This window comes from Carcharodon carcharias, chromosome 26 (assembly GCF_017639515.1).
Source record: "Carcharodon carcharias isolate sCarCar2 chromosome 26, sCarCar2.pri, whole genome shotgun sequence".
Taxonomy (NCBI): domain Eukaryota; kingdom Metazoa; phylum Chordata; class Chondrichthyes; order Lamniformes; family Lamnidae; genus Carcharodon; species Carcharodon carcharias.
The window spans coordinates 15,715,424-15,787,512 of record NC_054492.1 but is presented as its reverse complement, the minus strand read 5'-3'; positions in this window follow the sequence as shown (position 1 = coordinate 15,787,512).

The following is a 72,089-nucleotide window of genomic DNA, read 5'->3' as shown; positions in this document are numbered from 1 at the left end:
TGTAGGCGTGTGACTGTTTTTCAAGAGGTGCAAACTCCCTCAGGTGAACACATATATCCTAAAGTGGCATTATTTGAAGATCAAGAGTTCTCCTTGGTGTCCTGACATATATTTATCTCTCAGCCAACATCACTAACTTATTTTATCATGTCCCTCATTACTGTTTGTGGAACTTGCTGTGTGCAAATTGGCTGCTGTATTTCTTTACATTACAACAGTGACTACACTTTAAAAATGTACCTAATTGGCTGTAAATCACTTTGATGTGTCCCTAGATTGTTAAGGGTGCTGTATAAATGTGACTCCTTTCCTTCTTCAAAGGCTTTACTTCCATACAAATAAAACTAAATCTGCATATCAGTTTCCTAAAAAAAAAAGTGCAGCATTTTAAAACTTGCATAACATTACTGCTAATTAATTCAGGACTGCAATTCCAACAAACAAGAATGGAATTGTCTGTCACCCTTATTCATTACCTCACAAAGGGATGAATCTGATTAATTCCATTGCTATTTTTTTGAATAAATTGCCTATGCTGTAAAACAAGGGATAGAAAAAATTACTTGGCTGTCACAGGTCAGTATATTCTTAGAGTTGTTTCTCGTTTCTACTATTTTTGTCTTTCAGACTGGTAATATTTCTTCAAAACTCCCTTTGCCTTTTCCCACACGTTGTTTGGGAAAGCATTTTGGCATATTGGGGGTGGGGTGCATTGGTCCCCATTGCATCTGTCTTTGTGGTGTGAAATGGATGTTGGTGGAAGAACTTCCAGGAATCATCTCCAGGAGCACTAAGGAGCAGGCCTAAAGCAGGCATCAAGCCCCATGAATATGTCAAGTGTCTCAGGACCCTGATGCAAATTTTGGCAAAGACTGGGCGGACCATGCATGGTCCTTAAAAGAATTGCTGAAAGTCACCAAAGTATACTTATCATCTATCTGTGAGCTTTCCACTTGTAATGCGGAAGCAGAAAGCTTGGATCCAGAAATTGTTCCAATGCTTCTTCCATTCTGACCTGTGCCTGGGGATCATCGGAGGGCAGAGTAAAATTTAATCTTCAAACCGGTATTGCAGGTGCTGCATTTTGCCTACATAAGAACATAATAGTCACCGTACTTCTCGATTAATTCAATTCTGTGAAGCACTTTGAAATACTTCACCACAATAAGGTGCCACACAAAATGCTAGCATTACCTCCATTTCATTACTCAATTTTGTGTGATCTTACCGATGGTTACTCAAATAAAATGCAATGAGGTTTAGCTGTATTTTGTTGTAAGAGGCCACAGTGATGGGCAGATATGGACACTTTGTGCCACAGCACCATCAGAGGTGAGAGGACTGAACAACAGGCTATCTATTTAAAGCAACATCAGCAAATATGACAATCACACTTCGGCCTACTCTTTTAGGCTTTACAGTATCTTAAAAACATTAATAAATCTTGACAGAAGTAAACAGGACTGACTAAAGGAAAGCCTGAAGAATTTTATTATATGGATGGAGAAATTTATTTTTGAAGACTTCAAATTCATATTCAAAGGATTTTACCAATGCACACATATGTTAGCCCAGATGTTACGTGCACTGATGCTGCCTGAGAAGATTTCTGCGACCCAACTCTTTCACAGTTTTTCAGCTGGGACTTCTGATTCTGGCTGAATCATCAAAAAGTCAGCGCAGGCATCCATGAAGAAGACTGTGGGACATAAGAGAATGCAGGCAAAGAAAGGACACACCCCTTTTGATGACAGTAGTCTTTCAATGGACGAGCGAATGAGTGGGTGAGTAGGTGGGTGAGTGAATGGGTGAGGTGGGTGAGTGCATAGGGGGGCAGTCAGGTGGGGGGTAGTTGGGTCAGGTCCTGGGGACAGTTGATTGGGGGATTCGGTTGTGGTCCTCAGTTCAATTATGATGGTGATTCACAGAGTTAGACCAGGTATTAACCAGCACAGCATTTCCAGGGTGAGCACCCAGGTAAGTCCAGGTAAGACACTGAGCTCAGTGTCGGAGGCTTGCGCGGAGGGTCCTATTAGGCATAAATCAGCCCAATGCAAGTTTAAACTTCCTGGTAATTTCCACACATGTGTGTGCGCCAGGACTTCCATCAGGTCCTGGTGCGCATCCCCTAACTCACAGCCAATCCCTGGTGATCTGGATACTGGAAAATTTGGGCCATTGTTTTTTGGGACTTTACTGTAACTTGATTCTGATTATTCTGAGAATACTTGTTAGCATTTCACTGAGACACTGGAATGCTGCTGAAAATGAAATGGAATCCTAAATGTTCACAAAAGTGGTAGAAACTGAAAGTTAAAATTACAAGCAAAAACATCATGTCCCCTTTAGAAACTATATTTTCTACCAAACCAATCTGACCAACTGAAACACAAGCCTCAAAGCTGTGAAATGTGACTAAGCCGGGGTTAGATTCCCAGAAAAAACTGATCCCATATAAGGAAATGCATTTCATCACTAAGTCATTGGAGGCCTTTGATGGTTTTGGATCTTTTTTCTCAGTTTTACATTGAAGGAAGACATTGGCAACATCGCTATCCCTCATGAATTAATTCATAATTTATATCTCAGTGAATCACTCATTAATACAATGGTTTCAATATTTTATTGCTTATATTAAAACCCCTTTTATGAGTAGGTTGTTGCAATTTGAAGGTTTCATAACAGATCAGCTATGGCAACTATATCATAATTACTAACGTACATGGAACAAAGTTAAACTCTTGAAGTGATCTAAGAATATTTTAACATAAGTCAATAAATTATGCAACAAAAAAGGAAGATACGTATTGCAAGTTTTACATTTCATCTATATCAAAAACCTTCCATTTTATGAATCTTTAGCCTAAATAAATTAACTTTCTCTGGTCAATTTTTTCTATTGCAAATCTAAATTATTCACACGAGTAATGGAAAATTCTATGTAAGCTTGTCACATTCTAATTACACCTCCACAACATGGATGCAAGTGTCCGGTCTTAGTTTTGGGTCTCCCAGTTCCTCGGTCTCTACTACAGGAAACTCCTAAGTTGTAACCAACTTGATTTCTCTGATTCAAAGTTGGCCAAATGTTCCTATTAGTTAAAATAATATAAAACCAAAGCATTATATAAAAATAAAGGTAGAATGTCTTTCAAATGGCGACTGATTTGCACTTGTGTGACTGGTCCCATTATCCATGTCTCTATGTTTTGAGTTTACAGAATGTATATTTGTTATTCAAGCAGTTTGCCCATCTGGAAACCAGCATGTGACAGGTTCAGCTCCCTGTCAGGCAGAGAATACTCCAGAGCAAACCACAGGCCAGAAACAGATAGGTTGCCTGCAGCTAGGATAGTGGGAGCACGGGAGAGATGTCCATGACCTTGTAGGGGTGGGTTGTCGCCAGTCCAGTGGGAGGGTTGGAGAGGATGGGGAGGGAGAATCTGATCTCTGACCCAGTTGCGAGGGGTGATAGGTAGGCTTGAGAAGAGAAGATGGTTGTCTAATCCCGGTGGGGGACAGATACTGGGGGCTTCCTGATAATGGTGAGAGGTGCTGATTGGTAATTTTGGGTGTGGCCTGATTCCCCAGGACAGTGGGTTCCGATGGTGGGCAAGGAAGAAGCTAAGATTGGTGGGCTTTGAGGGAGCTCTCCTGCTCCTCTTGATCCACAAGCAATGCTGAAAAAGCAATTACCTTTTCTACTAAACTGTCCTCACCTCCCTTTAGCTGTCAAGTTTCCTAAGTCTTGGGAAGCCCAGCTGACAAGGGATACACCTAGAAAATAGGTTAAGTATCATGCATGCAGCCTCACTGCAATATTTAAATTCTCAACTTGCCTCCCGGGAGTGGGTTGGTTTGCTGTCTCCTCCTGCCTCTCTTTAAACTGGAAGTGAGCACTTTGGGGGTGGGTTCGTGGTCAGTTTTGATGGTATTAGAATACTAAGATCTCAGCCAATCCAACCCTTCAATTTTTGTGGTAAAAATTGCCCTCAATATTTCAGTCAGCAGTTCTACGAAACAGGTTTCTTAAGAAAATGTTAAAAGCAGTTAATATTGATTCATTCAAAAGCAAATTAGATAGATTTCTGTTAGAAGATAAGATTTTAAATACTGTGTATGCATAATTTTTAGATGTGACATGTGGTAAGTGTAGAATGCTTGGGAGGAACAGATGACTTTGAATCTCTGGCTCCCAAAAGCTACCACCTCAGGGGTTTCATCTTACCATGCCTCGCTCTGTTGTAGCCCAATTGATAGAAATTGATTGCTATGATTAGTCAGCAACTCCATTATCATTTTACCTCAAGGAGTTAAACCAGATGGACCCTTTCATTTAGCAATTCCCATCTTTCTATGTAATTTTTTTGTGTCACAGCGGCAACTGTTAGGATTGAATTTTGGATTTAGAAATAGAATAACAAATCACAGATAAGAAACAAGCCAAGTGTCAAGTTCCGAGCAGGAATGAAAACCACCAGTCACCCTTGTGCCACCATACAGTACCTGCCTTCTCTGCTTGTTTACTGGGTGCTTGGGCTCCTAAATAGTGTTCCACCACTGAATATAGCTTTGGAAGTGGAAGGTGCCTGAGCTTCCACTGAGTACTTCAGGAGACCATGCTGGGGAACTTTGAACAGCTGTGAGCACTGAGGACTGCAATATCTTGGCGCAGGTTCAGGCAGTCAATTCCAAAGAACACATAGTTCTCTTGATGTCCTGGGCCAACATTCCTCCCGAAACCAACACTACAAATAGAGAATGATTTATTTGTCAGTCATGGGACCTGCTCTTCACAAGTAGGCTACTGTACTTGCCTACTTAACAGCTGTGACTGTACCTCATTTGTTGTATTGGGAGGCCTTAAGGATGTGATTTATATCATATATCGCAAGTTCTTTCTTTTATTTTAACGTATTAAACCTTGCATTCAATCAACACCTTAGATACTGATTTTGTGGAGAAATCTTGCATTTATATTGTACCTTTCATGACCACTGGATACCCCAAAGTGCCTTACAGCCAATGGGGTACATTTTGAAGTGTGGTCACCATTGGTCGATAGGGAAATTATCCAGAAGAATATAAATATTCTCGTACTCTTCTGCTATATTTCAATGAACACTGTGTCCTTGTTAATAATAACCTTGATTTGCCAGAATAGACACAAGCGATAAATTCACAGTAATGTTAACCAGACACATACATCTAAATAATATTTTATTGTTTTATTACATTTAGAAAACTGAAATAAAGCAAGCAAAGTTTAACATCTGGTATTTTGCAGTTAGTGTGTGACAGGGAGGTAAAATGGGAAACACAGCAGGGAAAACCAGGACAGAGCAAATTGATTGTGACTCTTAGGGCGGAATTTTCCTTCTATAACATGGAGTACGGTGACAGACGGCTACGGTGGCGCCAATCCCGCTAGCCGGAACGGCGGGAACTCGCGCCCAATTCCACATTTAGTTGGTCATTAATTGTGCACAGGCGCGTATTGGACCAAATTACCCGGCGGGTCAGAAGCTGATTCGTCCGCCCCCCCCATCAGTTGGTGGAGTCGAAGTTCCCGGCACCATATTTAAACCCCAGCCCAACGCATTATCTCACCCTCTCCAGCACAACTGTCTTTCGGATACATGCAGATACGTCTTGCAGCCAGAAGAAGAAGGCCGAGAGCCTCAAGATGAAGGCAGCATCCTGCTTCACCCAGCAGGCCCTCTAGGCCTTGATCAGAACAGCGCAGGCACATAGGCCAGGATAAGTCATCCTTCAACTCCCTCCAATATCAAACTCTTATCATGGCATCATGCACTCAAACAGCTACTCTCTTCAGGGATCTCAAACATCCACAAGCGGGGGACACATATCAACACTCATTCTCTCACCGAGACTTTCACATCACCACCCTCCCATCTATCATGTTGCTCAGGCTCCATCCTCTGGCCCTTCTGGGGAGGCCTCACCACACACAGGGGACAAACATCTCACCCAACCTCTGCTCCATCCCTTCTCATCACATGTCTTTCTTTCATCTTCATACAGGCCAGGCTGGTGCACAACAGGCGTGAGAGATCGCAGACCGAGAGACGGACTGCCGACATCATTGCCCTCACAATACCTATACCAGTGGCTACTCACCCCATGCTTTAGTTGCTTGGTTTCCCCGAGAACAAACAGGATTGGGTGGTCGATCTGTCCTTATCCATTCTCTGTTCAGATTGCTGACTGGGCTATCCCCCTTCCTAGTCCAGCTGCAGCGACGGCCTCAAGCTCAACGGACACCGTGCTTAAACAGGCCTCTGCTTCCCGCACCATCATGTACACACTTTCTGATTGGCTCCTTTCTCTGCTAGCCATGGTCCACGATTGGCTCCTTTTCTCTGATAGTGACGGCCCATGATTGGCTCATTTTCACCTCCCGGCAACCCTCTCTACAGCAGGAAGGTTCCGACAGCAAGTTTGGTCAATCTCCTCCTAGATCTGCTTGCTCCGGCACCCGCCCCCCATCTCTCCCTGGTTCCACCAAGCAACCATTACGTAAGGGCGATTACAAACTGCTGACTTTCAACTATTCAGTGATATCCTAAACAAACAGCAATTATTAGTTGCATTACATTAAGACATTACAAACAACTTTACACGATATTTGTAATCAAAAAGGTCACAAACTGGGCAAAAAACAATTGTTGCCTGGCTTTTAACCATTTGTTGCCTGGCCTTTAACAAGTCACCTTCACCTTCCTAATATTAGCACAAAACCATGAACACAGCATGAAGATTCCCTGTTAATTCATTTGCAGAAGTTATCCAATGTTAGTTTTATAGATAATGTTAAGTAGGAATTGTAAGCTTAGCTTTTCCCTGTATCCATAAAAAGCTTCCACAATGTAGTGGCCCTTTTATTATATTTGTAATGCAGCAGCTGCCCACGGAAGTTGCAGCCGAGCTGGCTGGGGAGGACAGGGATCGCTCCTGTCGGGAAGGGGAGATTGGCATCTCCCAGCAACCGAGCACGGATCACAGCTCCATCACCTCATCAAATCCTGACATTCACAGTGAGTCACATACAGTCCTATCTAGCTCAAGCTCATTAACTGAAACTCTATTTTCTATTCTCTCGCCACCAGCAGATTGAGCCCCCACACCACCCCCCCACCCCCCCAAAGCCAGTCGAGCACCAGTGCGAGCCCCCAGACCACGTATAAAGAGGAAGCTGTGGAAGAGCCGTCAAGGTGCTCACACACACCCTCCACCAGCTCAGAGGCACAACGACAGTGGGGCACAGCTGTAGATTAGGCGCGAGCTCACTTTCTGGCGAGCACCTCACTGACACGTTCCTGCAGCAGCCGGAGGCAGGGACGGCCCAGTTCTCTGGCACTCGGAGGGCTGCTGGCTGCACAGTCCAAGTCAGGTGATGAGCCTCTGGAAGCGGCTGCCAAGGCTGGAGACGCAATGACAGGTGGCGGAACATCAGGCAGGGATTCAACAGTCACTCAGTGGACTAGACTGAGCGATGGAGGAGTCCGTCTGTGTTCTGTCTGATGTCATGGCTCCGACATGTGGGCGCCTCAAGGTCACCATGGGAAGGCCAGTGACTGCCAAGGAGACCTTGGTCTAGCAGGTCTTGTCAGATTTGTGCTCGGCCTTGCACTTGATGGGCCACACACACCCTGGTGGACACCATCAGGGTGTAGGCACATTGACCTCCCTCCAGGTGCACGATCGCCTGCAGGAGTCAGGGCAGGGCCCTCGGGCATCCACAGGGAGGAGTGACATCAGCCAAACACCCCAGGGGCCTCCTCTCAGGACACTCCAAGGGAGTGCAGCCACTCACATCCCTCTTTGCCTGTTATCCCACCCACTCCAACTCCTCAGGCCGCCAGGGCACTTCTATCCCTGAGCAGGTGGACCTTATTAGGCCGGGGGCCTCCAGGCCAGTGGCCACCAGAGGACGTCCGCCAAGGACATTGCAAGCATCAGGACGTAGCAGTCAGCAGACTGGCTCCACCTCTGCTGCGGGTGTTGGGGCTGCACCCAGGCATAGCAGTAGAGTCAAGAAAGTTAAGAAAAATTGATGTCACTTTTTGGTCACAGTTGTGCTATAGATGTAAAGAAATTGCACTTTTGCGAATACATTTGGTGATTATGTGAATGTTTTGGGAAACTGAAGGCAGTTTGATTTTGTTCTTTGGAATCCTCTTATTTCGAGGTTTAGCCTTCCTCCCGCTCAATGTTAGTGTCCAACTGTGAGCTTCACATTCCTGTGATGTCAGCCTCAGTTGAACTAGTTTCCACACCCTTGTGTGATGTCAGGGAGATGTGGTTAAATCTTTATTTGAAGTGTGTGATGTAAGCATTTCTACCTCTTCTCCCTCAAGGAACACTATTGGGTGAGGGCAGCTCATCAACATTGATATTCTAATGGCATTCTTGTCTCCTCAGTGGTAATGGCAGAAGAAAAGATATGCACGGGAGAGGAGATCCCTAGGCATGTCACATCTCAGTTGTACCAGTATTTGCATCATTAGATGGCAGTGAAGGCTTCAAGTCTTCTGTTGCATCCATCTTGTTCCTAAGTGGACTCACAGTTCCCAGAGTGAGATCTCTCACGGGATCCCACGGACCAAAGGCAGTTTGTGAGGCCAGACCATGCAAGTGGGTGGACATCCCCTGAGATGAAAGTAAATGGCGTTGAGTGCTAGGAAGATGTGGTCATATTCCCTCACCTAACTTTACTCTTCATGGAACCAGTCAGCGTAGGCATGTCTCCCACATCTTCCTTCCTTCATGACATAATCGTGCTCATACTGACCCTCGGCAGCCTTCTGAGGTCCCTGGGCCTCCGGGTCTTCATCCTCCAATGAGCTCTCACCCTCCTCCAGGTTATCCTCTGGCAGAGGGTCACCTCTTTGCATTGCCAAATTTTGAAGGGTGCAACACACTGTGATGATGCGGGAAACCCTGTCGGGAGTGTATTGGAGTGAGCCACCTGAGCAGTCCAAGTATCTGAAATGCATCTTCAGAAGCCCTATGGTCTGCTCCATAAGGGAGCATGTGGAGCTGTGAGCAGCGTTGTAACTCTCCTTGGAATGACTCTGAGGGTGATGCACTGGTGTCATCAGCCAGAGTTTCAGTGGGTAACCCTTATCCCCAAGCAGCCATCCCTGCAGACCTAATGGTCCCTCAAAAATCTCAGACACCTGGGAGTGACTCAGGATGTAGGAGTCATGGCAACTCCCAGGGTACAGTGCACAAACGTGGAGTATGTGCTTCTGGTGATCACACACCAGTTGTACAATGATGTAATGATAGCCTTTGTGGTTTGTAAACATTAGGGACTGCTGCCTGGAGCCTGTATAGTCACATGGGTGCAGCCTATTCCACCCTGCTGTCTTGGGAAGCCTGAGATGGTGATGAAGACAGTGAATCTTATAGCCTGGCTATCTTCATCCAGCACAAACCTGACATAATAATGGGTTTCCTGTAAAGGACATCTGTGACCTCCTTTATGTGTCGATGTTGTTGTGGGCTGAGAGATGCCACACAGGTTCCCTGTTGATCCTTGGAAAGACCCAGAGGCAAAGAAATTTTTTGCTCTAGTCATCTTTAAACCCACTGGCAGTGGATACCCTCCAACTCCATGTGGCACCAGGTCTTCATGAAGAATGTGGCATATGTGATGTACCAGAGCTTGGGACAAGCGCAGATGTGCATGACATTGCCCCTCGCTCATTTGTAAATAGGAGGCTCTCCTATGATAAACCCTAGGTCTAGCAAGTTGCCCCATTGTCTGGGTCTCTCCTCCTGACCCTCCTGTTCATGCTCTGGCTCTGCTTGACCATGTCCCTCCTGCTGAAGCCATGTGCAGAGTCGCTTCTCCCTCCTTCGCCTCCTCCTTTGCATTAGGACTTTTACAAATGCAGCATTGAGTCCTGGATCCCACATCAGCTTTTGTCTTCTCTCTGAAAGGAAACATCAAAGACATTAATAAGTCAATGGGCCAAAAAGTGAAGATCAGAAGATGAAATGTATGGAATCTCTAAAGATCCAAAGATCTTTCAGTTCTATTTGTGTGGTGGCTTATGCTGTCTTGTTCCTGAGACACAAGCACACACATCGAGGTGACTAAGATGGCATCATAGATATGTAACATCCCCTGTGTGGGATGCTAAAGTTTCAGTGAAATGAGTGACCCAACCCAGCTCTGTGCTCCAATCTCTGATGTGGCATATTAATGACTAATCAGTTATTTTGGTTCTTTTTATTCATTTGGGGGATATGGGTATCACTGGCTAGACCCACCCCTAATTGCCCTTGAGAAGGTGGTGGTGAGCCACCTTCTTGAATCGCTGCAGTCCATGTGGTGTAGGTACACCCACAATGCTGTTAGGGAGGGAGTTCCAGGATTTTGACCCAGCGACAGTGAAGGAACAGTGATATATTTCCATGTCAGGATGCTGAGTAGCTTGGAGGGGAACTGCCAGGTGGTGGTGTTCCCATGTCTCTGCTGTGAGTGGATACCCTTTGGCTCGTTAGGAGTGTCAAGTCTGGTGAACAGGTGATAGACCTTCATTGGTGGAATACCATATATGATGTAGCTGTGCCTCCATCACTATTGCCTGCATTCCCAAATTCTAAATTCCTCTGTGTTACTCTTGCGATGTAGTGACTGTGATGTGAAGCCACTGAGTTCTGAGTAGTCCTTTAACAGTGCTAATGAAGCCATTGGCTTTCAGTGGCTTTTGTCATAAGGATGTCTTCTTCCTATCTTTCTAAGCAGACTCCTGCTCACTCCTGCAGCAACAGGCAATAAGACGGCGACCCCAGAAAGACACCTCATGTTTGCCCTTCCCCCTCAATGCCATTCCGCAGCCTTCCCCCTCCATTGCCCCCCCTTGGGTTCATCAACCCCACCTTTGGCTCATAGCCCACCCCTGGTTGAAGTGCTAGTTTCTGAAAGTGGTGTTCTCTGGGACAATGAAGGCAAAGAGCAGGAGCAGACCAACCCTACAGCCCTAGCAGTGTGGCATTCATTGCAATAAGACCAGTGCAGTGCTATGGCAGGTAGGCAATGTATTCTGCACTCACCTCAAAATTACCAGTGAACTGAGGTCCGACTTGTGCACACCACCCCTTGTCAAACAGGGTTTGAGGCCGATGAAATTTCCCGCTGGTGTGACGCAAGATTGGAAGGCGTGACATGGCGAGCAGCTGTTTTAATGAGCATTCATGAGATGTTAATGAGTGCAAATGGTGTTCACACCACTAGTCAGCAGGATAACCAACCTGCTATAAACACACCAATGGGAGAATTTCAAGCTGTTTTTACACTGGCGGATTTTGCCTGTCGCTAGATTCTCCATTCCCACCCGTCATGAAAGCTGCCCCGGGTGGGATGGGAAAATTCCACCCTTAGACAAATATTGAAACTGTAAAGCTACACAGTAAATATTTAAGGTAAGGATGAGGGTTGGGGTTGGGGGGGATGGTTCACTGTCTGTTGACAAATTTCATGGTACATTACAGCATCATGCTTACGCCCATCAGATTTAAGAAAAGCAGCTCTCCTATCGGTTAATGAGAAGGAATTGACACAGGATCAGCCATTTTTATACAAAGCTGGCAATCAAAATGTTTCTCTGAAACCAATAACAAGAAGAAGATGTATTTATAAAACACTAGCCAGAAAGTAGCAGAAACAGTGGCAAATAGCCATTTACGCTATTTGCACCACCATATGTTGTGTCTATCTGATTCTTTTCAAATTTGGTGTTGACTTGTACAATGGACCTTGGCCTTTTGGGACATCCTGTGGTCATGCAAGAGGCCATGAAAATGCATGGCGTGAACCTTCTGGCCCGAGTGCGGGGCCAGGCCCCACTTGCCGACGCATAAAATGACACATGGTGACGTTGGGTGTGCGCCCCGACATCACTGCGCGTCATTCCTATCTTCAGTTCGGCGGGTGTGCAACGGAGTCGGCAGCATGTCCTCCAAACTGTCAAAGGCCTAGTAAGGCCATTTACCAACCACTTGAAACAATTAACAGGGCTGCCTGTCCAAGCTTAAGGTCGGCAGGCAGGCGAAGAGCTCAGGCGGCCTTCACATTTATCATGAAACCTCATCCCTGGTGGGGTGAGGTTTCACGAAGGCTTTATAAATTAAATAAAAATTTTAATTAAAATCCATTGGCATGTCCCACTGTCACATGAGGGAGCATGTCTGAATTCTTTTTTCATTATTTCAATTCTTCATAGTCAAACTAATCTCCCTGAGGCAACTCCATGTTTCAGAGAGATTTCTGTGCTCTTTCGCATCAAGCGTCACGCTGGGCGGGCCTTAATTGGCCCGCCCAGATAAAATGGCGGCTTGCAGCCGATCACGAGTGGTGATTGGCTGTGCACCCGCCCGCGCCCCCTCCCACCCAGCCTGCCTGATGGGGAGAAAATTGTCCTCCACGTCTTTGTTCCTTTCATTTCTTTCCTTTTCCCTGTTTTTGCTTGAAGAGCCTCATTGAGTCCACTCCTCAGTTGCCTGTTCCTGATTCTACCACACACCCCCACCCATTACCCCAATACTTAACCCCAACAAGGGCTTGCACCATTCACTCCTCTCGATGCTGTAAGGATACTATGAAATTTCCCAGTAATTCAGCTGACTAACATTGGTCTACCCTGGAATAAAATATTCCATCTTTGATTGGCGGTGTAGCTGAGAATGTTGCACAAATTCTTCATTAATGCTCTTAATAAGGTCTTATCAAACATAAATGAATTAAAAAATATTTCACTAATATTCATTAATCTACTTTGGCAAAATATATGGGAAGGATGATAAAGGACCAGCTTATCAAGATAAGTCATCTTTCTAATTATAGAGAAGGTGATGTTGACTCTGCCAACTGAGATCACCAGATCAAAAGGAAATCACAGCTTAATTCTCTCAGCTTACTTCCAGCCAGCCTGGCAAGGGAACCTAAGAAATGGGTCCAACTTAACATGAGTCCCCAGAGCAGCAGTAAACCTGGATGAGCAGTGCTTTCCAATGACTTTTAGCTGAAAGTCAAGAACAAAGCAAGATATCAACAAATGCAAATCCAACAAGTTGGAGACTGAATTTGCTTTTGCAAACACTCTTACAAGTGTGAAGCAAATTCTCAACTCATTTTGTGTTGGTCTAGAAATGGGATTAGGCTGAGAAAATTGGACTGCGGTGTTATTTAGCTTAACTTCTTTTGCTTGACCGTAGAAAATGCATTTTCCATTGTTCACAAGGCTACATTTATTTGGAAAACGGGGACTTGATGAGTCAGATTTTCAGCACACACATATTTTATAGTGCAAAACAAGACTTTTGCAAATTCTCTCAGAGGATTGCAGATCAAATGGTAAGCAATGAAATGGTACCCGAAGAAAATTGATTTTTTTTTTACAATAAATCAAATTGAATAATATAAGAGATTGCCAATTCAATGCTAAAATAGAACCCAAATGGTCGGGTAAGTGACTCAAAATTTAAGCACCAGCTTCCATTTCCATTCTTCCACTCCAAAAGGGCACGGTTTTGGGAATGTCAGAAAGGAAATGTGCAGCCAGTCTGACATCTTTCTAATTAACTGTGGTAATCCAGAAGGTGAAATTGTCCTCACTCTGAGGCTGGAATTTTATGGCCCCAGCATGGGGGGCGCAGGGCCATAAAATGTGGCCAGCCATTCTAAACTCCGTCGACTTCGGCGAGTACATAAAATCCCGCTGGCGTAAAATTCTGCCCTGAGTTGCTGGATGAAACCAAAAGTTTAATTTCCTTAGATTATATCATATATGTCCTTCAGTTGAGTTCTAGTATTATTATTCCCCCCTAAATATCTAAAATGTTCTTGTTAATCTGATAGTCTTTCTTGCTTTATGGGTAGATTTTCAATTATAATTAATGTGATACCTGTAAACAGCACAACACAATACCTTACAATTCATTGGTTTTCTCTCCATCGTTATACATAGGCTACACAACTTCACCCAGTCTAGCCAACCAGGGAAAGGGAACCTGAAGAGTGGGCCCAATTTAACATGATCTTCAGTTAGGTTAACCTAAATGGTGTCAGAGAGAGGGGAAAAAAAAAACCAATCTCCATTTCCCACCAAACTGCTCTGCAGGAAGAAGCAAATATTTAGTCATTTGGTAATACAGAACTTGAGTATTGCTGAAAAAAGAGACATGTCGAAGCTTTTCACCTTGCACTCATCAGGACACTCACAAGAATACCAACATAAGGGGAAAACAACATTCTCTCTTCACATAGAGTACAAATTGTTGTTTCCCCTTATATTGATATTCTTGCCAGTGTCCTGATGAGTGCAAGCCAAAAGGTCAGACCTGTCTTTTTTTTCATCAATAAACAAATATTTGTGTAGCATATGTATAACGATGGAGAGAAAACCAATGAATTGTAAGGTATTGTGTTGTGCTGTTTACAGGTATCACATTAATTATAATTGAAAATCTACCCATAAAGCAAGAAAGACTATCAGATTAACAAGAACATTTTAGATATTTAGGGGGGAATAATAATACTAGAACTCAACTGAAGGACATATATGATATAATCTAAGGAAATTAAACAATTAACTTTATCCATTGCTGAACTTGACAAGTCATAGTTAGCAATGGAGCTCAAACTCAAGTCCTCTGTTTTAAGGGAAGGTGTCATATCAACTTATATCGATCACTCTGAAACCACAATCATTTGGCCAGAAAAAATGGAAAAAGCTGCCACAACCAATTTAAAGAAATAGATTCCAATAAAAATAAAACGTAATATTTGCAAAATTTCTGGGCTATGCTGACAGAGATAGTTTGTATATTTTAGACCCATCAAACATAAATATCAGTCAATTCTGGGAAGTGTTTGTCATTACCACTAAAGTGTTACACATGCAAAGCCTTCAACATATGTCAAAGTGCCACACATAGAGCTGACTTTTCTGCCTTCACTGCCTAGGTGGTAATCTGACAGAGCAGATCACCTGATGGCTATAAGAGTTTCATTTCATTGAATTCAGTTTGACCTTTCAGCTATTGCATTTGCTTCAATAAAACCACAATTACACTTTAAAAATAATTCATTGGTTATAAGTGCTTTGGTCATTAAGAGGATGTGTAAGGCACTATATAAATGCACGTTCTTTTGTTTTTTTTTCACATGTCTAATTTGATTGTCGCTTCCCCATATAAACTGAGATATTGGGCCTGATGTTAGCAGAGAGCCAGGTAGAGTATGGAAGGAGCACATAATCAGCCGAAGAATATGGCAAGACCGGGGACGTGGATGCCCTACTGACTTTAAAGGCAGGGCCTCATTCAATTATTGCTGGACTACCTCCCGCCTGGCAGTGGTCAAATGGGCAGCCTGGCCAGCACCAGTGGCAGGATACAGCAAGCAGTGAGCGTTAGGAACAGCCACGACGCTGAGACCGAAATTTCATTATCAATCAGGAGATGGGGTGGTGGGGGAAGTTCAGCAAGCAGGGGAGGGTGTTTCCAATTGTGTGGGGGGAGGTTTGGTGATTGAGAGTGGGGAGGGAGGGGTAAGTTCATGCATGGTTCAACAGGGACCGTTGCAGGGACTCTCACAGGTTGGACCCCCTTTCTCATTCTGTTAAAGTGAAATTGCACCACCAATAATACCATTAGGCCATGACATTGAGTGGTAATTAGGGCCCCACCATCCTTGTTTGGGAAGCTTGTCTGTGCCCTGAATTATGCATTTTAAAATGTAATGGTGCAGCAATGGGGTTAGTTGCCCTGATCTGACATTGTAATCATCCGTGACTCTCTCTGCCTGATTGTTGGAGTATGGGTTTGGGTATTATCATCAAGGTCATTAATTCTTCGACAAACCCCATGATAAAATAGTGCACCTCCCACGTGGATTGGCTGTGGCAGCGGGGGTGGGTGGGGTAGGGGAGAACCTCATAAGCTATTGCTGAACCTGCCAACTCCTCTGTCCTGATTTGTTGCAGATCTTCTCAAGAATTTTTTTTAAGCAATGGTTTGAAATGTTTTAAGTTCAGATTGTTCCAGTTCTAGTTGTTAGTGGCAGGGAACCAAAGCTGGGAATGATACATTTTTAAATGTGCAAACAGTGGATCTTGGAGACTTTTGAATGTTGAAAGAAATAGATATTAGTCAAAATCAATACCTGGGAATGAGTTTATTTTGGGCTCTTTTGAATGCACCCACATTTTATCCATTTAACACTTTTTCAGTCTAGACTGGCATGGTATCTCTTTAAGTCAAATACCAGAGGCATAAATTGGCTCCCTATATGTTCATGTGGTCACCCTGCACATTGCACTATAATAGCTCGTGATAAGTAACTGTGTAATAGATTGGCAAATTGGGGGTAGTGAATCTTGGTTACTTATGTGCTGGAGCCAACTAACTTAATTTGGGGGAATGAAGTATGTGGCTGTGTTACTGATGGGAAAGGGAAATTGTTAAAATGGGATATTTCTTGTTTCCATTTGGTCTAAGTATAGTGTAATGGAATAGTTATGTATCCACTTGATCCATGATAGTTTTTAAGGAAAAATAATAATTACTTGGCAGATTGTGATGAGTTTATGAGCAGAATCTGAGTTTAAATTTGACTTGCAAATGTTCAAGTTTAGCTTTTTTCCTTCATCTATCAAAGATTAAAAGTGAAATTTCATACCTAACCAGATGAATCTCAAGAGTTGTCTGAGAGATGCATATGTGGGCCAATCATTATTATGAATGGACGTTTAATCTCTCACAGATCTAAGTCAAGAAAGTAGGATCATCTCTCCAGCCTTGGTGTAAGCCTAATTTAACAGGGAATTGAATCTGGAAACTATTCATTTCTTTTTGAGCTTTTGAACCCAGCCAATGATCACTGTGCTGGATGGCAATTTATTCCAGAAAGGTTGTATAGCTGCACTTGAAGCACCATTTACCTTGAGCTTTCATTATCTAAGCTTTACACCTTGATCACAGTATCTTTACAGTGCAGAAGGAGGCCATTTGGCCCATCGATTCTGCACTGGCTCTCTGAAAGAGCATTCCACCTAGTCCCACTCCCCTGCCTTATCCCAGTAACCTTGCACATTCTCTCTTTTCAGGTAGCAATCCAATTCCCTTTTGAATACTTTGATCGAACCTGCCTCTACCATCCTTTCGGGAAGTTTGTTCCAGACTTCAACCACCCTCTGGGTAAAAAAATGTTTCCTCACAATTATTTAAAGAACTGTGTGACTGTCTCCTCTAGAACTGTAGGGTTCTTTGACCAGACTGAGACCCAAAACTGGGGCATCTGAAAATGCGCTTGAAGGAGGTGATAGGTAAAGTTGGTACTCCACTTGCTCTGCTCATTTACTTACCGGTGCTGTATGACCCTGGATAAAATAAGTGACTGAGCTACTTCTGGAGGCTCCTTGGTGTCAAGTACTAGCACCCCTCGATTATGCTTGCTTCGAATTTCTCAAGAAAAAAAACACCACACAATATTTTGCTTTTGGGCTTGATTCAAATGTATTTACTGTTTTAAAAACAAATCCTCTATGCTGATCCTACCAATTTTGTAAACTTAGAGAAAATCTGCCGATTTAACAAAGGCTAATTGCGAGTCAATGGATAACTTGAACTATGGAAATCATACATTGTCCTATCAGTATCAGAAGTAAAATGGGCCCTGACCATTACTGAGTATTGCTAATAAGAATCCTTAAATTTCCACCAAAACAGAAAAGTTACCTGAGTGAGAGACAGAAGAAAGAACTTGCATTCATATAACAACAACTTATATTTATATAGCACTTCCAGTATAATGAAACGTCCTTAGGCACTTCACAGGAGCATTATAAAACAAATTATGACACCAAGAAATATAAGGAGATATTAGGTCAAATGCCCAAAACCTTGGTCAAAGAGGTCTGTTTTAAGGAGTGTCTTAAAGGACAAAAGTGAAATGGAGGGCAGAATCTCTGGGTCGGTGAGGGGAGCGGGACCCGCTTGCCGACACGTAAAATGATGTGTGGTGATGTCGGGCGTGCATCCCAATGTCACCGCACATCATTCAGGTCTTCAGTTCGCTGGGCACGCAGCAGAGTCAGCTGCACCCCAGCCGAACTGTCAAACGTCTATTAAGGGCATTTGAAAACTAATTAAAATAATTAATTGTGTTCCGGTCCAAACTTAAGGTTGGCAGGCAGGCGAAGAGCCCAGGTGGCCTTCATATTCCACGGATGGGATGAGATTTCATGAAGGTTTTTAAAGTTTAATAAAAATTTTTAATAAAATTCATTGACGTGTCTCACCTCATATGACACGGTCACATGAGGGGACATGTCGTAAAACTTTTTTTCCCTATTCAAATTTTAGAAAATATCACTAATCTCCCTGAGGCAGCTCTGTGCCTCAGGGAGATTTCTGCGCTCTTTTGCGTGCATGCGTGAAAGAGGCAGGCCCCAACTCAGCCTACTCCCCCCGCCTGCACAGGGAGCTCTCAGCGCTTCCGGGTGCACGTCATGGTGGGCGGGCCTTATTTGGCCAGCCCACGTAAAATGTTGGCACACAGCCGATTGCGGGCAGCGATTTGCCACATGCCCGCTTCTGTCCAACCTCACCGAAGGGGAGAAAATTCTCCCCAGAGAGATCAAGACGTGCAGAGAGGGTATTCCAGAATTTAGAGACCAGGCAACTGAAGGCATGGCCACCAATGGTGGAACAAGTAAATTGCGGCTGTTCAAGAGGCCAGAATTAGAAGAGTGAAGGTATCATGGAGAGTTCTGGGGCTGGAGGAGATTACAAAGATAGGCAGGGGTGAGACCATGGAGGGGTTTGAAAACAAGGATGAGAGTTTTAAAATCAACCTGGAGCTGGTGTATGTCAGTGAGGACAGGGGTGATAGGGAATTGGGACTTGCTGCAAATTAAGACACAGGTAGCAGAGTTTTAGATGATCTCAAGTTTAAGGAGGGTAGAATGTGAGAGATCAGCTAGGAGCGGTTTGGAATAATTGAGTTTCGAGAGGCATGAATGAGATTTTCAGCAGCAAATGAGCAGAGACAGGGGTGAAATCGATGTTACAGAGGTGGAAATAGGTGGTCTTAGAGAGGATATGAGTATGAGGTCGGAAGCTCACCTTGGAATCTAACATGACACCAGAGTTGTAAACAGACTGGCTTAATCACAGACTGTTGGCAGGGAGATAGATGGTGTTGGTAGCTAGGGAATGGAGTTTGGAGCAGAGACTGAAAACAATGACTTCAGGCTTCTGAATATTTAATTGGAGTAAATTTCTGCTCATCCAGTACAGAAAGTTGGATAACAAGTCTGATAATTTAGCAATGGTAGAGGAGCCAAGAGAAGTTGTGGTGAGGTAAAGCTGTGTGTCAGCTGCTGAAACTAACACTGTGCCTTTGGGTAATATGCTGAGGGTAGCGTGTAGATGAGAAATAGATGGGGGGAGGTGCGAAGGATAGACCCTTGGCAGGCACCAGTGGTAAAAGTGTGGGAGCAGGAAAATAAGCCATGTCAAGTGATTCTATGCCTATGATTAGATAGATAAAAATAGAAGCAGGTGAGAACAGTCCCACCCAGCTGGATGACAATGGAGAGGCATTGAAGGAGGATGGTGTGGTCAAAGGTTGTAGACAATTTGAGAAGGGTAAGGAAGGAAAGTTTACCTTTGTCACATCCACACAAGATGTTATTTGTGACTGATAAGAGCTGTCTTGGTACTGTGGCAAGGGCAGAAACATGATTCAAACGTGGGGCAGAAATTTGCGTTGAGCGAGCGGGCACGCGCCCAACCCACTCCAGTGTAAAATGACGCAAGATGACGTCGGGCAAGTGTCCCAGCGTCATCGCACATTCGCACGGCATTTTGGGCGGCGGGTGCACCGCCACCTCCTGCATCACACGTCTTTTTACATCAACAATTAACAGGCCTATTAAGGCCAATAAGCTCTAACTGAATATAAACTTTAGCTGCCTGTCCAACCAGTTGGTGGGCAGGCCAAAAGGCCAAGCGACCTTTGGATTTTTTTAGGAAACCTCATCCACGGGAAGGGTGAGGTTTCCAACAGCAACTGAAAATTAAATTAAAATTTTTAAAATTCATTCACAATGTTTTTAACATTGCTAACTTTTTCATTTTTAATGTTATAAATCTTAAGCTCCCTGAGGCAGCTCTGTGCCTGGAGCTTTCATTGTGGGCGCTCGCCCTCATCTTATCCCCACCCCGGCAGTGCTGAGCGCTGCAGCGCACGTTTCATGCTGGCTGGCCATTTTTTCATTGGCCAGCCAGTGTGAAATCGATGTCAGCACCCAATCGCGGGCAGCGGTCAGCTTTGTGGCCACTCCTGGGCCCGCCCAGTGAGGTAAAAATCCTGCCATGGAGTTCCAAGGAAGTTGGGAATGGATTTGGGAGGCAACAACAGATTCAAGGGCCCAGGTTTTCATGAAATCAGATCAAGTCAGCTTTCCTAATGAGGTCATCTGGAAAATAACAGATATCTGGCCATCTGCTCAACCTGCTTTTCTTGACACAGTTGCCAGATTATCTCATTTTGAATGCTTGGCTGAGGTCCAAGCATGGCTAATAGACTCAGCGCAGCAGGTTTATACTTATTCAGTTGCTAAGGGGAAAGCTAGCTTTGTGTGATTAGCAACTTTATTAACTTGTAATAATCTGTGTTTTCTTTGAGGACGTTTTTTCAATGCTTGTGTGTTCATTTGGACAAGATTAAGAGATGTAAAGTGGATTGAAGGCTTCCTCACTGCTTGTGTTTTATTAACAGGTTTATGAGAAGGTAAGAGGGGCAATGTTTTCCAAAGGCAATGGTGAATATTTGTTTCTTTATCTCATGGGCATTTCAAAGCCTTGCCAGTATGATTATATGGCTCATTGGTTGTGTACCTACTGAAAACTGGGTGAGTGGGCATGCAGGGGTCATGGGGGGGAAGGAGGGGGCATCAGGGAATGGTGGGAATGACAGAGTATGGAGGGGACATTGGGAAAAAGACAGGGCAAGGAGGGGGAATGGAGGCATGGAGGTGCAGGGGAATGGTTAGGGGGTGAGGGGCCTAAGGAACAAGAGCTGGTGGGCATAATAACCATGACTACAACTAGCCATTGTTCCAGTAAATGGGAATGGGCTTTTTAACCTGCTGGCCTCACCGTCCACCTGCCTTTGTTGCCACTTTGATCTTGCCTTCAGAGGTGGCGGGCCTGTTTCCAGCCCACGTTTGCCTCCCCAACAAGAAAGTAGGGTGGGAAGGCTCCTTGAGTATAGAGATGGGATGGTCAGGTTGGGAAAACACCTGACTCTTGAAACCTGTCTCCTCATACCCGTTGACGAAAATCTGATCCAAGGACTTTGAAGAGGAAAGGGAAGTTGGGGATGGGACGATAGTTTGCAAGAACAGTGGGGTTAAGTGCCTTTTTTTGGGGAGGATGTAATGACGGCAGGTTTAGAGGAAAGAGGGACAACACCTGAAGGGAGAGAATCATTTACAGTATTGGTTAGCATGGAGGTAAAGAGGGGAAGTTGGCTGATCTGTAGTTTAGTGGAAATAGGATTGAGGGAACAGGAGACAGGTTTCAAGATTAGCTTAGAGAGGGCATGAGAAACTAGAGAAAGATGTGCGTTCAGGGCTAGGACACCTTAACACCTTTCACCAGCTCAGGCCATCCAGAAGTACTTACCAGTCAATGAGCTACTCTTTGAAGTGTATTCACAGTTGTAATATATGGAAGCACGGCAGCCAATTTATATACAGCCAGGTCTCCCAAACAGTCATGAGGTAGTGGCCAGGTAATCCATTTTTATGATATTGGTTGAGTGATAAATAGGGCCAAAGCATCATTCGTCAAGTTTACTTCACCAAAGGCTTTTAACCTACCTAGGGCTTTCTTTAAAAGCTACCAAATGCCTTGAAGATTCTCAACTGTTTGTATGATAGTTTATGGAAAATATTTAAAAAAAAAAATACACCTTTCAAATGAATCTTACATAATCTTTTCCTGCATCATAAGACACAGGCATAATTGGAAAAAACGTTTAGTTCTTTTCATTTGACACAAACAGTACTTTTGGCTTACTTTAAAGTTTCCATATTTTAGAAATTTCCAGATTTCAAAATGAAATGAAAGGCACTCCAAGTGTAATATCACATGATGCATTTGTCTATGGAGTCACAAAGGAAAGCTTTCTTGTGATGTGTTAAATCTGCTAATGGATCTTCTGAGGTGTATTTGATTAATAATTAAAAAAATACTGTGTGCAACAAAAAGTCTTGTGGGCCTTAATCCCCTAACCAAAATCCTCATGTACCTTCCCGGTCTGTAAAGCTTTGCACGAGGAATTCTAATCTAGTCTTATATATCTCTCTCTTCCTGTTGTTTTTGTTTTTGCCACTCTCTCTTTTCTTTATATCTCCCTCTTCCTCTGTCTCTCTCTATTTTCTCATTCTTCCTCTCTTGTTCTCCCTCTCCTAACAAAGAAAATAAGCAAGCATTATCTTTGAGATCAATCTATATGACCTTGGAGTGATCTGATTAGAGTTGCTAGGGCAACGGCCATGAACTACAAAAAGTCTTTTTCTCATCCAGCAAATATGCACACAGATCTAGAAATATTCCCACTCGTGATCTCATTCCTGGATATTTTCCTTAAATATCACATTGGGAGTTTGCTACCAGTTAAGTTATTCAGGGAGCTATTGAGCTATAACTTCCAACTAGCGCTGGAAAGAAATGGCCCACAGGAATTAGAAGAAATACATATGTATTTAGCTGCCCTTGAAACTTATGCTGACTCTTCCATTCGCCAGAGCTGCCTGGGGTCTGCATTGAAAGACTCCACGCAGGCCCCAATGAAGTGTAGTTCCAGTGGATTCAAGGAGGCCACACCCCCCCCTTTTTTACGGCACTTGCTACCATAAAGCAGGTAAGTTTAAAAGGCCAATCAAATTGACAGGCCGGGGGAAGGTCAGTGTCTAAAGTAAAAGGATAGGACTTGGGGTTTGGAGGCCGGCTGTTGTCAGGGGTCTGGCGGGGACGGTTGGAGGTCCAGGGGGCTAGTTGGAGGTATGGGGCTGGTGGGTGCAGGGATGGGAGGGGGGGTTGGAGGTCCAAGGGGTTGGTTGGGGGGGGCGGGGGGGCGGGGGGGCGTTGGGAGGTCTGGAGGGGATTGGGGGGTGTTGGAGGTCTGGGATGGTGGGGGATGGCCGGTGGGGCGTTGGGGGTTTGGAGGTCTAGGGGAGGTGAGGGGAGTCCTGTGGGAGCAGATTGGGCGTGTGGGGGGACTCCCATGGGGAGGGGGGGGTGGGGACAGGGGCGAGGTGTGGTCGGGTTGGGTTTGGGGATGTCCGGTGGGGTCGGCCTGGGTCTTTACAATAGTTACTTAGATGTTAGAAGGGGTTTTAATTCTTCTAACCTTTTGTGAGTAACTATTGGTGGAACCCCAGTGTAACCATTTTGAAGTTTGTGATTTAAAATGCATTTTTGCCCAGGGCAATTGTCCAGAGGAAGTGTGTACTTCTGGGCAACCCTCACCTGGGAATGTCTGAGAGGGATTCCCCTGCGCATCTTTGGATTATCCCCCTCTGCCCCCACCAAACCCGACACTGGGGAGATCAGAGATTATGGCCCATCAGTTATTAAGTTATTCCTCCTGTGTGTTTTTGTGGGACAGAAACATTTTGAGGCTTGGACTAAAGACCATGTTCACTTGTGTCATTATGTGAGACTGAGCGCTCCAATCTCTCCTCTTCCCCCATCTCGTCAGGAGCATTGTGTATTTTATGGATGAAGGAAGAACAAAAAACAAGCAGTTCCACATGCCCTTACCCATCCTCAGAAAGTAAATTACCTTTTGAAGGGTAGCCTGTTGTTATGTGAGCACCCAGTAACCAAGTTGTACACAGCAAGGTCCCACAAGCAGAGAATGGGATATATGTCCTATTAGTTTGTTTTGAAAGGCGTTGGTTGAAGGATGAATGTTGTCCAGAACACCAGGAAAACTACCCGTTTCCCTTTAAAAAACTACAGTGTCCACCTGTACAGTGAGATATGGACTCGGCTTCTTTCCCCACTCCCCACTAATTTTCACCTCACCCCACACCCCCACTCCGCCCATGCGGGAAACTGGCAGCAGTATATTAGCCTCCTCTTTTAAACCCTGCCCAGTTTTCCTTCCAACTCCAGACAACAAAAAGGAAAAGCCAGCAAGGTGTACAATGGCTGACATGTCTGCCGCTGCCAGTTTTCCATCCAATTGAGCAAGTCAGGATTTGCCCTGACATCTTGGACAATGCAACTCTTCCTGAGCACTGCACTGAATTGTCAGCCTAGATTGCCATGTCCAATGGTTCGATTGATCTGCCTTTGTTTATGTGTGAGTATGGAAACTGATCTATGCTCACTATGCTTGATTGGTTTAGCTCTGAGTCAACATTTAAGTTTAAGTAAACAGACACCACAGAAAGACCGAGAAGTTGAGCAGGGATAAGCATGGCACAGACATTTTGCGATTGCAGAGATATTTTAACTCTTGTGAATAAATCTGTTGCATACTTAGAAACTAGTGTCATCACTCAATTGCTCTGAGATACATCCTACAAACCAGTGAACTACAACACAGACCATGTGATCAAATCCTGGCATTTGGGCCCATGAGGTTAATAACTTAGAGATAAAAACAAAAAACTGCGGATGATGGAAATCCAAAACAAAACCAGAAATACCTGGAAAAACTCAGCAGGTCTGGCAGCATCGGCGGAGAAGAGCAAAGTTGACATTTCGAGTCCTCATGGCCCTTCAACAGAACTAAGTAGAAACAGGAAAGGGGTGAAATATAATTAAGTGGTGGGGGGGCGGTGGGGTCTTCCTATTACTGCTTGCTTGTCCCAACAACCCCCCCCACCCCCACCTCTTCCCCCCCCCCCTCTTCAACTAGCTTATATTTCACCCCTTTCCTGTTTCTTCTTAGTTCTGTTGAAGGGTCATGAGGAATCGAAATGTCAACTTTACTCTTCTCCACCGATGCTGCCAGACCTGCTGAGTTTTTCCAGGTATTTCTGTTTTTGTTTTAGGTTAATAACTTCCACGTACACTCCAATTATCACTTTATAACAAATGGTTAAACTATTTAAAATTCCAATATCCACAGCCACTGATTACAACCTCTCTGTTCCATTCAGCAAATTTCCTTTTGACTTGATATTGTGACCAGGATTTGACACACCTCACATAATATGCTGCCGATGCAAGCACAGTGGGCTTGAAGGCTTCATTCTGTGCCGAATGTCTTTCTATGTTTCTGCAACGTAAAGATGGATGATGGACATTGTACAGTGAGACAGACGTCCATTAGCAAGCTACATTCCATAGTACAACTTTTGGAGACCTAGACTAGAATCTTCCAGCAGCCCCACCCTCCCCCCCACCCTCCCCCACCCTGGCGGGTTTCCCCACAGCGGGGCTGGTGAGCCATTGAAATCCCCGTTCACATCAGCAGGACCGGAAGATCCCGCCGGTGTGAGGGCCTAGAAGAGTACGGCCCTTGAAGGCGACTGTGAGCCCATTGTTGAAGACCTCCATGAAACCTGGAGTTGGGGATTGTTGAGACAATTCATAAATAGGATGGATAACTTTGTGGGGGAGTTTTCAGAATGGATGATTTTTTTTTTACATTTGTTGTGTGAAAATAATGCTCTCAGGGAATTTTAGGGAAAGTTTCTTGGGGCAGAAATTTTGAGTTCGGCGTGTGGGGGGCATGGCCAGGGGGCAGCTGGGAAACGGGTCGCCGCCCACTATCGACCCCGACCGCGATTTTGCGCTGGTGGAGACAAGTCAGGCCCGCCGAGCGTGAACGGTGGACCCCCCAATGAGTCGGGGGGGTGGGGGGGCCTGTTGACCACCAGGTCCAATGGCGACTCGGTGGCTGGTTTAAAACTGGCGCAGTCAGGCCCTGGAAGGCATCTTCGGTGTTGTCAGCAGGAGATTAAAAATTATGGCTTCAAACGCGGCTGCAGACACCAGGGAGGAGGGCAGCCTGGGTGGGCACTTGGCCCCCAGGCTTTCGGATGAGTGCCTCACGCGGTCCTCCTGGAGGAGGTAGCTGCCAGGAGGGATACCCTTGTCCCCAGGGATTGAAGGAGGAGGCCATGAGTGCCAACTGGCAATGATGCCAGAGCTGGCCAAGTCAGTGAGCCCTGGCTGCCTGGACTAAGTGCCCTGTGGCTTGGGGGTCACGACTCGTATGTGCCCTGCAAGGTGCTCCTCAGGTGGGGTTGGCGAGATTGCATTGGCGATGCAGGTAGAGAGTGGATTAATCAATGCTCCTCTGTCCTTTCAGGAGAAGATGGCCGATAACAACATTGAAAGATCGTGGACCAACGGAGGCCCCGCTAACCTCCTAATCCTAACCAGATGCAAGCAGGATGACCGGCCGTAGACAGGCTGAGGTGCCAGATGAAGGTACGACTGCAGTGCACAGAGGTGAGAGTTTTGGATGGTGCAAACGTTATTGAGTAGTCTCATCATTGATGGGAGCCTCAATACTGGAGTCCCCATTGATCATTGAAAGACGATGGTACCATGATGCAGATCTCCATTGTTTCACCAGGGTGTCTGGCATGCACAGTGACAGTGTGATGACTTAAACTAATGACATGTCGTTGTCCTCCATGAGGTTTGCCACCATGCGCCCAATTGCAGGATCCCGAAGACCCACCCCTGACCCCCAGAGGCCCGCCAGGCTCCAGATGCACCTGCGTCACACCTGATCTCCGAACCAGGCACCAACGCAGATATCAACACCTCGGTGGGCATTAGACCTTCAGCTAGAATGTTGGTGCACAGCAGTGAGGACACTTCAGACTCACTTGAGGTGCAAGTGGAGGCAGAGAGAGCCCAGGACACTGGCAGCCAGAGGACTGCTGGAGACCAGGGCAATGCTCAGTCGAAGGCAGATGATGAGCCTCTAGAGTTGTCCATTAGGCGGCAGAGGCTGGATGTCCAGCGAGATGTGCGGGAGTGTCTGGTGGAGGTCCATGAGGGTCTGTGTGCCATGGTCTCCATTACAGAGGAGTCCATGCAGAGCCTCAGCACTGCGTTGACCTTCATGGCCACCCGCACTGCCCCCTCCATTGAGACAGTGGCGGCTCTCGTGTAGAGGCAGATCCAGGAACTGAATCAGGGGTTCTTGGGGTTGCACTCGGACCTGCAAGCCCTCACACAGGCACTGACCTCAGGTGGTCAGTGTCCATGTGGGAGATGGATGAGGCACCCAGTATCCTAACTGGGTACCCTGTCCATCAATGGTGAGCAGGCAGGTTCAGAGCAGCCTCAGGTTAGTGCCTGTCATCTCGGTGGGCTCCTCTCAGGGTGCTCTGGATGAGGGCAGCAGCTCCTCCACCCCTCTGCCAGTGACCATGGCAAATGATGAGGCTGTGGTGACTGGGGAGGTGCCAGCCATGGCACTGGCCGCTCCCTCCCAAGCGGGGCTAGCAAAGGCCTCATGGGCCAGAGGACGATCACCAAGGTCATTAAGGCCAACAAAACAGCAGAGTCAGCAGGCTGCCTCCAATGCCACTGCCAGCGAGGGGGGAGCTCTCGCAAACGTAATTTTAGGGCACCACGAACACAAGAGGGACTGGTCATGGGGTGATCTTCTGTTGTGCAATGTTTTGTTTATTTTAACTGGTCTGGGGTTGAAGACCAGAGAAGATTCAGTTAATTCGTTTTGAGTGTCAATATGAGATAAATTTTCTTTTGTTGTAAGGGCCTGAGTATGCTTCACCTTTTTTATTTAATGTGGTGCAGGGTACGCCAGTATGTAATGCTGGATGCAGATGGCACTAAACATTATTGCACAAGTGCTGCGTGGACTTTGGGGTCAAAGGAAAGGGTCGTTTCAGACATTCAGGATGAAGGCGGCAGCCCTGGCATGAGGTGGTAGCGCTTATTTGGCAGGCTAGCCGTAGGACCGTTGGATTAAGGCTGGTGTCACTGCCTCCCTGGAGGTTATAGAGGTGTGCCTCTACGCCCTCAGCATTCTCCTCACCGTGGTCCCCTTCTGACTCACTACTGGATTCATCCTCTGTGGCCTGTGCAGCTGTATCAAGATCCTCTTCCTCCAGTGGGTCCCCCCTTTGCCAGCACCAGATTGTGGAGAGTGCAGCCTGCAACCACTATCAGTGACACCCACTCTGGGGGGTATTGTAGTGCTCCCCCATGAATGGTCCAGGCATTGGAAGTGAATCTTCAGAAGACCTATGGTCCTCTCTTTCACTGCTCTTGTGGACACATGGCTCCTAGTATAACAATGCACTGCCTCTGTTTGTGGGTGATGGAGAGGCGTCATAAGCCACTTTTTCAAGGGATAGTTCTCGCCACCCAGCAGCCACCCATCCAGTCAGACTGCAACACTGAAGAACCTCAGCACCTTGGATGAGGATGTATGCGTCATGGGAGCTGCCAGGCTGCCTTGCACAGGCTTGCAGAATATGCATCCTATGGTCAGACACTATCAGGACATTCATCGAGTGGAAGCCCTTCCTGTTGATGAAGGCACCCAGCTGACTTCCTGGTGCCCTGTTGGCCACATGTGTGCAGTCGATTGCACCCTGGATGCTGGGCAGCCCATCAATCGCTGCAAAGCCTCTGGCTCACTCAACCTGGCTGGCCTCAGCCATACAGAAATGAATGAAAGTCTGTACCCTTCTGAACAGAGCTTCTGTCACCAGCTTGACGGAACTGTGGACAGCTGATTGGGAGAATCCACACAGATCCCCCACTGAATCTTGGAAAGAGCTGGAGGAATAGAAGTTGAGGGCCACTGTGACCTTCAGAGCCACTGGCATGGGGCGTCCACTCATACAGTCGGAGCTGATCTCAGGCCCAATCGTTTGACAGATGGAGGTCACAGTCTCCCTTGAGAGGTGGAGCCTCCTTCAGCATTGCACCTCAGACATATTGAGGTGGCTGCATCGCTGCCTGTAAACCTTGGCAGCAGGATAGTGGCATCTTCTGCGGCCCCTAATGCCTTGGACTGCCAGCTGGCCCTGAGCACCCTGCGCCTCTCCTCCCATAGGTCCCTCCCCTGGAAGTTGCATTGTGATACCTGGCCTCCTCTCCCTTCTGCCCCTCTCTTCCTCCTCAGAGGAGGCACCACCAGCGGAGAGCACAATTCCCATTACCAGGGTAACAGAAGGCTGGAAGGATCCACACGGCCTGAATTCACTGGTGCCTTGGAGACACCAAAGAGTCCTGAAATGAAGCCTGGAAATGCTAATAATGAAGCACCAAACAGAGATGAAGCTGCCATATACCAATAAGTCACCAGCAGCAAGCTACCTACCAAACTCCTCACTACTCGCACTGATAATGCTGCTGACCCTTTTTATCCCACATGTGGCTGAAGTTTTTGAAATTGTTGGCTGGCTGCCTGCCCGTGCAACAAGCGTGAAATTGCATGGGCAAGGAGAAATCGGCGTCAATTGACTTTTTAATGGACTTAACTAGCCCCTTAATTGATGGTGGGTGCAGCTCTGGCACCCGCGCACACCTGCTGATCAAATAATTGCGCAAGAGCACGCTGACATTGGACTGTTCGCCTGATGTCATCACACGTTAGTTTATGCTTGAGCATGATGGCCGAGCGCAAGATTCTGCTGTTGGAGGATTTTTTCTCCCAGAATAATATTGGGCTGATTAATTCCTGGTGGAATGTAGTTGGAGATATGGAATATATGACAAGTAAGAAAAAAAAAGAGACTTAACCAATCAGAAGGCAGAACATCGAGTTTGATGACTTAATGGTCACAATATGACAGATTCAACGAATCTTGCACTTGCGCTTGAAACGGTGCACTTGCCAAACAAAAAAAAGGAGTGAATTTATTCTTCAGCAGTAGCAAAAATTGGGTGATAACAGCAGCCCATCTCACATTACTCAATTTTCACTGAAGTCAATGGAAAAGAAATTGGTATTAAATGTGCTAACGGTTCATAATCCCCTATTTTGCTCTAATACCAAAGATCAATTCCACCTATAAGATATTTTATGATGACGACTTAGAACCGACTTAAAAGGAAAATGGTCACAATTTAATAATTTAAAAACATGTTGAGCATGGATAATTGAAGGATTTGACATGGTAGATAGAGACGAGTTATTCCATCTGCTGGGGAAGTCCCGAACAATGGCGCATAACTGAGTCTCTGAAGAGCGATGCCAGGGAACACTTCTTCACTCAGGTAGCAGAAATCTGTAACTCTCCCCACCACTGAGTCATCGAGAAAGTGAACATTTCAAAAGTGAAGTTAATAAATTTTTGTTTTGCAAGGGTATTAAGAGATATGGAACCAAGGTGGAAATAAAAGATGGAGTTAAGGTAGGGAACAGCCACGATGTAACTGAATGGCAGAACAAGCTGGAGGAGCTGAATGGCCTCTTTGCATTCCTATATCCCTATGCGAGGGGCCAGTAAAATGATCTTATTCAATTCATAAGCAGTGAACTGGAGCAAAATGAACAGAAACATACAATATTGAAATTATGCTACAGAAACATATGTCAACTAAACTTTTCTTTTAATTAAACTGCATGCCCATATGTAGAATTGTGCACTCAGGTGCATTAATTTATTTGCATGCACCAGGATTAGCACCATACTACTTAATGATTGATTTCCAACATTATTCATTTACACTAAGCTGAGGTGATATCATGAGAACTGTTTATGGCCCAAATATTAAAAACAGTTATGGTTAGGCTTTATTCAGGCACACATATACAGCTGTTCTATAACACAGGTAAGGACAGCTATTTATAATTTTATTTTCAGGATTGTATTTTTTAAGTTAAATTGGTGGTTAAAATTAATCATTACTTTTGTATTTGGTTATGTTAGAATTATTTTCAAATTGTTTTGACCAGCTTTTCCACCGGTTAACTGAAAGGACTTTATCAGGCTTGGATGAGGATTTTGTAGATATCAGTTGACATCTAGTACCTCATCCAAGTTCCCATTCTTTATGTGGGGCCTGATTTGCGAGTATTGTCAATCCATTCAATGATAACCATCAAATTTGAGTTTATTTCTATCCTTCTCGGTATGTTTTCTCAAGAAAACATCAAACAAGAATCATTGCATAGCAATCAAGATCAGATTATTTAGCTGATTTTTATCCTTCCCCAACCCAAGGCTACTGAGACCAACTGTAATATCCGTTTTATCACCCTAACTTAAATCGGGTAAAAGTTCAGGGATAAAATTTAGCAACCACCTGAACTTATGGTTTGCAAATGAAACTTTAAACCGAGGTCAGCTCCCCCTTCTCAGGTGGACATAAAAGATCCTGGGTGGGGTTGTGAGTTGTGAGGAGGATGCAAGGAGGCTTCAGGGTGATTTAGACAAGTTGTGTGTGTGGACAAATACATGGCAGATGCAGTATAACATGGATAAATGTGGAATTATACACTTCGGTGTGAAGAACAGAAAGGTAGAGTATTATTTAAATAGTGATATATTGGGAAATGTGGATGTACAAAGGGACCTGGGTGTCCTTGTACACCAGTCAAGGAAATAAATAGGCAAGTACAACAAGCAACTAGGAAGGCAAATGGTATGTTGGCCTTCATTGCAAGGGGATTTGAGTTCAGAAGTAAGTAAGGATACCTTACTGCAGTTATACAGGGCCTGGTCATCCAACTCAATGGCCTGCTCTCGCTTTCTCCCCTTATCCTTTGATCCCTTTCACCCCAAGAGCCAAATCTAACTCCTTCTTGAAAACATACAATGTTCTGGCCTCAACTACTTTCTGTGGTAGTGAATTCCACAGGCTCACCACTCCCTGGGTAAAGAAATTTCTCCTTATCTCAGTCCTAAATGGTCTACCCCATATCCTCAGACTGTGATCCCTGGTTCTGGACTCCCCCCACCATCGGGAACATCCTTTAGGCATCTACCCTGCCTAGCCCTGTTAGAATTTTATAGGTTTCTGTGAGATTCCCCCCTCATTCTTCTAAAATCCAGTAGATGTACTCCTAACCAACTCAATCTCTCCTCATATGTCAGTCCCACCATCCCAGGAATCAGTCTGGTAAACCTTTGCTGCACTCCCTCTATAGCAAGAATATCCTTCCTCAGATAAGGAGACCAAAACTGCACACAATATTCCAGGTGTGGTCTCACCGAGGGTCTGTATAATTGCAGGAAGACATCCCTGCTCCTGTACTCGAATCCTCTCATTATGAAGACCAACATACCATTTGCCTTCTTTACCACCGGCTGCACCTGCACGCTTACTTTCAACGACACCCAGGTCTTGTTGCACATTCCCCTCTCTCAATTTATAGCCATTCAGATAATAATCTGCCTTCCTGTTTTTGCTACCAAAGTGGATAACCTCATATTTATCCACATTACACTGCATCTGCTATGCATTTACCCACTCACTCAGCTTGTCCAAATCACATTGAAGCATCCCTGCATCCTCCTCACAGCTCACCCTCCAACCCAGGTTTGTGTCATCTGCAAATGTGGAGATATTACATTTAGTTCCCTCATTAATATAAATCATTAATATATATTGTGAACAGCTGGGGTCCCAGCACCGATATCTGGGATACCCCACTAGTACTGCCTGCCATTCAGAAAAAGACCCATTTATTCCTACTCTTTGTTTCCTGTCTGCCAACCAGTTTTCTATCCATCTCAATACACAATCCCAATCCCATGCCCTTTAATTTTACACACTAATCTCTTATGTGTGACTTTATCGAAAGCCTTCTGAAAGTCCAAATAAACCACATCCACTGGCTTGCCCTCATCAACTCTACTAGTTACATCCTCAAAAAGTTCCAGTAGGTTTGTCAGGCATGATTTCCCTTTCGTAAATCCATGTTGACTCTGTCCGATTCTGCCACTGTTTTCCAAGTGCTTAGCTATTAAATCTTTTATAATGGACTCTAGAATTTTCCCCACTACCGATGTCAGGCCGACTGGTGTATAATTCCCTGTTTTCTCTCTGCCTCCCTTTTTAAATAATGGGGTTACATTAGCTACCCTCCAATCTGTAGGAACTGCTCCAGAGCCTATAGAATCTTGGAAGATGATCACCAATGCTATTTCTTGGGCCACTTCCTTAAGTACTCTGGGATGTAGATTATCAGGCCCTGGGGATTCATTGGCCTTCAATCCCATCAATTTCCCCAACACCATTTCTCTACTAACACTGATTTCTTTCAGTTCCTCCCTGTCACTAAACCCTGTGTTCCCCAACATTTCTGGTATGTTATTTGTATTCTCCTTTGAGAAGACAGAACCGAAGTATGTATTTAATTGGTCGGTCATTTCTTTGCTCCCCATTATAAATTCCCCTGTTTCTGACTGTAAGTGACCTACATTAGACTTCACCAATCTTTTTCTCTTCACATACCGATAGAAACTTTTAGAGTCAGTTTTTATGTTCTCCGCAAGCTTATTCTCGTACTTTATTTTCCCCTTCTTAATCAAACCCTTGGTCCTCCTTTGCTGAATTCTAAGCTGCTCCCAATCCTCAGCTCTGTTGTTTTTTCTGGCCAATTTGTATGCCTCTTCCTTGGATCTAATACTATCTGTAACTTCCCTTGTAAGTCATGGTTTGGCCACTTTTCCTGTTTTTCTTTTGCACCAGGCAGGAATAAATAATTGTTGCTGTTCACCCATGTACTCTTTGAATGTTTTCCATTGCCTTTCCTCCGTCATCTCTTTAGAACCATAGAAAAATAACGTTTCCCAATCCATTATAGCCAACTCACACCGCATACCATTGTAGTTTCTTTTATTAAGATTCAGGAGCCTAGTCTCAGAATCAACTACATCACTCTCCATCTTGATGAAGAATTCTATCATATTATGGTTGCTCATCCCCATCACACAACTCGATTGACAATTATTCCTTTTTCATTACACAATACCCAGTCTAGGATGGCCTATACTCTAGTTGGTTCCTCAACGTATTGGTCCAGAAAAACAACCCCTGTACACTCCAGGAATTCATCCTCTATGGTATTGTTATTAATTTTATTTGCCCAATCTATTTGCAGATTAAAGTCACCCATAATTACTGATGTTCCTTTATTGCATGCATCTCTAATTTCCTGTCCAAGTCATTACCAACATCACCACTACAGTTTGGGGGTCTATATATAACCCCCAAAAATGTTTTTTGCCCCTTGGTGAGACCACACCTGGAGTATTGCAGGCAGTTTTGGTCTCCCAACCTAAGAAGGGATATACTTGCCAGAGCGGGAGTGCAGCGAAGGTTCACTAGGCTGATGCCAGGGATGGCAGGATTGTTGTATAAGGAGAGATTGGTTCTGTGTTCACTAGAGTTTAGGAGAATGAGAGGGGATCTGATTGAAACATATGAAATTCTAACAGAGCTAGACAGACTGGACGCAGGGAGGATGTTTCCCTGGTTGGGTAGTCTAGAACCAGGAGCCACAGTCTCAGGATACGGGGTAGGCCATTTAGGTCTGAGATGAGGAAAAATGTCTTCACTGAGAGAGTGGTCAACCTGTGGAATTCTCTACCACAGAAGGCTGTGGAGGCCGGGTCGCTGAGTATATTCAAGAAATAACTTGATAAAGTTTTGGATATTAGGGGCATCAAGGGGTATGGAGAGAAAATGGGAATATGGCGTTGAGTTAGAGGATCAGCCATGATCATATTGAATGGTGGAGCAGGCTCGAAGGGCCAAATGGCCAACTCCTGCTCCAAGTTTCTATGTTTCTATGATCCCATGGCGCTATTTGAAGAATAGTAGAAGCGTTGTCTCCAGCATCCTGGTCAATATTTATACGTCAACCAATACTAAAAAAAACAGAGGCCAGAATTATGCAGCCCTTCATGCCGGCGGGATCTTCCAGTCCCGCTGACGTGAGTGGAGATTTCAATGGCTTGCTGGCCCTGCTGTTGGGGGGGCGAGGGGGGGGGTGGATGGCAGGCTGGAAAATTCTGGCCAGATTATCTGCTCACCTGACTCATTGCAAGCTGTGGGAGCTTGCTGGGTGCAAATTGACTGCTGTGTTTCCTACATTACAACAGTGACTGTACTTCAAAAGTATTTTATTGATTCAAAAGCCTGGAGGTGCCTAGAGGTTGTGAAAGGTGCTATATAAATGCAAGTCTTTCTAAGTCTTTTTGTATGATTCAGTTTCACACTCGGCAATGTTACACGAACAGCTGTTTGTAATATTGAATGTGATGGCGCACTGAAATGAAGAAAATATCACGCCGCATTTAGTTTATGCTCTTTTATGATGCATTTGTTGGTAATGTCACGCTGTTGAAGAAATTGATTTCAATAAGAGTTGAACCATCATTTGCTTCTCTTAAAAAACACAATTCAAGATGAGGATATTCATGATGCATTCCTGTAATGATTTTCCAATTTTAATGAATTAATTTTAATTGACAGTTGTCCACAAAGGGGTTAAGTTTGTTCTACGCCTTATAAATTGAATGGACTGTGATCTATACAGAGGAACTTAACAGCAAAGGTGCAGCTACACAGTGAGACAGGTCTTTCAAATAGAAGGTAGGAGCATTTGATCAGCAGATCAATGTACTCATTGCATAATGTAGATATAAATCTAAAAGTGGCAGCCCTACTTATGAAATACAAACAGTTGCTACATTCATTATAAAGCAATAATAAAAAAAAAATTAAGGCATACCACTTATGCGGGAGATATCCTGTGCATGCTTTGTGTGATTGAATTTTTTATAAACTGACAAGACTTTTTTAAACTCTGCTCACAGAGAAATGATACATTTCTGATGTACGTTAATGTATTCTAACGTGAATTAATGATTGAAGTGGTGACGGATTTAGTGGCCCTCGATTTAATTTGATTGAAAATGAGTTCCAAATCTGGTATAAATGCTTAATGCGCTCACACAGTGACACACCAGAAAGAGAATATTTACTGAAGTTAACTTTCTGTTCAGTTCCTTGCGGCTGACAAAATGCAGTCTTCCTGTCATGAGCATTTCTATTTAATTCATAATTTACTGCTGAAATAAGTAATGCCTGAAAGGTTATAAATCCCATAGGGTAGCAGGCTTTTGACTTCAGTTCCTGGAATTGAGAAACCAGTTGGAAACTAATCTTGGATTCCAACATTTGAATAATTATGGTTTTCAAAATGAGGAAGTATGAAGAAATATTTGGACTGTTTCTGGATCCCACACAGCTTACAGATGAGTAGTTATTGGATCCTGGGACTGATTGTAGGTGTGGCATACGTGATTTAAAATGACCTAAAATTGTACAGTAACTTTACACTAGCAGTTGAACAGGTTGAAATGATGCTGTTTCCAAATGTTAAAGAAAAAAAAATGCATCCATGACTTCCATTTGTTGCTATAAGAAGTAAAATAAACTGTACACTCCCTCCTTGCCCCAGTGCCAGCGCTGATCTATGAATCACTGGCCTGACATTGAATTGTACCACGGTAAAAGCTTCCAAATGAAAAAGGTTGCCTTGAAAGTTACAAGTCTCAGTTCTGAATTAAGTTACAATTCAACTGTTTTTAATTTAAGGTGGGCATTCAAATCTAAATAGAGCTGTTTTAAAAAGTATGGTTCACTTAAAAATAGTGACATATATATATGTGTCTTCTTTCATTGATATGCTTTGCACGAAATGAGCATGACTGTTACAAAGTTAATTCCAATCCACAGATTTACTATCTTCTTCTTCCCCAAAGTACATTCAAAATATCATGCATGTGGATGTTGAACAGCTGCTATGTCTGAAGTACCAGACAGGAAAAGTTGCACAGATTACTGGAGTGATGCAGTAATTCCCTCTAATATTTTTTCCAAAGTATGTGGATTTTTTGAATATGTTGATGCATCAGTTGATGTCAGTGTTGTTCAGTGGATAGCACACTTGGCTCTGAGTCAGAAACTTGTGAGCTCAAGTCCCACTCTACACACTTGAGCACAAAATCTAGGCAGACAGTCCAGTGTAGCACTGAGGGAGTGTTACACTGTTGCAGGAGCAATCTTGTGATTAACACATTAAACTGAGGTCCCAACTGCCTTCCTAGCTGAAGATAAAAGATCCCATGCACTGCTTTGAAGAACTCGGAAGTCCTCCTTGGTGCCATGGTGGCAACTTAACCCTCGACCAAAAACCTGAAAACATATTACCTGTGCCAGGATTTACCACTCTGGGCCTACGTCCTGTAGCAGGGGCAGGAAGAGAGAGTGTTGTCCGCCATGGAGCCCAGTGGGAAATCTCGCCGAATCGCATGATGCTTGGCTTATTAATTATGCAGCTCGGAGTTTCCCAACATTGTTCGCTGTGGAGTGGACAGGAGGTTGTGCGCCCCACCATCATATCCGTGTGCCTATTTTAAAAGACATCAGGACAGATACAACTTTATCGCACTTTTAACTATTGCTATGATCTCAGCTAATGTCACCAGTGGACAAGCCTGATCCCAGGCTGGAGCCCAGCTTGATAGATCCTAACTTTTATTTTTTTGCTTGGATACATAGAGAGTAGAGTCACCAGAGTCAGCTGATGAACTTCTAACAAAAGAATAAAACATTTATTAACAAGAAAAGATTAACTATATTACAATACTCCTTCATCCACAACTATACCTTCACAGATATATACAGATTTGTAAGGATAAAACCAAATTACAAAAATTGTTTTATATTCTAATGCTCACAGTAAATACAGTCTATGTAAACCACGAGGCGACCTGTGGTCAGACACACCACACTCTGAAACCAAGTTACAGATGCTACTCCAAACAGATGCCATGGATCTCTCCTCAACTCTCCACAGATGCTTGTCACACTGTGAGCCAACCAGTCTCATTGAACTCTATCTATTAGACAAGAGTTTCCAATCTCCACTCTCGAAGAACTAGCTTTGAAATCTTCTCCCAAACCGAAGCTTTCTCTCAAACACGTTCCATAAGGGTCCAGCTCCAGGGTTTCGAACTCTCCTTCCAATGTTCCTCTCCCCTGGATCACCACATGCATTCAAGTTTTCTTCCTGGCACTCTCTCTCACTGACTCAGCTTTGTCAACAGAACACCACTATTTCACATGTCCAGAGTAATGAGTCACAGACAATCAGTTGTCTCTTTGGATCTTCTGGCTTCTCGCACACCTATATTGCTTTAAATTGCGCCCTGCAGCTTTTATCTCTTTAAGCTTGAAGCTTGCAGCCTTCCTCTCTGCTCCCTACTTTCACTGCCACAGAACAGAACCTTTTTCACATTCCTGTCCTTTGACTAGACTGTCCTCTTGGGAACTTTCCTGTTTCGCTCCCCTTGATTTGGGGACTTTATCCTTTAGTTTCTGAAAACTGCTTCTGCTGACAACTGTTCCCAACTGAACTCAAACTGCTTTTCTTTACTTTTGTCTATCTGTGTGTATGTGTGGGTGGGGCCTCCATCTCTGGGTGGGTAGGGCCTCCCTCTCTGGACTCCTGTTGCTAAGCAACAGCACAGTTTTTTTTTTACTCTCTTGTCCTTAATTTTCCTTCAAGAGTTGTAAAAATCTCTTTAGAAATGCAGATGTACAAAAAGAGCTTTAAACCTGCCGTCTCCACTCAAAAATGAAACTAGATCACAGGTTTCACCTTCAGACCCACAAATAGAAAAACATATATAAATTGAACTTAAACTTAAAGATATACCTTACTCCTAACACTCCCAAAAACACAAAAAACTTACTTAAACTATTTCTATTTCCTAACACTATGGACCAGACATGGAATGCAGAACTCAAGGAGCAGCAGCACCCAGATTCAGCGATGCTTCACTGGGAGTGCTGCTGAATGCAGTAGTGGAGAGGAGGGACCTCCTCTACCCAAGGGATAGAAGGAGGAGGCCCGGCTGACTCACCAACCCTGCATGGCAGGCAGTTGCCAGGGTGGTGAGTGCCAACTGCATTCACCAAAGGACAGTCCTGCAGTGCAGGAAAAGGATGAATGACCTCATCCCTGCTGCCAAGGTAAGTGAGCCCTCTACTCCCCACACTCACCTCACTGAATGGGTACTGGAACATGGGCCTCAGTGGCAAGGCCACAATCTGTGCTGCCCATGCATAAAATAGTGTCTCAATCTGATGCGGTGATTCCTTATAGCCCCACTGCAGTCCATGTAGTCTGCAGGTAAAGAGACAACTGCAGGTCATTGGCTGTGCCACCCATTATATTCAAAGGGACAACCCTGCTGGATCTATGTCCCTCCAGGATTATGTGTGTGCAGGGAGGCTCTGATCTTTACTAGGGCCCTTGAGAGCCATGTGTAAGAAGCCTCCCACACACGCTGCTCCTTTACTCTTCAGAGCCTTTTTGATACAATTGCCTTTGCCGAGTCAGGACAAGATGTTAGAGTTCCCCTTTACTTGTCCAGTTAAGCTGACCTCTGGCTCTGCCCAGCCGATGAGCCTATCCCCAACCAACACTTCCATAGCTGGACTTCGATGCTCTGGCTAGGTCTGGAGCAGCCATGGTGTGCGTTCGCCTCGATGCTCGCTCAAATACCTTTTACCTCCCCCCCCATTACCCACACCCTCCCCCATCCCAATGATACCCCCAGTGTCACTGTTAGCCTCCCCACTGTCACCCTTGCACCCCACCCCCCATCACCCTTCAATCCATTACAGTGAATGTCAAAGTCCCCTTCCTCCCAGAAGAGCCCACCTCAGTCACTGTTCCAATTGTCCCCCTTGTCCTTCCCATCTCAAGGATCTGTGTTTCATTTCATCTCCCCTCTAACAACCCTAACTGCCCTTCACCCATCGTCACAGGACCCTCACCCTCCCATCCTATTGCAAACCATTGACCCTTTAATGGTAACTATTCCATCATACCACCAATTCCCTCTCTTTGCCCTCCAGGATTCTTTAATTAATTCCCATGAACCCTACCCCCAACTCACAGTCCCATTCTTCCCCCTGCATCCCACCCCACAACTCATGGTCCCATTCTTCCTCCACTTCATTTCCTTTGCACCAGCTTCATTTCCCTACTGCATCCATCCAAGACACTCTGCAGGACTTCCATCTTCCTCCAGCTCCTTTGGCATCCATCCCTACCCCACCTCTTTGTGTGTCTCCTCTTGGTCCTCTTCAAACCCCTGTCCCCCACCCTCCACCCCCTCCCCCCCAACCCCCACAACACAGGTACATGAGGATTAACCTGCAGCTCCTGGCTCCGACATCTTGAGGCTTCACTTCCAGCTGCTGGATCCAACATTGCGAGACTTGACCTGCAGTTCATGGCTCCAACATCAGGAGGCTGCAGTCTCCACTTGCTGGTCCAGGAGTCCATCCAGGTAAGTCCCCACTTGTGCATGCCACTGTGGTCCGGCCAAGTTCTAGACCGGTGTGAAATCCCACTGGCACAATGGTCGATTGGACAGAGAGGGAAGAGATTCCAGTCAGGTGTTCATTTGAATCTGACGTTGTGCAATAATGTTTTGGCCTTCTCAACGTATTATCCACTCACATTGCTGGACACGCCCAACGCCAGCAGCCATGGAAAATTCCATCTCCCATCTCTTGTTGGCTTTCACACCACCCTGAAACTCTTCAAAGGTTTCTGAGATGAGACAGCAAAGTGGAATTACCTGTTCTGAAAAAAATGACTGTAGCAGATGGAGGTAATCAAATTCCTCTAGAATATACAGCCACCAGGACTTTAAGAACTGTTTACCATGTCAGAGATATCAGAATGCTGCACTGAAAGACTGAAAAGATGCTGCCTCTCTCTCTCTCTCTCTCTCTTTGAAGTATTGTGCCAGGATTTGTAAAGTAACCATCCTGAGAAGAGAATTCTACTGCAAACAAGATCTTCTGGGAATGAAACGTGGAAACCTGCCCCATATTGCTCAGGAAGACAACTGAACAAAATGGCTGCAATATGGAATAGCCGGATCAAGACAAGTCAAAGGACTATTAACTGTCCTTTGTTTGTTAATCTTCTTCACGAACTATCAAAACAATCTTTAAGGCTACCCTCTTATTCTACCATCTGTGCTGGGGTGGGGGCCCCAGGGAATGTGTGTAACATATGAATGGTGGTTGTGATTTACCTAGTTTTTTTTTACTTCAGGAAGTAATTTCAATAAACACATCTTATTCTTTGCTTAAAGTCAGAAAACCTGTCTGACTAATTCTTTATAATCTGTCAGCATATATAGTGGGACTCCTGCAGTGTTAGCAAAGTACATCTTCTCCAAATTCACAAAATCCCTGTTACAGTCAAACCTGCAGCAGTAGGATAGGGGAGTCATTTTTTAACCCCTCCTCACATGTTGGTAACATAATATTCAGCAATGTTAAACAAAGAAAATATAATCATTTCTATGCTTAATTCTTTCATTGTTCCCATGATACATACACCCATTTTTCTGCAAAACAAACATTTTTAAAGACTTTCCCTTACCCTATACATTGAAGAGATGCAAATACTGGAGTGAAATAAAGCATTAGTTGGCTGAAAACAGTGCTGTCATATTTTTCATTGATTTGCATGCTACAATCCAACATATCCCAAAGATAGAGATCTTCATCTATTACAAAAATACTTTTACCTTTCCAGAGCCAGCCAGGATGACTGAAGTGATCCTTTTCAGTTCTGAACTTTGTCATGTTGCCATCAACCATTCCACAGTCAGAAATAATAAAATGCACCTAGATTACTCACAGCAGGGTAATCAGACAAAAAGTGGCACAGAACCAAAGACGAAGATCTTAGGAAGGGTGACTAAAAGTTTATTCAAAGGGGAAGATTTTAAGCAATAGCTCAATGGAGGAGAGAGAAAGAGAGAAAAGGAGGTTTAAAGAAGGAACTCCAGAGCTTAGGACTTAGAAGGCAGAAAGCACAGGTGCCAATGGTAGGCTAGTGGAAGATGCACAAGAGAAAAGCAATAGTTCTGAGAGGGTTGTAGGGCCGGAAAAGGTTACAGATGTTGGGACAGACAAGACCATGGAGGGGTTTGAAAACAAATATGAGAAATTTAAAGTCAAGGCCTTATAGTGAGGGGAGCCAATGTAGGTCAATAAACATGATGAAGACAGGGGAATGGGATGAATTTTGGATGAGAAAACATTTATAAAAGGTGTAAGATGGGATGTTAAACAGGAGAATAGTGGACCATTGTTGGAGTTTTCAGCTGCAGGTGAGATGAAGCAAGGAAAATCCCAAAGTGTAAAACCTTTTTTTGTAAATAGTTTCCAAAGCCATTGTCACCTCTGTGGGCCATAATTAAAATCACTGAGGAACAATGGTCCTCTCTGTTGTGTGATGAAAATATAATAATTTTGACGAGGTTATTGGGATTTATTGTAAAGTCGGAATAGTGGGTGTGTATGTGTGTCTGTTATGACGCAGCCAATGGTAAATGCTGAGATGTTGAAACAACTGCCACAACTTGTTTTGAACTTTGTATGAATTTCCAGCTGGGTGCCTTGAACTCAATCGTAATAAGACCACCAAGTCTTAGAGGTTTTACAATACTAGATTAACATTTATTAACGAGAAATTATTTTTAAATACATACATCGATGTACAAATTACTACTGTAATAACTTCTAAATCCCCTAATCAATCTAACTCCCCATTACACTTTCATTAAGGCAACATAAAAATACACCAATTTTAAAAAACCCTGGCAAAGAAACATGATACCCTGAACAAGTTGAATTCAAAGTGAGTTTTCTTAACTTCAGTCCTTTGAAGTCAGCAGCTTGAGAGATAAATACTGAAAGCTTCTTATGCTTGTAAGATCTTAAAATGCCTCCCTTACAAATAGTCTTCTCTCCTTTATACATATTTTCCTCTTTGAATGCAAATATCCCTTGTTTCACTAGACCTTTGAGCCTTATCTTTTTATTAATAAAATTCTCTCATAGCACTACTCTTTACCAGTAATCTTTGGGAAAAATAAACATACTCTTTCTAAACTTCACCTGGCTATGTGACACATTTCACTCCCTCTTTTGAAAACAATCTAGTCTGGTTTATTTAAAAATGCAAATATTCCCTTGATCCCTATGTTTCTAAACATCCCCATGTTTACCTAATTAACATTTCAAACTTAACTTTTCTTCTTACATCAGACCGCCCTGACTTGCTGCCTCTAATTCAATTAAGTCTCTCTCATACACACAGACACATATAGACACATAGACACATCCCACTATTACTCTGGGCAAGATATTGAGTTTGGCGACCAGGGGCAGGGCCCACTCACTGGCACGCAAAGTGACATGGGATGACGTCAGGCAGAACTCCTGATGTCACCCCGCGCCATTTAAATTTCAGGTTGGTGGGGGCGCAACCGAATCAGCTGTGTGACTGCCAACCTGTCAACGGCCAAAAGGCCATTTGAAAACTAATTGAAGTAATTAAAGGACCTTAAGGTTGCTGGGCAGGCCAGGAGCCCTGGCAGGCTTTAGAAAAAGCATTAAATCTCATCCACAGGCGGGATGAGGTTTCAGTAGATTTTTTAAAGTTTAATAAAAGTTGAATTAAAAGTAATGGACATGACCCAATTCATGTGACAGTGTCACATGAGGGGACATATCAGGGAAGTTTTATTTGTCTATATTTTACATTTTTTAAATTTGGTGCCGATCTCCCTGAGGCAGCACCTAGCCTCAGGGAGATGAGTGAGCCCTGTGGCACACATATGCGAAAGAGCGCAGTCTCAGCTTAGGGAATTACCCCCCTGCCCGCACAGGGAGCACATTGTGTGTCCTGCCATCACACTGGGTGGGCCTTAATTGGCCGGCCCACTTAAAATGGCTGCATGCCCCCAATCTGGGGCGCACCTCCACGTGCCCACTCCTGAACTTTCTCCCCGATGGAAAAACTCTTCCCTCTATTTTACAATACTTTCCAATATTATGAGAATTATTATATCTTCCTGACAGGGACTGAATTGAATTAAAGACAGCTGGCCTGAAGGCTTTGATGTATCAGAAGGGAAGCCCGGTTTGAAATGCTAAATAAGTAAACATGGCTGAAGTTTTAGAATGTGAGGCATAAAAGGAAAATTTGCATTTTGAGATAAATCAGAGTAGTTGTGAATTTCAAAGAGAGGGTGAAATGTTACACTTAGGCAGAAGAAGCCAAACAGTGTGTTTATTTATCCCAAAGCTTACTGATAAAATTGACACCATGAAAGAATTTTATTATTAGAAAGGTAAAGTCCAACAACATATTGAAACAATGGAATTTAAAGGGGAGAAACATATATAAAGGAGATGAGACTATGTGTAAGAAAAGAAGAAATTCTAAGATCTAACAAGTGTGAAAAGCCTCTAGCCTCTGTGTACCAAGCTGCTGCCTATAGGAACTGAAGCTAAGAGAATTCACTGTGAATATCCCTGTCCAGGTATTGTGTGTGCTTTGCCTGCATGTGTTAAAATCTATTTTGTTTTTCTGTTACCCTAATGGAGGTGTAGCTGAGAGTTAGATTAATTAGGGGAGCCGGGAGTTACCATAGTAGTAATTTGTAGACCTATGTATGTGCTTAAAACTTTTTCATTCATTAGGAAATATTTAATTTAGTTCAATAAAAAAACCTCTAAGTCTCAGTAGACTCATTACTACTGAATTCAATGCACGCATCTCAAAATCAAAATACAAATTGCAAAACAGTTGTGGTAGTTGTTTCAAGTTCCCTCTGGGATTTGAGCAGCTCAGCATTTACCATCTGCTGTGTCACAACAGTTGGAAAATGAAAGAAAGAAAAGAGGCCACCTTACCTTGTAATATGAGAAAGGATTTGTTCATATTAACAACTTCTACAAGCTCCACCCAAAAAGCAATTTTTAACTTTTCCCTCAGCACCACTGCACTTTATATATTCTTGGCCTATGGAAGAGACAAGAGCAATTATTCTGATGACTCTATACAGTACTCCCATGACATTGCTCAGTAATGGCAAATGCCATACAGACCACAAAGTATTGTCATAAAACACAAATTGAGTCACTGAAAAGCTCAGAATCAATAAAAGTATGAAGCAGAATTTCAATTTTTCTCCCCACAACAAAGTAGATCCTGGAAGGTTGGTGGGGGTTTGGGGTTGGGGGTTGGGAGGTAGTGGGGTGGGGGGGTGGGGGGTGCAGTGTGTTCAGAGATCATAAAGTTCACACATGCACACAGCATGGGGCAGTGGTAATAAAAAATTTTGGGAATAGAATAAGAAGGTCATACGGAATCAACCATAGTTATTAAGATAATAAAACATTCTTCAGAAAGAACTAAATGCATAATATTTTCAGGCAATCAAAACTTGCCTGTGTCAGCGATCAGCCTGTTTTCAAAGTTGGGGAGAACAGTGCATTTTTATTAAAAATAATGGAATACTTGGACAAGCTGTTGGCAGACAGAAAATTAAGAACACATTTTTGTTTGGCTGAGATTATGTCCAAATCTGAAAGGTCAAGCCCGATGGCGTACGTGCAATCAAAAAAAAAACAAATCTGTAAATGGAACGAAGAGAAACCACACTAGAAATCAAGATGACTGCAAAAAGCTGGTTAAAAAACATTGAGTAACTTGGTTGATTGGTTTTCTGTGAGTTTCTTCATCCAGGTTGCTCATTTTGAAAATAAACTGAGTGGTTTACTGTCGAGTTGGCATAAATGTTTAATAAATGTTTGAGTAAAAGTGATGGACATGTTCCATCTCATGTGACAGTGTCACATGAGGGGACATGTCAGGGAACTCTTGCTATCATTTGTTTAACATTTTTAAATTTGGAGTCAATCTCCCTGAGATTGAGGCAGCACTTAGCCTCAGGGAGATCAGTGCGCTCTTTCATGCGCATGTGTGAAAGAGTGCACTCTTGGCTGAGGGACCCCACTCCCTGCCTGCACAGGGAGTGCATAGAGCTTCCTGGTGGACTTCACGCTGAGCAGGCCTTAATTGGCCCACCCATGTAAAATGGCGGCGTGCTCCTGATAGGGGGTGCCGATCATAGGCACGCCTGCCCATGCCCACTCCTGCACTTCCCCCCCAACGGTGGGGGGACAATTTTTCTCAATGTGTTTCAATTAGATCACCTTCCATTTTTCTAAATTCCAGGTAATATAGGTCTAGTATACTCAATCTCTTCTCATAGGACAATCCCCTCATCCCAAAAACATTCATTCCAATTCTGTCCTTTCATAGGTAAGGAGACCAAAACTACAGAGTACTCCAGGTGTGGTCTCAACAATTTCCTGAACCATAGTAGCAAGACTTCCTTACTTGAAAACACCAATCCCTTTGTCACAAAGCTAACATTCCATTTGCCTACCTAATTTCTTGCTTTACCTGCATGTTAACTTTCTGTCATTCACAGAATCATTGAATCACAGAATTGTTCCGATGCAGAAGGAGGCCATTCAACCCATCATGTCTGCACCCGCTCTCAAAATGAGCATCATGACTTAGTGCCATTCTCCTGCTTTTTCCCCATACCCTGGCACATTCTATTCAAATAATCATCTATTGTCCTCTTGAATTCCTCGCTTGAACCTGCCTCCACCATACATCCAATCAGTGCATTGCAGACTCGAACCATTCACTGTGTGAACAGGTTTTTTCTCACAACACATTTGCTTCTTTTGCAAATCGCTTTAATTCTGTGCCCTTTTGTTCTCAGTCCCTGGATGAGTGAGAACAGTTTCTCTCTAGCTACTCTATCCAGCCCCATCATGATATTGAACACCTCTAACAAATCTCCTCTTAACCTTCTCTCCAAGGAGAACAGTCCCAAACTCTCCAATCTATCTTCATAACTCAAGTTTCTCATCCCTGGTATCGTTCTTGTAAACCTCTTCTGCACTCTCTCCAATACGATCACATCCCTCCTATAGTGTGGCGCCAAGAACTGTACACAGTGCTCTAGCTGAGGTCTAACTAGTGTTTTATAAGCTCAGCATAACCTCCCTGCTCTTTAACTCTATGCCCCTATTAATAAAGCCCAGGATGCTACATGCTTTATTAACTGCTCTCTCTAACTGTGCTGCCACCTTCAATGATCTATGCTCATATACACCCAGGTCTCTCTGACACCTGCACACACTTAAGAATTGTACCCCTTATTTCATATCATCTCTCCATGTTCTCCCTACCAAAATGAATCACTTCACACTTCTCTGCATCTACTACCCATCTGCCCACACCATAAGGTCTATGTCCTTTTGAAGTTCTACACTGTCCTCCTCACAGTATACAAGGTTTCCAAGTTTTGTATAATTTGTATCAGAAATTGTCCCCTGCACACCAAGATCTAGATCATTAATATATATCAGGAAAAGCAAGGGTCCCAATCCGGACCCCTGGGGAACTCCACTGCAAACCTTCCTCCAGCCAGAAAAATATCCATTAACCATTACCCTCTGTTACCTACTACTCAGCCAATTCTGTGTCCATGTTTCTACTGTCCCTTTTATTCCATGAGCTATAACTTATTTCACAAGTCTTTTTGTGGCACTATATCGAATGTTTTTTGAAAATCCATGTATACTACAGCAGCAACATTACCCTCATCAACCCTCTCTGTTACCTCTTCAAAAAACTCCAACAAGTTAGTTGAGCATGATTTCTCCTTTAGAAATCCATGCTGGCTCATGTACAAGGACTCCCGGCTCCCTCTGAATGCAAACATTTCCCAGTCTCTCACTGTTCAAAAAATATTTTGCCTTTTAAATTTTCCCAGCAAAGTGAATAACATCACATGTTACCACGTTTTATTCCATCTGCCATGATCTTGCCCACTCATCCAATCCATTCTTATCTCTCTTCAGCCTCGGTACATCCTCCTAACTGCTTACTTTTTCACCTAACTTCATATCATCAGCAAACCCTCTATAAGGTCTTGACATCTTTCCAAAAGTGTAGTATCTAGAATTAGTTACAATATTCTAGCTGGGCCCAAACCAATGGTTTATTACGTTTTAGCATAACTTCCTTACTTTTATGCACAATGGATGGAATCGTCCCAGGTTTGCACTAAGTGCGGTAGTGGGTGGGTAAAACAATAGTGGATGAATAATCTCATCCGTGCAGCCAGGGTATGGCAACTGTCTCATCACTCTAAACTCACACACTCAAGCCCATCACACATTCACTGGCATCTCACTCACTGTCAGTTCAAGGGACATCATCTCCCATTCTCACACACACACCCTCACATGTCCATCTAGCCTCATCTCCACTGCAGACTGCCTCCTCAGCCCTCACCATCTTGAGGCCACTTGCACAGACCAACATGTAGTCTCGCACACACCCTGGGTTACCCTCCTTCCCCAGTACAGCCCTCATCCTGCAGCCCCTTCCCTTGCCTGAGACCACTTCCTCCCCTTCCCCTTTCATTGTAAAGCCACCCACATGTGGCCGATCTGATAGGTAGAGACGTACCCATGAGCCCCCCCTAAAATTGATGCGGTGCTGCCTGTGAAGACTGATGCTGATGACTGCAAGTACTGACCAAAGCAAGGCAGGCAAGCAAACCTTGAAGTCCCAAGTGAAGTGCAGCCCGCCAGGTGAATGTCACCTATGTGCTGTTGTGAAACACGTTGGCATGTTTTCCCACCAATGTGGGTGGATGATCCAGCGGGGTGGGGGAAGGCGGGTGGGAATGAGTCTGGCGGCCTGGCCTCATAATGATACACTGATGTATTATGATGAGGTTCCCAATGTCCGATGGCGGGAAATGTGGCCCACAATTGGCGGGCTGAGTGGACGATTGCTGTTGTGAAACCTATTGTGCCATATTGTCCACTCATTGTCACCGACATGCCCGATACCGGCAGGCATGGAAAATCCCAGCCAATACCTCTATTTAACAGCCCAAAGATCCTGAATGCCTTTTTTTAAACTGCTTGTTGCCTCCTTCAAAGACTTGTGCAGATACACCCCCAGGTTTCTCTGTTTCTGGATCCTCTTTAAAATTGTACTATTTATACATCTTAACTGGCTTGCTAGATATTTGTGGTACCACCACGCTCTCTGCTGGGGCATAAGGCTGTCATTCAAATGCTGTTCCAGAGGCTTGAGCACATAATTCACGCCAACACTTCTAAGGGAGCACTACACTGTCAGAGGTGCCATCTTCAGGATGACAGATGAAACCTAGGCCTCATTTGGCCTCTCAACTCGATGCAAAACTGTTCTGAAGGAAAACAGGGGGCTTCTCTTCAGTGTCAAGGCCAATGTTTAGCCCTCAACCAAAACATCACCTGGTCATGATCCTGTTAGTGACTGTGGGAGCTTGCACAAATTGGTTGCCGTGTTTTCCAAGGCCTGAATCTTCTGGTCGGCATGTGGGGGCAAGCCCCACTCGCCAATGCATAAAATGACACCCGGTGACGTAGGGCGTGTGTCCCAACATCACCGCGCGTCATTCTGATCTTCAGTTCGGTGGGTGCGCAGCCGACTCCGGTGCACACCCACCAAACTGCCAAAGGCCTATTAAGGCCATTTAAAAACTAATTACCACAATCAACAGGTTGGCGGGCAGGTGAGGAGCCCAGGCGGCCTTTACATTTATCATAAAACCTCATCCACGGGCGGGGTGAGGTTTCATGAAGGTTTTATAAATCACATAAAAGTTTTTATTAAAATTCATTGACATGTCCCAGCTCGTGCGACACTGTCACCTGAGGGGGACATGTCTGAAATTTTTTTTTTCTTTATTTAAACTTTTTATAATGAAATTATGAGCTGCCTCAGGGAGATTTCTGCGCTCAGCCTCCTCCCCACGCCCACTCAGGAGCGCTCAGCACTTCTGTGTGCGCTTCACACTGGCCCACCTATGTAAAATGGCGGCACGCAGCCAATCGCGGGCAGTGATTGGCTACGCTCCCGCCTGCGTCCGCTCCCGCTCAACCCCCCTGATAGAAAATTCTCCCCCATATTGCAAAAGTGATTGCAATGCAAAAGCACTTAATTGGTTGTAATGACTATTAGGATGCCCTGAAACTGTGAAAGGTGTTGCCTGCATGTTTTTCATTTGAGAAATATCACTGGATGGTTATTATTGCTGTCTTGTCACCTGTCGCATTTTGGCATTTGACAATTGCATTGCACAAAATCAACTGTATAAATCCGTGCATACCTGCCATTGTGGTAGAATATCATAAATGCAATAAAAAAGCTACTTGATCCTCTTTTAGAAAAGGATGCTGTGGCCCCGGTTATTAGTACCTCTTAATTTTGAAATAATTTTATATTTTTGATAATTTAACACATTCTTACAAATTATAATGATTTTGACGATGTTTTCTGACCAGTTTATTGTGGAAATTATTCTAATTTTGGTGCGTGTTTTTCTTGATTGGAACAAAATAATCTCTCAAAGTCCCGCTGCTGCAGTACCGTTAATTGATGCTCCTTGAGAATTACAATGGGCAATTTAACTGGAACCAACTCAAGCTACTTGAAGCAGCAGCACTAATGACAATGGCATTTTACTGCAGTCAAAGCAATGTGAAACAGATTAATAGGGTCATAGAATCACAGAATCTTTACAGTGAAGGAGGAGGCCATTCAGCCCATTGAGTCTGCACTGGCTCTCTGAAAGAGCATTTTACCTAGTCTGACTCCCCCACCTTATTCCCGCAACCTTGTACATTTTTTTTTTCAGATAGCAATCTGGAATGAGAGTTGATGCTTCAATTTCATCAGTTAGAGCTCTAAGGCAGAAAAACTCCTAATTATAGCTGTCTCTGGCTGAGGTAACCAACAGAATGAAAATGTATTTTCACACTAGATTGATCTGTATTCACAGCAAACCATAATAATTGAATGGTCCAGCAGGTTAGTCTGTATTTTGCGGTCAGTGGCAAAATGACGGCACTTGCTGCTGACCTCCATGAAATCTGACCAGAAAGATCTAGTGATCTCTGTAGCATCGATTTTGCCTTTCCCAATGTTAATTTCAACCTGGTGTCAGCTGTCGAGTATTTCCAGGCGTCCAACAACAGTGATGAGATCAAGCAGGTCAAACAGCCAAACACATTGAAGAATTCTCAGACAGAGAACTTGGAAGTAAAAAGCACTGATTATCCTTCATGTTTAATAATTTTACAGAGAGCAAAATGAGATTGGGACATACATATGATTCAGGTAGAAGCAGAAATATTATAATGAACCTTTAATTTTATTTACTATTTTAAAAACTATGGAATATTTTTATCATAATGGAGAAATTTGACACTCCACAAATATAAAATTATTTTTTCAGGACCAGAGTGGTTGTTCAGAAGTAATCATGGCTAAGTATGCCATTAAAGTCCAGTCATGCTTCTGTCAATAAGTTACAACATTTTCAAGGGTTTTTATAATGAGACTAATCGTGTAAAAAGTGGAAGTGATTTCTAAGATTTTCACGCCTGTGAAGGCAGGAACAGTGCATGTTATGAAAGAGTGAAGAGTCACTAAGAACAACACTGGATTTCCATGCTTAACCGCACATATGCAGACTTCAATGTCACAGAATAATGGTGGCAATTGCTGGCAGTTGTGGTCTGATTACTGCAGGCCCCACAAAGGAATTACTTTGACTTATCTGATAGCCTTGCTCCATCCTTCCCACCAGCTGCTCTAGGCAGACGTCTCATCCACCTAATGAGCCCTGCAGGTTAAACTCAGAAACAGCAAGAATGGGTCGAATTTAACATGGTCATTTCTAACTGTCCAACTGCTTGATACTCTGTGAGATATACCATACATTTACCTTGCGTTCTCAGGTTAAAATAAGCCCTATGATTTTTAAACCAGCCCAGACTAAGAAGGTGACAAGCATATGCTTTCTGTTGGCTTAGTTTGGCTAATACATCAACGCACTTTGTAATCACACAAAACCTACTACCTTTTACTATCTTGAATTACCTTGAACTATCCCTATCCTGAATCTCTTTTGGGCTTTCTGCTGCTTTAAAGTTATGCCATGATGTCAAATATTGAAAACAATAAACGAATCACATTGATTCAGTAAGGGTGAGTCTCTTGAGAATATAGGAATTTGTCACATTTCTGTTAAGACTATTTTCTTTATTTCATTCGTTCACAGCATGTGAGCATCGCTGGCTAGGCCTGTTTTTATTGCCCATCCCCAATTGTCCTTGAGAAGGCGGTAGTGAGTTACCTTTTTGAACTGCTGCAGTCCATGTGGTTTAACACCTACAGTGCAGTTAGGAAGGGAGTTCCAGGATTTTAACCCAGCGACAACGAAGGGACTGCAATATAGTTCCAAGTCAGGATAGTTTGTGGCTTGGAGGGGAACTTGTAGGTGGTGGTGTTCCTGAGCATCTGCTGCCCTTGTCCTTCTGGAGATCACATGTTTGGAAGGTGCTGTTGAAGGAGCCTTGGTGAGTTGCTGCAGTGCATCATGGGGATGGTACATACTGCTGCTCCATCTCAGAAAGTTTTATCTCTGCTTGGAATACTTGGTGGCATTAGGCAATCTCAGCTTGGTGTGTGTAAAATTCACCAAAACTTTGTTTTTGCTTATTAACCTCTTTTTGAATTATGAATTTCAATAAACTGCTTCAAACAATCATGTACTAAACATGTGCTTCACTACAGGATGACAGCTTGATTCCAGTTGTCTGGCAGGCAGGGCTGAGAATTCACCTTTGGGGTGAACATGATTTTCCGAACCCAACATCAGGAGAGTATTGGGAAGATCTTCAAACTAAAATGATGCAGATTTAATTATAAATTGTTGTTAAGTATCTTTTTGGGACTTAAAGGGATTTTATTTATAGAAGCATAGTATCACACAGCACAGGAAGAAGCCATTCTGGTCTTATGTCTGTGCCAGTTCCTATTATCACCCCCTTGCTTTTTTCCCATGGGTTCATATATTTCTAGTTTACCCAGCATTTCTGCCCCTTTCACAAATTATCAATCAGTAAGACCCTACTTATTCCTGCTTTATGTTGGGCTGGGTTTCAGAGCCGTGTGAACATGTTACGGCCTGGAGGTAACTTTAATCTCACCGGCCAGGTGGGAAATGCTCGACTTCAGCTCTGCTATCATCTGCCTCATTTTGATAGAGAGTAAAATCAGCTAGGATGCAAAATGGGTGACTGACTAATTAGTCAGCTTCCTGCCCATCAAGTTAGGTTAAACTTTACCTTAGATTTTAATCATCATTCTGGTGTATACGTGAATCATCTAAATGACAATTTGTGCTTCCTTCCTCCCCAAGTACTGCCTGTGCATTTCAATTGTTACATATCACCAAAGGAAGATTAGGGATAGTATTGATGAAGCAGCTTTTTTTCCATAAAACAACTATACCAGAATTACATTCTGTCCCCATATACACATTGCACTGTGAAATGTTACATTACCATCATTTATCAGGATTTATCTTAATGTGTCTACAAAGCTGGGATCGCTGTTTAAAGTATTCATATGACATTCCTTTGTCTACTAAATTAACAGGTTTTGCCTATTTATTTTACACAGGTTCTGTCTGGGAGGAAATCATACAGTTAAATATAATTTTTAGGGTTTTTTAATTCATTCATTGGATTTGGGCATCACTGGCAAGACCAGCATTGATTGCCCATTCCTAATTGCCCTTGAGAAGGTGGCGGTGAGTTGCCTTCTTGAAACACTGCACTCCGTGCGGTGTAGGTACACTCGCAATGCTGTTAGGCAGGGAGTTGCAGGATTTTGTCCCAGTGACTGTCAAGGAAAGTCAATATATTTCCACATCAGGATGGTGTGTGGCTTTCAGGTGGTGGTGCCCCTATGTGCTTCCTTCTCTTGCTCTTCTAGATGGTAGATGTTGCAGGTTTGGGAACAGCTGTCAAAGGAGCTTTGGCGAATTACGGCAGTGCATCTTATAGATGGTACACACTGCTGCCACTGTGCATCAGTGGTGGAGGGAGTGAATGTTAATGGTGGAGGATAGGGTGCCAATCAAATGGGCTGCTTCGTTTTGTTATTGGGGTACATTAAAGTTTCCTCTGCTTATAGCGCAACTGTAATATTCATTTTATTGTGGAATAAACTTCTGGATAATGCCCTTGAATCATTTCAGAAACAACTAGATGGATGAATTAAGATGAACCAGAAGGTCTTTGTCATCTGTCATTTTCTTGTAGTCTTGTGACCTTCATATGCACATGTGCAGGAGATAACTCAGAGTGATCTTTCTTCAATGACACTGAAAATTGGGCACTTTCTGTAACAGGCAGCCTATCAGTTTTACATCTGGATAGCATGATGAAAATCTACATCATTAATTCTTATCCTTAACCATTTATTGAGACTGTGTAAATGGTTAAAATGTTCTTCAGGCTTTGGTTTTAAAGGATTTTTACATTTTCATCCCATACATGTTTCATAATAGAAACATGCTAAATATATTAGCCCTCCTATTGACTCTCAAATATGTGCTTTGATTTTCTGAACTATGCTAAGTCAAGAAAACTAGCACTCAAAATAAAATAATATTACATACTAAAGAAAGCTGTAAATATATGATTCTTAGTTTCATAAGCAGCCCAAGACGTGGTTCAATACAACGTAATTTGAATTTGTAAAATTAATTTCTGATTATGCTGTAGTAATATTACTTCTGTATAGGTTCAGGACACCAAAACTATTAGTCAATTAATAGTAGACAATTACTGAAACTGTTTCAGATTTAAACTTATTAAGCAGCGAGAACTTGTGCTTCATTTGTTTGAAAGAGTTTTCTGTGATTGACGTCAGCCTAAGGAACTGCATCTCTTTAATTTGAGACCTTGAACCTCTTTTTCTGGAACACTTAGGAATAGATTTGATTGGGGGGGCTGGATTACCTATCCACATCACGACCGATAGGTCCCCTGGCACTGTGCCACCTGAAATCCGATTGCCTTGTAGCGGTAATATGCTGGGAGCAGCCTTAATTGATTTACGGTGGGACTTCCCAGAATTGAGGAGCGGGCACTGCTGCGCTACAGGCAGTCCAAAAAAATGAAGAGGTGAAGGATCCCAGAATTCAGGTAAGTCAGGGATTTTGATTGGGCCTGCCTGGCAGACCCCAGTGATTGGATGAGGGCGTTGTGTTTTAGAGGCTGGTGGGGAGGGATAAGGAGGGGAATATGATCTTGTGACAGGGGAGGCTGCCCCTACTGGGCACAGGGGACTACCCAAAGGGGACTTTCTTCTTTCCTGCCTGCCAGTAGTCCATGCTATGAAAACTGCCAGGCTGCCCACGTTGCTTTCACCTTCCCCTGCTGCACATATTATAGTTGTGGAGGCCTCAATAGGCCCAAGGGTAGGCTGCCTGATGCCTTACCTGCTGACCATTGTATGCTCAGAGGGTGGGTGAGAAGGTGGTGCGAAGGTTGCCTGTTCTATTTTGCGAGCCCCCCGCTTTCAAATAGACCAGGAGGGGGCCGTAAAATCCACCCCTTAGCCTTGTGCCTGAATCAACATTTTTAAGAAGGATGAAATGTTTTGAGAATACCCCATTGGATCAGTGAAATTTTCACCTGTTAAAATGACTGGCCTTTATTTTAACTGTTTGAATGAATATGGTTTGTTGACAGCAGAATTGAGCTGGAAATGGCGGAAAGAAGGAGATTTTGATTTCCCTCTACTTCACATTGTGATCCAAGCATCGTCCAATTTGAAACCCGCATCATCAAATAAACTGTTCCGGGATCAAAAGATTGGAGGAACATTCTGTCCTGGTGCAGCCCTTTAAAAGGCTGCATTCACTGAAAGGGCACCGTTGTTTTTCTGCAAGGTGGCAGAATGAGTAGTGGTCATGGGGTATCGGCAGCTGACCCCCTGATTTTCTGATGCATCCAAAATGCATGATTATCTTCGAGGGCCAATCTATAAAGCATTGAGATCAGGAAGCCCCACAGGAGACCGGCACAGACTGCCTGGAGAGGAGCGACAGAAGCAGTCAGCGCAGCCTGCAACACCCCAGGAACTGCAGCACAGGGCGGAAAGAGGTTCAATGACCTTACAAGGGTGGTAAAGGCGTGTCATAGCTCTGGTGCCAATATGCATCCCCTACCATCTATTCAAAGTTTATGCACCTCCTTGTCATCAGCGCCATGCTTACTTTGCACCTGCTAGTCAGGGAAACTCATTTCCACAACAGCCAATCACTTCAAACACTCAAGCACTTTCTTTGCTCCAAGTTATTCCTTCAATTCTTCGCCTGCCACAGAAGTTTCTGTTTTTCTCTAAAAAACACTTCATTTAAAGTGAAAAGGCACCTTCACCTCTTATAATTATGGTAGGCATGGCCTCAAATTGGAAACAATGACACTAACTGTAATATTTCCTTTTCTCCCTCCAAAAGAAAACATAACGTGCAGCCAGCACCACAGAAGAAAAGGAAGTTATATTTAAATGGCACTTTTCAGGACCTCAGGATGTCCCAAAGTGCTTCACAGCCAGTAAGCACTTTTGAAGGGTCATCACTGTTATAATGTAGGAAACTGCAATGTTTGACAAACAGCAAATAACACAAATGGCCAGATAATCTGCTTGTGATGTTGTTGGTTGAGGATAAATATCAGCTAGGACAGCAGAGAGAGCCCTCCAGCTCTTCTTTGGAAGTAGCACCATGGGATCTTTTATATTTATCTGAGATGGCAGACAGGGCCTTGTTTTAAGTCTTCATCTGAAGGATGATAAATTTTAAATTACATTTAGTTTATTTGATACCAAAAAGGAGGAGGCAGAAAAAGAGAAAGGATTTATTTAACAAAGCTTTTTTCATTCATTAGAGAAAATGTGAGTGATTAAGTAAAATTTGTGGACACAAATCTCATGAGAAACTTGTAGTAGCCCTGCATGTACATTAAAAAAATGGTTTGGGCATACAACATATAATTAGTGCCAATCTGAGTGGAATAATTAACAATATGTGCATATATCCTAAGTTGCGTACTCTGATCTTTTCTGTTTAACGCAAGTCGCATGCAATTGATGACTAGTCATCTGTTTCATAAATAGCAAGATTAATTTATTTTAAACTGCCAATCAGAAACTACCGAACAAGCAAAAAAGCAGAGTAGATTGTAGCCAAATGAAACAATGTGTAAAATGTAGTACCTTAGTTTTGATTTGCAAGCCCGACTTTTCTGCAACTTATTGACTGTCACAAGGGGTAACCTCCATAAGTGACACCCAACTTAGAATAGCTTGTTGGATAGTTGCAGCTTTTCAAATACAAAATGTTTTAAAACCATTTATTTTTAAATCATTGCCAATGATTTTGCAGTTAGTTTTTTCCCCCATTGCTTACACCAATTCATTGACTGACCTTTTATATACCTTTCCTCCTTTTTAAAAATTGAGAAACAAAGACAAAGAATGCAATGCAGGGCCTACCAGCAGAGTTGAAATGAGTGAATGGAAGACAAAATAAACTAATAAGTGCAAATTAGGTGTCCAACTCTAAAGAATTCTGGTGCAAGGGAAGACAGAAGGAGGTTGGACAAAGAGGGGAAGATGACATGAACTCAAAATGCTGTTCAGGCTCAAAACACCCAATAGACTGAAGAAAACATGATTGATGGGCCTGCTCCCAACCAACTGTAGCTAAGAATCCCTTTAAATAGCACCATAACAGTCACCTCCCAAACGACCCCCAGTGGTCCGTGGGCAGGTTGGCAACACTGATTCACATGAAAACGACATTGGAACTTCTGACAATGTTGTTATATCCTTGCTTGAACATAATAATTAGGCTTCCACCTGATTCCCACAAAGCCCTCCTGAAAATTGGAACATGTAGATGCCTAGCAGTAAATTGGTACCTTTCTGCTCCTGACTTTTGTCTCAATATGGTCCATTTATAGGTGTAAGTGTGACAATAGTGAAATGAAAATTCCCCCCCAATTACTCCAGAGAATGAGTTTATTTCTAATGTCGAGAGAACGAATGAGAAACTGAGAAAATAAATGACATTCAAAGACAGAAGGAAATGGACAAGGGACTAAATAAGAGACAAGTTGAAAGTGGAGGGAAGTAGACAGACAAACCAAGAGAGAGGAAATAAAAGGCAGAAAGTGTGAATGAGAGAGAAAAAAAGAGAAAAACTGAGAGAAAAACAAGGAATGAGAGGCAAAGAGAAAATGAATAGAGAGAGGGGTGAAAGGAACGAAAGAAAGAAGGATATAGAGACAAAGAAAGGGAAATGAGAGAAAGAACATCGGTGAGCGAAGGAAATCGAGCATGCGAGAAAGAGGGATTAGGATTGAATGAGAGACAAGAGGAGAGGGGATGAGAAAGAAACTTCGGGGAATGAAAGTGAGGGTGGGATTAAATAAGGAGGAAAAGATAAAATGAGAAAGAACTAAAGAGGGAATGAGAGTAAGAAAAAAATTGGAAAAGGGTGGGGGGGAATACAAAGAAAAGCAAAGCTGTAGTGCAAGAGAAAGAGAATGATAGGGAAAGGGGACAAGTGAATAGGACTAGTAGAAGGAATGAGTTGTAGCCAGGATGTAATCAAGGATTCAAGTAAATAGTTGGAACCAAAGAAAGTCAAAGATTTCCTACATTGTCTAGGTTTCACACTTAGTGTATTTAAATTACAGTGAGAATACAGTACTGCAAAATTGCATTCGATGATCTCACACTCAGAGCAAGGAGTTGCATTCAAAGGAAACACAAGTCAGAAATATGGCTACAACATTATTGTGCTGGCCTGCATTCCCTTCGAGCGTGTTCCCTACTAGGGGCAAAGGATAGGTGAATAATGCTGAATATTTAAAACACCTGCCTTTCATTACAATACACTTTCTTGTTCCAGCTCTTCACCTTTGAGATGCTGTCCACCCACCAGCAGGGAGAATTTTACATAATGAAATAAATATTAGCGCAAAATGATAATTTGTATGTATCATGCACTGACCAGGCAATTACACTAAATAGGGAGAAAATGATCCATTTGCCACATCTCCAGTTTGAAAAGGATGCAGAACATTAACTTTGTAAGCTTGGCTTAACATATTTCAAACCTATACCAGCTGCTTGAAATTTTAACACTTATTAAAGTTTACAGAGATCTGGTCATATGAGTAGTTATACATTTATCAATTAGTTTTTCTTATTCCTACCTGCAACTGAAATAATTTTAGTGTTTGAAGTGTTAACTATTCAATGAGAATCTATGCAGAAAACGCAAGGGTCTGGTTCTAAGTAAACAATTAGTTTGCCACTGAAGCATTACTGATGCTTTAATGAAATGAGCAAACAAGCAGTCAAATCTGTTGAAATCATGTGCTATCGTTTCATTTTGATGTGAATCTCTTTGAAACAGCCTTATGGTGTCATGGGATTATGCGTGCTGCAATATACAATCCAGTACAAAGGATTCTTGGGCAAATGCAAAGGGTACATTAGATTGTGCTTTGTCTCATTACAGTGGCTTATACTGCATGCTATAAACAGTGGGTATTGTAAGGTCTTCACAGCAGAAGAGCTACTAAAAAATAAAATAAGCCACTCCTGATAATGCAAGAGCTGATACACGTATGATTAAGACATAACTTGCATTTACACAGTACCTTTCATGTTCTCAGAATGTCCCACATTATTTCTCAGCTAAAGAATTACTGCTGAAGTAATTTTTGAGGTGTAGTCACTGTTGCAGTGTGGACGGGTGTCGTAGCCAATTTGTGTACAGCAAGTTCCCACAAACAGCAAAGGGGATAAAAGGCCAATTATTCTGATGTGGTGGTGGTGGTTATGGGATGAATGAAGGCTAGGCCCTTGAGAGAACACTTCTGCTATTCTTCAAATAGTGCTTTGGAATCTTTTACATCCACGGGATTAGTGTGCACCAGTGTTAGTGAACTTGTGAAGGATCTTTTGGATCCAGCATCTGAAGTGTTACTTCCTCTCCAAGTAGCTTTTGAGAAAAATTGCACTTAGTTTCAGTGTGGGACTTATTGAAAATAAATTAGTCATACTTGTTACTCTTTGACTATAGCAGGCCTTTGGACGGGATGGAAGGACTGTTCATATTGTGGTAAACATTCACAGATTGCTTGAAAGCTTAAGGCCTGAATTTTTGCTCCCGGGTTGGGAGCAGAGAGTCGGAACATTTCCCGGCTCCGCATACCTTACCTGGGAGAAAATGTCCTAGAAGTTGTGACTTTCATTTCAGGATGGTGGGGTTCTCTGGAAGTCATAAATACAAAAAAACTGCGGATGCTGGAAATCCAAAACAAAAACAGAATTACCTGGAAAAACTCAGCAGGTCTGGCAGCATCGGCGGAGAAAAAAAGAGTTGATGTTTCGAGTCCCCATGACCCTTCGACAGAACGTCGAAACGTCAACTCTTTTCTTCTCAGCCGATGCTGCCAGACCTGCTGAGTTTTTCCAGGTAATTCTGTTTTTGTTCTCTGGAAGTTAGGCTGAGCAACTCCGGAATGAGTGTGGAGGCTATTGGGTGCAAAGGCAGGCTGTGCGGAAGGCCTGCCTCGCTGCTCTGGCACTGTGCTGAAATTTTTTAAAAAAAAATAATAAAACATAAAGAGAGCCCTCCAGGTCTCACCTCTCATACCCCTTCACCTCACACACACTCCCCATGCCCCATCCATGCCAACCCATGCACCTACCCTACACGAAACCTTATACCCTCCATGCAACCTCATACCCTCCATGTCTACCTATGTCTCTCTGTCCATCTCCCATGATCCTTTATAACCCCTATGCCAACTTAGTGCCAACTCATGCCAACATATTCCACCCCCACTGACTGCCCCTTGCTGTTACATCTAACATGACAACTCACCTAATATGCATCCTGGGCAGATCTCAAGAGTACTGTGGAGATGAAATAAAAAAAAGTTCCCAATGTCCATTACAAACTTTATTTAAAAAAGTACTGTGGAGCTGTGACATTCCATATGCACTAGGAAACCACCTGAAAGACTGAACTTGTAAACCAGTGTAAATATTATGTTGTCCTGAAAAATATGTACTTGTAAATATTATATGTATAGCCAAGTTAAAGGGGGAGGAACTGCAGATTCTTTGTCAGGAACCTCCTTTTCAGGAGTTGCCTGAACATCAGGTGCTTTGGTGAGCACTTGAAGTTCTGTATCCTCAACTCCTACAGGAATATCAGACATGTCAGTCTTGGGTTAAATATCTTCAACAGGAAACACAGACCCGGTCATGGTCACTGGTGGAACCATATCTTGATGATTTGTCTCTCTCTTCCTTAAATGGTCCACATGTTTATGGATGATTCAACCTTCCACCTCCACATGGTAGGATCAAGGTCCAGTCATCGCACTTATTTCACCCGATAACTACTTTGATCCTTCCCCGCAGTTTTTCACGTATACCAGCTCTCCTATGGTAAATTTCCTCTTATCACTATGCCAGTCGTATCTGGTTTTCGGGCTTCCCTGACTCCCATCCACCTTGCCCTCTAAATTCAGCATTATTAAGCTCAATCTCATCCTGAGATGGCATTTCAACAATAACTCCACAGGTGTGACACCTGTTGCTGTGTGAGGAGTAGTCCTGTAATGAAAAAGAAAGTGTGCTAGTTTGGTTGCCAAGGAATCACCAGTTAGCTTTCTCATGCCTGTCTTGAGCATTTGAACCGCCCTTTCAGCCATTTGAGGAAGGGTGGTACGGTGCAGTTTTTAACATGAGTGATACCGTTGAGGCTGAAACCGTTGAGGCTGAAACCGTTGAAACTCAACAATCGTAAATGCCATGCTGTTATTGGAAACAACTACTTCTGGTAGTCCATGCATGGCAAACCTCTGACGTGGTTTCTCAGCTGTAGTACCCGAAGCTCATGACTTCACCTCATATATGTCCAATTTTTTGAAATGGCATCGACAATGAGCAGAAACACTGTTCCCAGGAAAGGTCTAATGACCCAGGGTCTACCTGGCCACTCCCATGGGTGTAATGGGGCTGTCACTGTCAACTTGTGCAGTTGACGACATTGCACACAGTGCTTTACTAAACTCTCTATTTTGCCATCTATCCCAGGCCACCATAGATAGCTGTGTGCTATGGTCTTCATTCAGGAAATTCCTGGATGGGCACTGTGTAGTTCAATTAATAGTGGCTCCCTTCCCTTTGGAGGAATTATCACTCATTCACCCCACGATAAGATGCCTTCCGGGCCGGTTATTTTATATCTTTTCATTTCATCAAATATGGACCCCTGTGACCAACCATGTAGCACTTGCTCTTGTACTTGAGAGGTCTCAGATACAAGTTCAACTTATCTGAGCTCAGTAGCTGAGTGTCCCAAAATTTCATTATCTGTCTCCTTCTTAGAAAATTCTGCGACTTTTGCTTCCAAAACCTCCTTGGCTTCATTTAGCTGATTCTTCAGTTCTTCCGTCTCTTTTTTGTACTTGTTTGTTGCCTCCTGGGAAATTGAACAAAATTGTGTCTTCTCTGCCAACTCATTCTTCAGTTTGTTCAGAGAGGTGCTGAAATCTGTTTTTCTTCATACTTTTCCAGAGGGACAAAATGTGACCTGAGGGAACCTTGAAGTGTGTCTTTCAACAGGTTTTCTTTTTCCATGCAAAGGTTGCTCACCTCGTCTCAAACTCTGTCATCAAGCAGGGTCTCTTCAAGTTTCTTCCAGGTTTTGGCTTAAGACAGCCTGCGATTCTTCAGGTTGCTGAGTCCTTACACACTCCTTTTTCAAATCAGGAACACTTCCAGCTTCCTTTTGGAATCCCAGTAGCCAATCAAGGTTGATTTCCCTTAGCCAATTTTGGCCTAGAAGGCTTGGTTCTCTGCCTCTCAAAACGAACACCGGTAGCTTTGCTGATTGACTTCCATAATGGGCAGTTACTCTGCTTATACTTTTACTTGAATGTCTTCACCTGTTTATGTTTTTAGCTTGACAGCTGGTCGTTCCAAGCTTAATTGATGTTCATCATAATTCAAATATCTGAAGGTATGTTCCCCAATTACAGTAGTGGAAGTTCCCATGCCTCCTTCCATTTTAACAGGTTTGCCATTTACTTTCACTGTGACAGATATTGGTTTTGTCTTTTCAGCTTTCAGATTAAACAACGAGCAAATGTCAGAATTTGTTGTTTCAGGCTCTCCTACTTTGTAGGTTTCATTGGGCTTCTTCTTTCATTTACAAGCCTGCTTGAATCTTTCTTTGCACTGCCTCATTATATGTCCATTTTTGTGACAATAGTAACCTTCAATTTTTTAAACTGCCAATTGCTATAAGACTGCTTCCACCTCTATTAAAATTATTCTTCAATCTCACTGCTAAGCTATTTTTCTTATTCTTTGGCTAGTGCCAGCTGTTTCTTGCTTCTCGGCAGAGTCTTGCTTTCTCACGCCCTTTTCAGCTGAAGCTTCCTGTCTGATGTGGAGGATGGCACCATTTTGTGCACCCTGTATTGCTTGTGAATCTCTTACAGTACTTTCCATGGCCAGCACTATCTCCAGTGCCTTCTTGAAATCCAGATTCACTTCAGACAATAATCTTTTCTGAATAGCATCCCCTTTCACACCACACACTAAACGATCTCTGAGCATGTTGTTTAGAGTCATACTGAACTCAAGGTTCCATTAGCTGCTTCAAATTCACCACGAGGCATGCAGTTGTCTCACCCGGGGCTCTATTTCCACTAATTAAACCTGAACCTCTGCATCATGACTGAGGGCTTGGGTTGAAAATGACCATCCATCAATTCATCGCAATTCTTCGAATCTGTGAAACTGGGTGCCATCAAAGTTTGAATCAAGCCGTAAGTTTTGCTCCCACAGGTACTCAAGAGGATCGTTCACTTCTCTTACTCTGTAATCTCATTCGCTTGAAAAAAGAATGTGAGGCATATTATTTATTGACACCAATTGTCTGTGCCTGGTTTAAAGGATCAATTCTCCCAAATTGTGGCATTTTGAGAGAGGATAGCTTCTTCAATTCTAACAGAGTTTGCTATTTACAATCGCTGGGTGTGGTGCAGTGCTGATTTCTTTCTAACTTGATTTCTTCTGTTCAATACTATTTTATCCTCATCACCAGTATGTTGTAGGATGGCTGAGTTGTACTACTAGTGATAGAGTTGAACTGCCAAGACTTCTTAAGAAGAAACATTTAGTTTATTTACAATATACTGAGCAGCAACTACACATGCGCTTTCAACTCCAAATCTATGGGAAGATTTTTCTCCCCATCAGGGGGGAGGTTCAGGAGTGGGCGCATGAAGGCACTCCTTCGATTGGCACCTCTGATCGGGAGCGTGCCGCCATTTTGCGTAGGCGGGCCAATTAAGGCCTACCCAGTGTGATGTCCTCACAGAAGCGCTGTGCGCTCCTTGTGCAGGTGGGGTGAATCCCAAAATTGAGAGTTTGCTCTTTCACACACGCACATGAAAGAGCGCGCTCATCTCCTTGAGGCTAAGTGCAGCCTCAGGGAGATGGCCCCAAATGTAAAAATGCTTAAAATAAAATTTCCCTGATGTGTCCCCTCATGTGACACTGTCACATAAGTTGGGACATGTCCATCACTTTTAGTTAAACTTTCATTAAATTTTTAAAAATCTACATCAAATCTCATCCCACCCATATTGAGGTTTCATGCTTTCTCTGAAGCCTGCCAGGGCTCCTGGCCTCCCACTCGCCGACCGGGAAATCCTGCCCAATCTCTACACTGTCTATTGAAGTAGCCCGTGCTAGTCTCCTACTGGTTGCTACATATCATGTGATCTTTCCTAACAAGTATTATTCTTAAAAGGTACATTACACAAATAAATAAAACCATAATTACTACACCCAACTGGCTGGACCTCTTTAATTTCTAAATTCAACGTAAGCAGCCGAGCGTTTCCATGTTGAAGCTGTCCCCTGCTTACCTACATCGCATGCACCTGCCCCTCACGGTGGAGCTGCCAGCTTGGCAGCTCTGTGATTGTCCCTCTGCATCATGAAGAACACGCTCGACTTCTTTAATAGGATGGTGAGTATGGAGGCAACCAAGTAGGAGGCCACCTCCTGGAAGGTGTGCCAGAGGCCATGATGATGACATGGCTGTGCTCAGGACCCCAATATGGGCCCGATATTGATACCCACTGGGAAATTCAACTTTTGCTGTTCAGAATGAAGAATCTTTGCTCAGTAACTTGCCTATCTTGGCATCAAATTCATATCACTTAAATGCTCAAATGAAAGGCGTCCTGCCCTCCATTCACATGTCAGATGTTCTTACCGTACTTCAGGCAGAGACATTAATCTATTCACATGATATTCGTCTGTTTGCAATTTTAACAATGGTGTTTAACTTATTTATATTTAATGAACAAATAACAGACAGTGAAACATCACAGAAATGGTTAAGTTTTCATATGCTAACATTGTAAACAGTTATTTTTAGTCTTTTAGTATTTTGTATCTTAGACAAAAATGGGGTTTAACTCTCCTATCTCAGAGCGGGTTAAGTATTACATGCATAGAAAAAACACTTGTATCTGTATAGTGCCTTTCAAGACCTCAGCATGCGTAAAGTCCGAGAAGTATTTTTTGAAACTGTTGTAATATAAGAAATGATGGCAACTAATTTACTCCAGCAAGGTGCTAACAGCAGCAATGTGATAATGACTAGATAACATGTTTTGGTGTTGTTGTTTATGGGACAAGTACAGGCTTTTCTTAAAGATAATGTCCACCTGAGAGAGCAGATAGGGTCTTATTTTAACATCTCATCCAGCAGAGCAGCATTCTCTCATTCCTGACTGGAAGGTTAGCCTGCATTCGATACTCAAGTCCTGGAGCCAAGCTTGAACGTACAGCTTTCTGATTTGGAGGGGAAAGTGCCACCACTGAATCATGACTAACAAAGCACTTGGAAATATTTCTAAGAAACTTTGTAAGAAAGTGGGTAAATGACACTTTCTGTTCTCTTTATTTCCTTCATATTATGTACTTTATAGACTGACACAATAGAGATACGACTAGATAAAAACAAAAAAACTGCTGATGCTGGAAATCCAAAACAAAAACAGAATTATCTGGAAAAACTCAGCAGGTCTGGCAGCATCAGCGGAGAAAAAAAGAGTTGACGTTTCGAGTCCTCATGACCTTCAACAGAACTGAGTGAATCTTAGGAAAGGGGTGAAATATTGAAATATAAGCTGGTTTAAGTTGGGGGAGAGAAGTTGGGGGTGCTGGGGTGGTTGTAGGGACAAGCAAGCAGTGATAGGAGCAGATAATCAAAAGATGTCACAGACAAAAGAACAAAAGAACACAGAGATGTTGATTTTGGTGATATTATCTAAACGAATGTGCTAAATAAGAATGGATGGTAGGGCACTCAAGGTACAGCTCTAGTGGGGGTGGGGTGGAAAAGCTAGCAGGGCATAAAAGATTTAAAAATAAGGAAATAGGTGGGAAAAGAAAAATCTATATAAATTATTGGAAAAAACACAAGGAAGGGGGAAGAAACAGAAAGGGGGTGGGGATGGAGGAGGGAGTTCAAGATCTAAAGTTGTTGAATTCAATATTCAGTCCGGAAGGCTGTAAAGTGCCTAGTCAGAAGATATTCACTCAGTTCTGTGGAAGGGTCATGAGGACTTGAAACGTCAACTCTTTTCTTCTCCACTGATGCTGCCAGAGATACGACTATATCTGTAACTCCTCCTAGCCATGGGATATTGCAGAGACCAGTAGGACTGGCTGTACAGTTGTTCTTTAACTTTCTCTGTAGAAGTTTTGAGGAAAAAAGGAAAAGAACAAAAAAATCCCTGCGTGAAAACCACAGAGGAATCTCTTTGCTTGTGATAACCTATAATTAAGCTTCTAACAAGTTTTACTCAACAGATTGGTAAGTCACATAGCAGACCATGAACCTCCAGAAAATCAAAGCAGGTCCAGGAAGGGCAGAGGCACTTGTGATGTGGTCTTCGTCCTTCTGAAAATATAGATGCATGCTTGGCTGGAGAGATGATGCAAGAGGGAAGGTTTCAGATTTCTGGGGCATTGGGACAGGTTCTGGGGAAGATGGGATCTGTGCTAGCTGGATGGTCTACATCTGAATAGGACTGGGATGAATGTCCTTGCAGGGAGATTTTCTAGTGTTGTTGGGGAGGGTTTAACCTAGATTGGCAGGGGGATGGGAACCTCAGGGCAGATTCAGATAGGACAAATTCAGAGCAGGGAGAGGGAGACAGGAAATTAGCAAGTCGCTCCGAAAGACAGCAGAAGCAAAGGTTAAAAGGTTTACAGCACAGAAATTTGACAATGTTAAAATGTATTTATTTAAATGCAAGGAGTAAAGCAAAAAAAAGCCAATGAGCTGAGGGCACAGATGGACACCTGGCAGCATGCTATCATTGCTACAATGGAAACTTGGCTTAAAGAGAGGCAAAAATGGCAGCTCAATATCCCTGGATATAACGTTTTCAGGCAAGATAGAGAGGGAGCTAAAAAAGGTTGGGGCATAGCATTATTGGTTAAAGAATCAATTACTGCTGTGAGGAGGGATGATATACTAAATGAATCATCAAATGAGGCCATATGGGTTGAGTTTAGGAATTAGAGGGGGGCAGCCACACTGCTAGGAATGTCCCCAAATAGTAAGAGGGAGATAGAAGAGTAAACATGTAGGCAAATCTCTGAGTGCAAAAACAATAGGACAATAATAGTTGGTGACTTCAGCTACCCTAATATCAAGTGGGAGATGAACAGGGTGAAAGGCACCGAGGGCACAAAATTCTTAAACTGCATTCAAGAGAACATTTTTAGCCAACACATAACAAGCCCAACCAGAGGAGCTGCAATTCTAGATTTAGTCTTAGGAAATGAAGCTGGGCAAGTGGATGAAGTAACAGCGGGGGACCATTTTGGACATAGCGGCCATAATAGATTTAATATAATTATGGAGAAGGAAAAAGATAGAAGAGGAGTAAAAGTTCTAAACTGGGGAAAGAAAAGTTTTATGATGCTGTGAGCTGAGCTGGCAAAAATGGACTGGATACAGCTATTTGAAGGGAATTCAGTGACAGACCAGTGGGAGGTATTCAAAAGCGAGATTCTACGGGCACAGTGTATACATGTCCCCACAAAAAAAAGGACAGTACTGCCAAACCTAGAGGCCCTGATTATCTAGAAGTATACAAGGTAGCATAAAACAGAAAAAGAATGCTTATGACATTGACAAAAAAACTTAATACTGTAGAACCTTAGAGGAGTATAGAAAGTGCAGGGGTGAAATAAAAAAGGTAATTAGGAAAGCAAAGAGAGGATCTGAAAAAAATATTAGCAGGTAAAATCAAAGAAAACCCAAAAATGTTTTAATGGTACGTTAAGAGCAAGAGAATAACTAAGGAAAGGGTAGGGCCGATCCGAGATGAACATGGTAACTAGCGTGAGGCTGAAGATGTGGGCAGGCTTCTCAATGAGTATTTTGCCTCTGTCTTCACTAAGGAGAGGGATGGAGCAGACATTCTTGTTAAAGAAGAAGCGTGTGAAATATTAGATATAATAGACATAGTGGGAAAGGATGAACTGGAAGGACTGACATCCTTGAAGGTAGGTAAATCACTCAGGCTGGATGGATTATATGCCAGGTTGTTAAAAGAAGCCAGGAAGGAAATAATGGATGCTCTGAGGATCATTTTCCAACCCTCTAGATACAGGTGAGACACCAGAGGATTGGAGTCTGTGAATGTTGTGCCATTATTTAAAAAGGGTGCAAGGGATAGGCCGAATAATTATAGGCTGGTCAGTCTGACTTCTGTGGTGGGCAAACTATTAGAATTAATTCTGAGAGACAGGATAAACTTAGAGAGGAACTGATTAATCAGGGATAATCAAAATGGCTTTGTTAGGGGAAAGTTGTGTCTTAATAATTTTATCAAATTTTTTTGAGGAAGTAACAAAGAACATAGTTGAGGGTAGTGCAATGGATGTTGTCTACATGGATTTTAGTAAGGTATTTGACAAGGCAGACTGGTCAGAAAAATAAAAGCCCATGGGATACACGGGAATGCTGCGAGTTGGATTCAAGATTGGCTCAGCGACAGAAAACAAAGACTAATGGTGGATGGATGTTTTTGCGAATGGAATGTGCCAGGACCATTCCACAGGAATCAGTGTTGGGTCCCTTGCTGTCTGTTGGATATATTAATGATTTGAACTAAAGTGTGAGAGGCATGATTGGGAAATTTGCAGGTGACACAAAAATTGGCTGTGTAGCTGAGAGTGAAAAGGATAGCTGTTGTCTTCAGAACAATATCAATGATTTGGTTGAGTGGGTGGAAAAGTGGCAGATGGAATTCAATCCAGAGAGGTGTGAGGTGAGGTATTGCATTTAGGGAGGGCAAACAAAGCTAGGGAATGCACAATAAATGGGAGGATATTGGGAGGGGTAGAGGAAGTGAGGGACCTTGGAGTACATGTCCACAGGTCCCTGAAGGTGGCAAGGAAGGTGGATAAGGTGGCAAAAAAAAAAGCATAAGGAATGCTTTCCTTTATTGGACGAGGTATAGAATACAAAATCGGGGATGTAATGATGGAATGCATAAAACACTGGTTAGGCCACAGCTTGAATTTTGTGTACAGTTTTGGTCACCACATTACAGGAAAGACATAATTGCTCTGGAGAGAGTACAGAGGAGATTTACATTAATATTGCCAAGGCTTGAAAATTGCAGCTATGAGCAAAGAGTGGAAAGGCTGGGGTTGTTTTCCTTGGAATTGAGGAGGGTGTGGGGTGACCTGATTGATGTGTAGAAGATTATGAGGGGCCTAGACAGGGTGGACAGGGAAGCCCTGTTTCCCCTAGCAGAGAGAACAATTACCATGGGTACCGATTTAAGTTGATTGGTCGAAGGATTAGAGGGGACATGAGGAAAAATCTCTTCACCCAGAGGATGGTGGGTGTATGGAATTCACTGCCTGGTTTGACGATTGAGGCAGAAACTCTCAACTTATTTAAAAGACATCTGGACCTGCAGCTGAAGTGCTGGAACTTGCAAGGCTATGGATCAGGTGCTGGAAAATGGGATTAAAATGGGCAGCTAGTTTGCTTGTTTTTTCTTTATCAGTTGGAGCAGGCACGATGTGCTAAATGGCTTACTTTCTGTGCTGTAACTTTTCTATGGCTGTAAGAGAAATGCTGCAAACAACAGATGGGACTCTACTGTGCCTTTGTTGACCTGACAAAGGCCTTTGACACGGTAAATAGAGAGGCCTTGTGGAAAGTCTTAGCCAAACTTGGATATTCTGATAGAACTGTAAATCTGATACAGCAGTTTCACGATGGAATGATGACCAGAGTCACTGACGGTGGTTATTATGCTGACGCCTTTAAGGTGATGCGAAGCAGGGTGTGTCATGGCCCCTGTGCCCTTCCATATATTCTTTGCTGTGATGCTTTCTGGGACATTTGATGGAAATGTTGATGGGATATACATCCAACTCAGAACAGATGGCAATCTCTTCAACCTGAGATGACTGAAAACCTCAACTATCAGGCATGATGATGTGGGAATTGTTGTTTGCTGATGACTGTGTCATATCACACTCTGACCATGACCTTCAAAAGATCATGGTTTGTTTTTCAAAAGTGGCTGACGACTATGAGCTAACTATCAGATTAAGGAAGACAGTGATACTCCATCAACCACCACCAAATTCTGACTATACCCCAGCCGCTATAACTTTCAATGACACAACCCTGAAGGCTGTAGATGACTTTACCTATCTTGGGGAACAATCTCCAGGATGTTTGCATTGACAGTGAGGAGGCAAATAAAATTGTCAGACCAAGTTCTGCATTTGCTATTTATGCAAGAGCCTGTGGAGGAACTGAGGTATTAAACTTAAAACAACACACGCTGTGTGCAAAGCTGTAGTAATACCTACCCTCCTTATATGCCTGTGAGACAGGGACTACGTACTCCAGACATGTTAAGTGGGTGGACAGGTTCCACATGAGATGCATTCAGAACAACATGGGCATTACATGAGAGGACAAAGTGACCAATACTGAGGTACAACACTGAAGAGCAGAAATGTCTGGAATTGAAGCACTCATCAGAGATCAGCTCAGATGGAGTGGACATGTAGTACAAATGACTGACAATAAAATCCCGAAGTCAGTCAAGTATCCACAACTTAAACTTGGACTCCACTTGCCAGCTATAGGATGAGATTAAGGTTCAGGGACTCCTTGAAGGAAAACCTCAGTAAATGGGGCAAGTCCATCACAGACTGGGGGAAAATGCACAAGAAAGAACCATCTGGGGAGCAAGCTCTTGTAGTGATGCTGTTTCCTTCGAACGGTAAAGAATCCAGGCGGCAAAGGACAAAAGACAAGTTAGAAAGAGTGGGCAGTCCCAACAAAATCAGACAACTCATCCTTGCCAGCCCCATGGAATGCCATATTAGAATGCACAACAGATGACTCTGTGCATGCAGGAGATGGTCATCTTCGATAACGAAGGGAAACCAATAAGATTTTTTAGGATTAAGAAAATATATTGGTAATAGTAAACATACCAAATGGAAAGCATGCAGATGACTAACATTTTTTGATTTAAAGAGAATTATTGAGGCCAAAACAGAAAAAGGGTAGCTCATTTGAATACTTTGTCCCTTTAATCCCATCGGTGTTTGACTGGTCACCTACTGTATTGCCAGGGAAATGGCATTGAAAGCCATTGACACTGTCTCCAAGGTAGTTTTCCTGGTCTTTGGCTGGAGTGACAGCAGGAGTAGATCCCACCATGGAATATCTCACAAGTTGAGGGCTTCCATAAACTGGATAAGTGTTTCGGTATAGTACAATTCCCACAACAACTGCTGCAAATTTCTTTACTAACCATGTGTTAGTATGACTCACTTAGTCCAGCACAATACAGTCTTAGTACAGTAATTTTGCACAGAAAGGCCTAGTGGTGAAAATGTCCATTTCCTAGCAAATCTCTTCCTGTGACAAATTGCTTACCTTAAACACCATCATTGTTAATTTTGTTGGCTAAGCTGTGGCTAATTATGCTTGAAAAAAGTGAAGCAAAAATTT